The sequence below is a fragment of the Apium graveolens genome, chromosome 7 (assembly GCF_009905375.1).
Source record: "Apium graveolens cultivar Ventura chromosome 7, ASM990537v1, whole genome shotgun sequence".
NCBI lineage: Eukaryota > Viridiplantae > Streptophyta > Magnoliopsida > Apiales > Apiaceae > Apium > Apium graveolens.
The window spans coordinates 70,420,118-70,492,206 of record NC_133653.1 but is presented as its reverse complement, the minus strand read 5'-3'; the positions used below and the strand labels follow the sequence as shown (position 1 = coordinate 70,492,206).

At 34.8% G+C, this 72,089-nt stretch overlaps 1 protein-coding gene across 1 annotated transcript; it reads left to right on the top strand.

Moving 5' to 3' along the window:
* The first annotated feature begins 38,010 nt into the window (after window positions 1-38,010).
* On the top strand, window positions 38,011-40,274 carry LOC141673721 (uncharacterized). The gene is made up of 6 exons (XM_074480461.1): window positions 38,011-38,188; window positions 38,287-38,636; window positions 38,729-39,213; window positions 39,438-39,543; window positions 39,640-39,686; window positions 39,728-40,274. Exons 1-6 carry the CDS (start codon window positions 38,011-38,013, stop codon window positions 40,272-40,274), a joined length of 1,713 nt encoding a protein of 570 aa, XP_074336562.1.
* The last annotated feature ends 31,815 nt before the right edge of the window (window positions 40,275-72,089 follow it).

Below are 72,089 nucleotides of genomic sequence, written 5' to 3'. Positions count from 1 at the left end.
AATAAGCCACCTACTGCAAGGACTTTCAACATGACAGTCCAGGATGCTATGAAAGATTCAGATGTGATAGCAGGTACCCTTTCTCTAAATTCAATCAGTGCAAATGTTTTATTTGATTTGGGAGCAACTAAATCTTTTATATCAAAGGACCTTGCGCGTAAGTTAAGACTTAAGGCTGAACCCTTGATAGAACCCTTATAAGTAGAAATAGCCAATCATGAAATTATTCCTGTTAACCAGATTCACCCCGCCTGTGAGATAGGCATAGGGGAGCAATCTTTAGTGTTGATCTGATTCCTTTTAAATTAGGGGAGTTTGATGTAATTTTGGGAATGGACTGGCTATCTAGCAATGATGCTCAGATAGACTGTAAAGGGAAGAAAGTTAAGCTAAATATCCCAAGGAAGAAAGAAGTTATATTTAGAGGAAAGAGGCAGACGCAGAAATTTTGACTATGGCCCAGGCCAGAAGGATGCTACGAACAGGAAATGAGGCCTACCTAGCCTATATGGTGGACACGCAGAAGGAGGTGCCCAACTTACAAGATATTCCAGTAGTCAACGAATTTGAAGATGTATTCCCACAAGACCTTCCGGGATTACCACCCGATAGAGTGATTGAATTTGCTATTGAGTTGGCCCCAGGGACGGCGCCAGTTTCAAAAGCACCTTACCGGTTAGCCCCGTTAGAAATGAAGGAATTAGCTATCCAATTGCAGGAACTCTTGGATAAGGGTATGATAAGACCCAGTGTGTCTCCATGGGGAGCACCAGTTTTATTTGTTAAGAAGAAAGATGGGAGCATGAGTCTGTGCATCGACTATCGAGAGTTGAACAAGCTAACCATAAAGAACAGGTACCCATTACCTAGAATAGACGATCTGTTCGACCAGCTAAAGGATGCTGTTTATTTTTCCAAGATCGACCTGAGAACTGGATATCACCAACTAAAGATTAAACCCGAAGATATTTCCAAGACATCGTTCCGTACCAGATACTGGCATTATGAGTTCTTGGTAATGTCCTTTGGATTAACCAACGCCCCAGCGGCTTTCATGGATTTAATGAATAGAGTATTTAAGAAGTACTTGGACAAATGTGTGATAGTTTTTATCGATGATATTTTGATCTACTCAAGGACTGAGACAGAACATGTAGAGCATTTGAGGATAGCTCTAGGAATACTCAGAGAGGAGCAGTTGTATGCCAAATTCTCGAAGTGTGAGTTCTGACGGAATGAAGTACAGTTTTTAGGACATGTGATCAATAAAGAAGGAGTATTGGTCGACCCCTCCAAGATAGAGGTGGTCTCAAATTGGGAAAGGCCAAAAACACCCACAGAGGTAAGGAGTTTCATAGGATTGGCCGGCTACTATCGTAGATTTGTACAGGACTTTGCGAAGATCGCAGCCCCTTTGACCCGACTTACTCGTAAGACAGAGAAGTTTGAATGGACGGAGAAATGCGAGAACAGTTTTCAGGAATTAAAGAAAAGGTTGATAACGGCTCCAGTATTGGCATTGCCGGACGGAAAAGGAGATTTTGTGATATATAGTGACGCGTCGCACAAAGGATTAGGATGTGTGCTTATGCAGCACGGTAAAGTGATTGCGTATGCGTCGAGACAATTGAAGGAATACGAGGTTAGATATCCTACTAATGACCTTGAGCTCGCGGCAATAGTATTTGCCTTAAAAATTTGGAGGCACTACTTGTATGGAGAGAAGTGCGAGATTTTCACAGACCATAAAAGCCTCAAGTACATATTTACGTAGAAAGAGCTCAACATGCGCCAGAGGAGATGGTTAGAACTAATCAAGGACTATGATTGTGAGATTCTCTATCATCCAGGGAAAGGCAATGTGGTGGCTGATGCCCTTAGTAGAAAGGAAAGACTCAGAATGATAACGACTTCGGAAGAATTGATAAGGGATTTTGAGAGAATGGAAATAGAAGTAAAGGTAACCGGAACCGGAACTGAAAAGCTTTTTGAGATCTCAATGCAGCCAGAGTTATTGGAAAAGATCAGATTGTGCCAGGGTAAAATAATGAATGAAGGCAGAGAGTCAATGACTGGAGAGGAGATCCATACTGAGAAAGATGATAAAGGGATAATGAGGTACTCCTACCGGATTTGGGTTCCGAATGTTCAAGAGCTTAAAGATGAGATTTTGGATGAAAGCCATAGTTCAAGGTATTCCATTCACCCGGGAAGTACCAAGATGTATAGGAATTTGAAGGAATATTACTGGTGGCCCAACATGAAGAGGGACGTAACAGAATGGGTAAACAAATGTTTGACTTGCCAAAGGGTAAAAGCAGAGCACCAGAGACCCAGTGGACTCTTACGACCCCTGGAGATTCCCGAATGGAAATGGGAACAGATAGCGATGGATTTTGTTGTAGGCTTGCCAAGGACGAAAGCCAATCACGACGCCATTTGGGTAATTATAGACCGACTAACAAAGTCAGCTCATTTCATTCCTATCAATGAGAGATACACAGTCGATAGACTGGTGGACATTTACCTTAAGGAAATAGTGACGCGACATGGAGTCTCAGCGTCCATTGTCTCAGACCGAGACCCCTGGTTCAACTCCAGATTTTGGAGGAGCTTTCAGGAATGTGCGGGGACCAAGTTAAATATGAGTACCGCGTACCATCCCCAGACGGATGGGCAGAGTGAAAGGACCATCCAGACACTAGAGGATATGTTGAGAGTCTGTGCAATAGACTTTAAAGGGAGTTGGGATGATCACTTGCCGTTGATCGAGTTTTCTTATAACAATAGCTTTCATGCTAGCATCGGAATGCCGCCTTATGAGGCCCTGTACGGAAGAAGGTGTCGATCTCCCTTATACTGGGATGAAGTGGGGGAGCGGAAGATGCTCGGACCCGAAGTGGTCCAAAGGACCAAAGATATAGTGGATCTTATCAGAGGGCGACTTGTAGCAGCCCAAGACAGATAGAAGAAATATGTAGACCTAGCCCGAAAGGACAAGGAATATGAAGTAGGGGACTTAGTACTGCTAAAGGTATCCCCTTGGAAGGGATTACTGAGGTTCGGAAGGAAAGGAAAACTAAGCCCAAGATACATTGGACCTTTTGAGATATTAAGACGGATAGGAAAGTTAGCTTACGAGCTAGCCTTACCCCTTAACTTGCAACAAGTTCATAATGTGTTCCATGTGTCAATGCTAAGGAAGTATCATCGGGATGCCAGACACATAGTGGAGTACGAGCAGGTGGATATGCAGCCAGATCTAACTTACGTGGAGAAGCCAGTTAGGATTATAGATAAGAAGGAGCAGGTGCTTCGGAACAAAGTGATCAAGCTAGTCAGAGTACTATGGCAGAATCATAATATAGAAGAATCGACTTGGGAACTAGAGAGCGCAATGCTAGAAAAGTACCCCCATTTGTTTTCTGTTTGATTCCGGGGCGGAATCCTTTTAAGGAGGGGAGACTGTAATAACCCCCAAAATTTTCAACTTTTTTGTAACCCTTGTGAATAGTATTTTTGCTGAATGAGAGAACTTTTCATGCCACACTATGTAGGGGTTCTATTATGGATATTCTGAGATTTTATTAGTACTCTATATGGTATATGAGTGTATGTAAAGATCGTCAGAATCCAATTCCGAACACTTTGATTTTTCCCGGAAATACACTAGATACGGAGAGAATTGAGTATAAGGTAACAGGATAAAAAAGATTTAAATTAAAGGATTATAATAGAGGATCATAAAAAGGAATATAATGTATTGAGAAAGGTTATGGGAACCTAAGTAATAAGATCCCGGGTATGATCCTTCAAACGATAAACGAAAACGAAAGTTAAGCGAACCGTATAACAGATCAGCGGTCATTAGGCAAACAATTAGGAAGTTAAGCAAAGGGATTAGAGAGAGTGATGTCACCCAACCAATGAGAAGAGGACAAGGAGGGAAAGATGACATCACAACATGACATAGGCATGACATGGGAAGGAAGGAGATGTGGTGGATTTTTAACCACACAAAATCAAGGTTAAATTGGTAATTAACCAAAAACAAAACAAAACCAAATCAACCAAGCCAAATAATTCATTCTTCATCAAAACAAAAAGAAAATAAGGCATTATTCTTCAATTGCTCTCGGCTTTTTACTATTCCAAAGGCAAGAAATTTCAAAAATTCAAGATCCAAGCTTCCTAAATTGGTGAGTTAATTCCCTAATCATCCTTATGCATAGTTAGGGCTATATCATGAGTTTAAGCCATCAATTCTTTCTCAATCTTCTTCATTAAATCAATGAAGAAGACAATGAATAGTGTTTTCAAGTTTTTAACTTGAAAATTTTCTTGTTTTCCTTTAAGATCCAAGCATCCCTAAGACTTCTCAAAGCTTCTTAAGGCTTCCTAGCTACTCCCACCACTTCAAGGAAGGTATATCATCTCCAAAGCCTAGATTCCTATGTTTAATAAGATGATTTTGATTATTATGGTGATATTGTAGCTTAATGTTTGTGGTTTAGAGTTTGGGTTGAAGTGGTATTGAAATGGATTTAAATACTCGCTCAAAACCTGAGGGATCCGGCTCTATGGTGTATTTTATATTCGCAACAAGGTTGCAATTTTGGTAAATGAATTGATTACTTACCCAACATTCGGGAAGTAAGTCCATCTATTGAGTCGGCATAAGCAACATGGGCTCAGTGGGCGTCCATGATAGTGTAAGTGGCTCAGTGGGAGTCCATTAAATGCATAAGTGGCTGAGTGGCAGTCCAGCATAAGGTCCTATTGCGACCAGGGTGATGACCAGTGGGGAATTCGTCCATCTACTAGTAGAAAAGGTTACTTATTGGTATCTTTGCCTAATCAGCAAGATACCTGGTTTATGCCAAAATTCTTTTCCTTTCCAAAATTCATTGGATGTTTCAAACTCTGTTAGGTCACACTTTCACTGTAGAGGGGGTGAATACAGTGTTTATTACAATCAAATCAAACTTCAAGAACTTATGTAACAGAAAACAAACTTTATTTAAACAATAAACTCTGTTACAATCTGGAACTGTTATCTCTCAGTGATGAACAAAATATCACGAGAGCTGCTAGGGTTATAATAAATAATATTCTCGATAATGATAACACTTATAGTGTAAACCCTATGTCTGTGTTTATATACTACACAGTTACAAGATAATCGCTAATTGATATGGAATATAATTCTGCTTCCTAAAATATATCAATCAGATATCTTCTATTCCAAGTATTCCATTCTTCACGGAATTCCTTCTTCATGCATATCTCTTCTTATGTTTATCTTGATCTTCTTAACTTTAATCAGCTACTGTCCTTATCTGATCGTCCTTCAGCACTTAAGTTCTGATATCTATCTCCTGATAACATAAGTACTGATATCCATTAAGTTCTGACTTCCAGTATAAGTACTGATCAGTTAAGTACTGATTTGTTCTGTTCAAATAAGATCTGAAATCTAAACATAAAACATATTAGCCATGACATTATCAAATATATCTAACAATCTCCCCCAACTTGTAAATTAACAAAATATACAAGTTTAACAGATATTTGATGATGTCAAAAACATTAAGTACAAATGCATGAGAAATAGACAAGATAACTACAACTTACAGTCCTTAAAGTTTTTACCAATTCAACTTCTGATAACAACTTCAATCTGTATAAATATCAGAATTTAAGCAGTTGTAGATCTTCGACTTGGCTTCATCATTTTCTGATCTCTCTGATGTCAGGAGTTGTTCTGAGATAATTCTTCAACAAACATTTCTCAGCATATCTGAGTTCATCAATCATTCTCCGTTTGACATCTTTAAGCTCTGCAGTATCTTCACCAGTTTGAAATATTGCAGCTCTGAGATCATTAATCTTTGCTTTTCTCAACTCCCGATCTAGTCTTATGACATAAGCTTTATTAGACTCTAGATTGAATTCAAGCCCCTTAATACCAAGATATGTTCTGATCTGTGCAGTATTAGGCTTCATATCAACAATATCACCATTGTGATTTCTGTACTTTGGAACATATCTGCTGTCAGACTTAACAGAATAAAGTCTTTTCTGTCTCTGAATCTGTTCCTTTAAGTAGTTTGCAGCAGTCTCTGTTATTCTGTCATCCACTTGAAGTAAGAATAATACATGCTCCAATTCTTCAAAATACTTCAATGGAATGGCATTTTGTCTTATATGATAAACCCTACCATCTGTCATGAAATACAACATGATGTATTCTTTCAAGAAGGTATGGTAAACCATCTGTACAGATTCTAGTTGATTCAATCTCTCAGGAGTTGCTCCAATACCTGGTTCACTCAAGGAAGTTGGATCATCGGTAGTGTTGTGTACTCTTCTTTCATCAGCACTTCCCAATCCAGTTTTATCTCTAGCTTCCTTTCCAGTAACTACTCTTGCTTCAAAACCACTTGAAGTAGTCTTCAAAGATTGAGTCTGTTTTGCTTTAGTGAATCCTGGTAGGAGTGTTTTAGATTTATTTTCTGATATCAAGTTAACTTGAGCACTGTCAGAGGTTACTTGCTTCTTCTGAATATCAGAACTTACAATTTCTTGACTCTGAACAACTTGAGCCATGTCAGAGGTTGTTTTAAGAACTTTTCTTGAAGTCAGAGCAAGATTATCTTTTCCATCAGTAATTTCTTCTTCCTCAGGAGGTACATAAGGCTTGATAGGTTCACCAACCTTTTCTTTACCCTTGGATCTTGGATCTATCTGTGGTTGTGATCTAGCCAAAGTTTCTTCAGTATGTATCCTTTCTTTGATCACAATGCCTTTAGGTTTTGGAAGTAACTTTTTACCAGAAGCTTCAGAATTAGATGTGACTTTCTCTGATTTAAGTCTGGCTTCTTCTTCCTTTAAACTTTCCAAGTCCATCCCTGGATTTTCTTGAAGAAATAACTGTCTTGACATTTCCTCATCAAGATCTAGAAGTTCATCAGAACTTATCCTTTTACCAGCAGCAGAACTTATTCTTTTCCCAGTATCAGAACTTGTTCTGTGACTAGCTTGTCTTGATGTAAACCTTCTACCTTGACTATGACCACCACCCATTCCAGAGTTTCCTTGGTCATCTTTTCCATCATCCTTTCCTTGCAGTGACTTGTTGGTTTTGCATTTGGACTTAATTACCTTCTCCCCCTTTTTGGCATCAGCAGGTAATAAAAGAGAGATAAGTAGTTCCACTGAGGTCTGGATTTCAGTAAGTTGCGATTGCTGAGAAGCTTGATTTGTCAGAATTTGATCAATCTGAGCTTGTTGCTTCTCTTGAGTTTTCTCAATATAAGCAACCCTGTCAATGGTAGGTTGGAAGAACTTTTTCTTATCAAGTTTCCAAACTTGTTCCTGTTTAATAAAGTTCTCCTGAATCTTGTGTAGCTCTGCATGAGTGTTGGAATGAAGACCTTGTAGATGTTTAGTACTCAATGCAGTGACTCTAAGCTGGATTTTAAAATCATCAGAATGTAACATTTCATCAGCTTTAGTCAAGTGCTCAGCAAGATGTAAAGCATTTGGAACACATGAAACTGAGTTCCATTCCTTAGTCCACTCCTGACCTGCAGGAGTTTCACTCCAAGGTACTGGTGCATCCCTGATAACAAACTCCTTTAGCAGTTCAGACTTAGGAAGAGTCAGTGGAGGAGTATGTCCTGAAGGACCTGCTTCATCAGCATCTACAGTTGTAGCAGCTTCACCAGTATCTCCAACATTTGCAGCATCAGAACTTAAAGAATCAGTATCTTCTGATAAGATAACTGTATGAGTAGCAATGGAGGCTTCAACATCCTCTAATTGCTGATCTGATACTAAGTTCTGATCAACAGCCATATCCTGATGCTCACCTAAAATCTGATCATCATCTTGATGCAGAGAAGGTGTTAGTGATAACTCAGGAGTTTGAACAGCATCAGTAACAGGTGTTGTGGAAGGATTATTTGCTGTTGGAGCTTCTAAGAAAAGTATTTCAGGCACAACCAAGTTCTGAATATCAATTTCAGCACTTGTGCCTGGATCAACAAGAGATATAGAAGGTGAATTAGCCTTGTCAGATACAGGTTCCTGAGATGGAGTTGATGGAGAAGAAGTGACTGGAGCAAATTCCTTGTCTTGTGAGATCAGAGATTCCTGATCCCCTTCCTTAGCTGCTTCCTCCTCATCATCTGAAACTGGCCTCTGTGCCCTCTGTTTCTTGTACTTCCTTGTTGATTTGGATTCCTTGGGAGTTGCAGGAACCGTCATACATCTAAGCCTCTTGAGAAGCCTAGAACCCCCAATTGCAGAATCCTTCTGAGAAGTTGCCTTCTCAGCTTCATTGTGAAGGTTTGTGTGTTCAAAAACATGTTGTATCGAACCATTGTGTTTTTGACAGAAGAAGGAGGATAAGTGTGTGAGAAGAATGTGATGGAAAGACTGATGTGAAGTGGTTGCATATATAGGCAAGAGAATGCCAAGAGACACAAAGATATTGAATGCAGACAGGTAGAATTAATTCTACCTCGTCTCCCTAGACCTTGAAAAAGAATAACAGTCATTGGAAAAGGAATGTGCACATGTAACAAGAGTGAACTGTTCAAGGACGAGTGCCATTATGTTTTAACCATAGACTATTAATCTTCCACTTCAACATTTCGAAATTAATCTGAGACTGTTACCAAATTGTATTCACAGATAAGTCAAGTAAAGGGTTAGACTGAAAAATCAGAACTTAGACCTATACCAGAACTTAACAGTCATCAGAACATAATGTCTTAACTCGAACAAGGAATATCTATCTTAGTAAATACTCATACAAGTTCTTAGTTATGAACGTCAGAACTTAATCATCAGAACGTGTAACTAGAACTTGTCCTCAGAATTTGTGCAAAAGTGACACAATGACTGTTGATCTAAAATAACATAGACCACCACAGAAATTTCATCATTCATATGGAGTGATGTGTGTGTGCATTAAGCTAAATAACAGACAAAGAGTAAAGTCTGATCTACTTCAGTACATCTTAGAAATAAGTCATAATTAAAATTTTGCTAAAGAGCTGCCATTATCCTGAAACCTACTGATAAATGAGTTCATGCATGAGTTCACCTCTACTGTTTTTGTGCTAATTTTATGCATCTTTTGAAATTCTATTTTACAGAGGCTTCTCAGTGTAAGTGAGTCACGACTGTTTATCAGAATTTATGCTATTATCAGAGTATTTCTCCAGTAATCATAGAGTGTGAAAAGTCACCAAGAAAATATTTTGCTTTTCTAATGCATATTTACTTAATACCAGCAATGCACTTGGGTCGTCCCTTTCATATTTTTACTCTAGATCTCAAAGGAGTACCTGATATTATTCTTTGATTATTGTTCTTCTTCTTTTGATAAGTGAGGTTTATCAGCACTTAGTACATTCAGCAGTTTTACTAGAATCAGAACTTAAACAGATGAGTAGCATTAGTCTAATTTGTGACTTAGTAATAAGATATACAAAGTAAACTTAACTAAGCTCAGTTATCAGAATTTGCTTGTGTCATAAGATTTCCACAGAAATAATTACTTCTTTCATGGGATCATTTGTTTATTGAAGACTAGTAGGTCAGTATCTAGCACAGTTATCCTCATAGGATTGAATAGTTACTGAAACAGACATATCACTTATCAGAGTTTAGAAACATATAACAGACAACAGTCAGTACTTAAAGACATTTATCAATTAATGCACAGAATATACAAAGAGATTAATTCTGTAAATACTGATCATAAAGTCTGATAACATAGAACAAGTTTAAGCAGATTTAGAGAAAGAACCTGAAATCATTCCAAGTTCATTTACCAATTTTGAAAAGGTAGCTTCACACAGTGGTTTTGTGAAGATATCTGCTACTTGTTGATCTGTGGGAACAAAATGCAATTCCACTGTACCTTCATCCACATGTTCCCTGATGAAATGGTACCTGATGCTGATGTGCTTTGTCATAGAGTGTTGAACTGGATTACCTGTCATAGCAATAGCACTTTAATTATCACAGTAAATAGGGATTTTGAAATACGTTAACCCATAATCTAGTAACTGATTCTTCATCCAGAGAATCTGTGCACAGCAGCTTCCTGCAGCAATATACTCTGCTTCTGTAGTTGATGTGGAATCTACAAAGCCTGGAGGTTGTTCAACATATACTTCCTCTTCCAATTCTCCATTGAGAAAAGCACTTTTCACATCCATTTGAAAGACAGTAAACTTTTTGTGAGCAGCATAAGCCATGAATATCCTTATGGCTTCTAACCTAGCAACTGGAGCAAATGTTTCATCATAGTCAATTCCCTCCTGTTGAGAATATCCTTTTGCAACCAGCCTTGCCTTGTTCCTTACAATTATGCCATCACTGTCAGTTTTGTTTCTGAATACCCACTTTGTACCAACAACTGATCTATTTTTGGGTCTTGGTACTAAGGTCCAGACTTTGTTTCTTTCAAATTCATTCAACTCTTCCTGCATTGCTTGCACCCAATCAGCATCTTGAAGAGCTTCTTCCACTTTCTTTGGCTCAGACTGAGAGAGAAAAGAATTGTAAAGACATTCATTCGAAGTACCTGTTCTAGTTCTGACACCTGCCTCAGGATTTCCAATTATTAAATCAGGTGTATGTGATTTTGTCCACTTCCTTGTAGATGGAAGATTTTCTCTAGAACTGGATGCTCCCCCATGATTCATGCTGTCTTCGGTTTCATTTTCTGATGCTCCCCCTGAAACTATGCTCTCTGAGTTGGATCCTTCAGTATTTAGATTTTCAGCACTGTCAGTACTTGGCTTATCAGAACTTGACGAATCAGAATTTGAAGAGCCAGATGTATGTTCTGATGCTTCTTGAGATGTGATAATATCTTGAGTATGCTCCCCCTGCATTGGTGCATCTTCCTTTGACGTAGTCACCACAGTTTCAATAACATCAGAGTTTAATCCATCAGAATTTACAGTATCAGGACTTAGACTGTCAGGACTTGAGGTATCAGAATATGAATCTTCATTTTCAAATCTCAGCTTATCATGATCAATGCAATCTTCAAGTCCAGTGATCTTCTTGTCATCAAAAGAGACATTGATAGATTCCATGACCACTTTTGTTCTCAAATTATAGACTCTGAAGGCTTTTGTAGAAAGTGGATATCCTACAAAGATTCCCTCATCAGCTTTTAGTTCAAACTTGGATAGCTGTTCAGGATGAGTCTTGAGAACAAAACACTTACATCCAAATACATGAAAGTATTTGAGATTTGGCTTTTTGTTCTTCACCATCTCATATGGTGTTTTTCCATGCTTGTTAATGAGTGTTGCATTTTGAGTAAAACAAGCAGTCTGCACAGCTTCAGCCCAGAAATAGGTTGGAAGCTTTGCTTCTTCAAGCATTGTTCGTGCAGCTTCAATTAGAGTTCTATTCTTCCTTTCAACAACTCCATTTTGCTGTGAAGTTCCAGGAGCAGAAAATTCCTGCTTTATTCCATGATTTTTGCAGAACTCTTCCATTATCAAATTCTTGAATTCAGTGCCATTATCACTCCTCAAAATTTTCACAGAATCTTTGATCAATTTATCCAGTTGTTTGACATGATCAATCAGGATAGATGCAGTTTCACTTTTTGTGTGCAAGAAATACACCCATGTGTATCTGGTGAACTCATCTACTATGACCAACGCATATTTCTTCTTTGCAATAGACATGACATTCACTGGACCAAATAGATCAACATGAAGTAGATAATAAGGCTCAAGAATTGATGATTCAGTCTTGCTCTTGAACGAAGATTTTCTTTGTTTAGCCTTCTGACATGAGTCACAAAGACCATCAGGAACAAACACTGATTTTGGCAGTCCTCTCACAAGATCTTTCTTGATCAGTTCATTTATCTTGTTGAAGTTTAAATGAGAGAGTTTCTTGTGCCAATTCCAGCTTTCTTCAGTTGAGGCTCTACTCACTAAACAGATTGCAGAACCATCAGAACTTGTTGAAAGCTTAGCTTCATAAATGTTACCACGCCTGAATCCCTTCAGAACAATTTTTCCTTTAGATTTACTAACTATTTCACAATGTTCTGCAAAGAAATCAATATGATAACCTCTGTCACAGATTTGACTTATACTCAGTAAGTTGTGTTTAAGTCCTGAGACCAGAGCTACATCTTTAATAATGACATTCCCAAGATTGATATTGCCATATCCCAAAGTTTTTCCAATGTTGCCATCTCCATAAGAAACACTTGGGCCAGCTTTCTCCACAAAGTCTGATAGCAGGGCCTTATTTCCAGTCATATGTCCTGAACATCCACTGTCCAGAACTAAAATATTTTTCCTGTTGCCCTGCAATCAAAAAGACCACTAATTATTAGTTTTAAGGACCCAGACTTGCTTGGATCCTTTGGCCTTTTTAGGTTTGTTAACATTTGCAGCGGATTTAACATCAGATTTTATGTTAACAGTTTTCTTATCAGAACTTATACTAGAAGGAACAACAGAAACTTTCTTTAAAGAAGGTTTTATTTGATAATAATCATAGTACAAACTATGATATTCCTTACAAGTATAAATGGAATGCCATAAACTACCACAATGAAAACAAGGATTTTGTGGTTTGTATCTAACAGACTGACTCTTAACTCCTGACTTTGTAGATAAGGAGTTAATATTCTTATTCTTCCTGCAAAAAGAAGCCAGATGGTTAGAACTTCCACAGTTATGACATGCTTTCCTAGGAGCATCAGGAACAGATTTATAGTTATTGCTTTTATTCACACCTTCCTTTCCATTCCTGTTTTTCCTAGGTGATTTTACCTTGTTTGTATTCTTAACATCTTTCAGCTTATGCTTAAGCTGCTTCTTTGTCATTAAGCCTATGTTAACTTCAGCTGTCTTTTCCTGTTTTAGTTTGTCAGAAGCTAATTCCTTTTTAACTTCTGATTTCTCATTTTCGGATTTTTCAGTTACAAACTTAACAGGTTTTAACTTCGGCTTTTGCTTATCAACAGGCTTAATTTCTACAGTTCCTTTTTTATTTTCTCCATAGCCTAAGCCCTCTTTCCAGTTTCCACTGCTTAGCAAATTTTGAGTTGTTTTGCCAGAGTTAGTCCAAGTTCTGATAATCTCTCTCTCCTTTTCTAACTCAGTTTTTAGAGATTCATTCATTTTTAGCACTTCATCCCTAACATAAAAAGCATCATCTCTATCCTGCTGAGTTTGATGAAACATGACTAACTCTTTTTCTAAGAAATCATTTCTTTTCCTAAAAGCAAGATTTTCAGAAGTTAATCTTTCACATGTTAAAGTTTGATCTCTATAACTAACAAACATGGTTTTAAGATATCTTCTCAACTCATTAATATCATCAGTATGAAAAGCATAAGTAGTCTGAGGTACCTTTGTTTCAGCAGCTTCAGAACTGCTCTCAGAACTTGATTTATCAGCATTTGCCATCAATGCATAGTTCTCCTCACTTTCAGAGTCTGAGGTGTCTGTCCAGCTTTTCTGCTTTGTGACAAGAGCTTTGCCTTTGTCATTCTTGGTCTTCTTGCAATCAGGAGATATGTGGCCTTTCTCACCACAATTATAACATTTAACATTAGCGTAATCTCCTCTGTCAGACTTTCCTCCTCTTCCTTCAGATCTTCTGAAATTCTTCTTATCAGAACTTATGCCTTTCCTGGAAAACTTCTTTCCCTTCCTGAACTTCCTGTATGCAATCTTTGTGATTCCTTTCACCATAAGAGCACACAGCTTCATCATCTCCTCATCAGCATCAGTTTCAGGCAAGCTTTCAGAATCTGAGTCATCATCACTCTCAGAACTTGATGACTCAGTATCAGATTTTATGATAAGAGCTTTACCCTTATCTTTCTTTGAGGAAGGTGGTTTGGGGGATTCCTCTTCAACCTTGAGAGCAACTGTCCTTGACTTTCCTCCTTTCCTCTTGCTTCTTTGTTCCATCTCAAGTTCATGAGTCTTAAGCATTCCATAGATTTCATCAAGAGTTGTTTCATCAAGATTGTAGTTGTCTCTTATTGTTGTTGCCTTCAAATCCCAATATTCAGGAAGAGCTAACAGGAATTTGAGGTTTGTATCTTCAAGATCATACTCCTTATTTACTAATGACAAGTCATTCAAGAGTTTGACAAATCTATCATATACATCAGTCAATGACTCATTAGTCCTAGAGTCAAAGTGTTCATACTCTTGAGTGAGTATTGTCTTCCTGTTCTTCTTAACTGTTTCAGTTCCTTGACACCTTGTCTCCAGTGCATCCCATATCTCCTTAGCAGTCTTGCAGTTGATTACCCTGTTTGACATTACATTATCAATGGCACTATGCAATAAGTGACGTACCTTGGCATCCTTAGCAATAGATGCTATATCTTCAGCAGTGTAATCATTCTTTTCCTTTGGTACGGTCATTGCTGCTTCACCTGCAACTACAACAGCGAGCTTGGTAGGTTTGTGAGGCCCTTCCTTGATTCTATCAAGGTATTCTGGATCTGTTGCTTCCAGAAACATGGTCATCCTTACCTTCCATATGGGATATTCAGATGGTCTCAATATGGGAACTCTGATAGTCTCATATCGACTCTGAGTTGATGTCTTTGATGATTCCTCAGTTTTGGTAGGCTTAGTTGGAGTTTCTGTGTCAGACATGATTGTGTTTGGATCTTTAACTGTATGTGTGTTAACAGATAGCTCTGATACCACTTGTTAGGTCACACTTTCACTGTAGAGGGGGTGAATACAGTGTTTATTACAATCAAATCAAACTTCAAGAACTTATGTAACAGAAAACAAACTTTATTTAAACAATAAACTCTGTTACAATCTGGAACTGTTATCTCTCAGTGATGAACAAAATATCACGAGAGCTGCTAGGGTTATAATAAATAATATTCTCGATAATGATAACACTTATAGTGTAAACCCTATGTCTGTGTTTATATACTACACAGTTACAAGATAATCGCTAATTGATATGGAATATAATTCTGCTTCCTAAAATATATCAATCAGATATCTTCTATTCCAAGTATTCCATTCTTCACGGAATTCCTTCTTCATGCATATCTCTTCTTATGTTTATCTTGATCTTCTTAACTTTAATCAGCTACTGTCCTTATCTGATCGTCCTTCAGCACTTAAGTTCTGATATCTATCTCCTGATAACATAAGTACTGATATCCCTTAAGTTCTGACTTCCAGTATAAGTACTGATCAGTTAAGTACTGATTTGTTCTGTTCAAATAAGATCTGAAATCTAAACATAAAACATATTAGCCATGACATTATCAAATATATCTAACAAACTCTGTTCATACTTTACATGACAGAGGTTTTCAGGAAATGTATAAAGAAGATGTATATGTGGATATATATATATATATATATATATATATATATCAGAACTTAATGAAGTATATCATAACTTCATTTCCTATAATAATATTTCAAAGATTTAATCTATTCAAATCTTGTCTTGTAGTCTCATCTATGTGATGAACTGTTGAAAGCTCATTATACTTTGAACAGTGGTAGTTCAAGTAGCTTTATAAATTATATAAGTGTAGTGAAGTATCTGGTAACTTCATCCCTTATTTTTACTTATATCTAGTAAGTAATTATCTTACACATGATAAAAGATTCTAGTAAGTATCCATTTAGATACTTATATTATTGTTATCACTATATATTATCTTGCGAGCTGTAACGCTCACTCTTGCTTTATTTCTTCATCACACAACAACAATTAGGAAAGATGGCCAGACTCCAGCAGACCTAGCGCAAGCGCGTGGGAAGCGTCCCGCGTCTTCCCGATGATGTTGTAGCTGCTATAGCTGCAGAGGTAGATCTATTGGTAGACCAGGCACTCTACTTTTGAGAATCAAATTATGTATAATTATAACTTGTGGCAGATAATGGCAATTAACTGTAAATTATCAAGTAATCATTTTGTTTAGTCTCGTACTAAAGTTTCTATTTTTTTAAAAAGTTTATTAATGATCCAACCGTACGGATGTTAAGAACTATATATTTTAGTGATATGACAAAAAATTGAGAAAAAAATAAATTTATTTGGTTTGTTATTTTAACAGTCAACCGGTATTTTGACTCGTACTTGTAACTTGTGTTTAGTCTCGTACTACAGTTTCTATTTTTTTATAAGTTTATGAATGATCCAACCGTACGGATGTTAAGAACTATATATTTTAGTGATATGACAAAAAAATGAGAAAAAAATAAATATGTTTGGTTTGTTATTTTAACAGTCAACCGGTATTTTGACTTGTACTTGTAACTTGTGTTTAGTCTCGTACTAAAGTTTCTATTTTTTAAAAAAGTTTATGAATGATCCAGACGTACGGATGTTAAGAACTATATATTTTAGTAATATGACAAAAATTTGAGAAAAAATAAATTTATTTGGTTTGTTATTTTAACAGTCAACCGGTATTTTGACCCGTACTTGTAACTTGTGTTTAGTCTCATACTACAGTTTCTATTTTTTTTAAAAGTTTATGATTGATCCAACTATACGGATGTTAAGAACTATATATTTTAGTGATATGACAAAAAATTGAGAAAAAAATAAATATGTTTGGTTTGTTATTTTAACAGTCAACCAGTATTTTGACTTGTACTTGTAACTTGTGTTTAGTCTCGTACTAAAGTTTCTATTTTTTTAAAATGTTTATGAATGATCCAACCGTACAGATGTTAAGAACAATATATTTTAGTGATATGACAAAAATTTGAGAAAAAAATAAATATGATTGGTTTGTTATTTTAACAGTCAACTGGTATTTTGACCCGTACTTGTAACTTGTGTTTAATCTCGTACTAAAGTTTCTATTTTTTTAAAAATATTTATGAATGATCCAACCGTACGGATGTTAAGATCTATATATTTTAGTGATTTGAAAAAAATTTGAGAAAAAAATAAATATGTTTGGTTTGTTATTTTACCAGTCAACCGGTATTTTGACCCGTACTTGTAACTTGTGTTTAGTCTCGTACTAAAGTTTCTATTTTTTTAAAAAGTTTATGAATGATCCAACCGTACGGATGTTAAGAACTATATATTTTAGTGATATGACAAAAAATTGAGAAAAAAATAAATTTATTTGGTTTGTTATTTTAACAGTCAACCGGTATTTTGACCTGTACTTGTAACTTGTGTTTAGTCTCGTACTACAGTTTTTATTTTTTTTAAAGTTTATGAATGATCCAACCGTACGGATGTTAAGAACTATATATTTTAGTGATATGACAAAAAATTGAGAAAAAAATAAATATGTTTGGTTTGTTATTTTAACAGTCAACCGGTATTTTGACTTGTACTTGCAACTTGTGTTTAGTCTCGTACTAAAGTTTCTATTTTTTTAAAAAAGTTTATGAATGATCCAACCGTACGGATGTTAAGAACTATATATTTTAGTAATATGACAAAAATTTGAGAAAAATTAAATTTATTTGGTTTGTTATTTTAACAGTCAACCGGTATTTTGACCCGTACTTGTAACTTGTGTTTAGTCTCATACTACAGTTTCTATTTTTTTTAAAAGTTTATTAATGATCCAACTGTACGGATGTTAAGAACTATATATTTTAGTGATATGACAAAAAATTGAGAAAAAAATAAATATGTTTGGTTTGTTAATTTAACTGTCAACCGGTATTTTGACCCGTACTTGTAACTTCTGTTTAGTCTCGTACTAAATTTTCTATTTTTTCAAAAATATTTATGATTGATCCAACCGTACAAATGTTAAAACTATATATTTTAGTGATATGAAAAAAACTTGAGAAAAAAATAAATTTATTTGGTTTCTTATTATAACAGTCAACCGGTATTTTGACCCGTACTTGTAACTTGTATTTAGTCTCGTACTACAGTTTCTACTTTTTTTAAAAGTTTATGAATGATCCAACCGTACGGATGTTAAGAACTATATATTTTAGTGATATGACAAAAAATTGAGAAAAAAATAAATATGTTTGGTTAGTTATTTTAACAGTCAACCGGTATTTTGACCCGTACTTGTAACTTGTGTTTAGTCTCGTACTAAAGTTTCTATTTTTTTAAAACGTTTATGAATGATCCAACCGTACAGATGTTAAGAACTATATATTTTACTGATATGACAAAAATTTGAGAAAAAAATAAATATGTTTGGTTTGTTATTTTAACAGTCAACCGGTATTTTGACGCGTACTTGTAACTTGTGTTTAGTCTCGTACTAAAGTTTCTATTTTTTTAAAAATATTAATGAATGATCCCACCGTACGGATGTTAAGATCTATATATTTTAGTGATTTGACAAAAATTTGAGAAAAAAAATAAATATGTTTGGTTTGTTATTTTACCAGTCAACCGGTATTTTGACCCGTACTTGTAACTTGTGTTTAGTCTCGTACTAAAGTTTCTATTTTTTTAAAAAGTTTATGAATGATCCAACCGTACGGATGTTAAGAACTATATATTTTAGTGATATGACAAATATTTGAGAAAAAAATAAATTTATTTGGTTTGTTATTTTAACAGTCAACCGGTATTTTGACCCGTACTTGTAACTTGTGTTAAGTCTCGTACTACAGTTTCTATTTTTTTTAAAAGTTTATGAATGATCCAACCGTACGGATGTTAAGAACTATATATTTTAGTGATATGACAAAAAATTGAGAAAAAAATAAATATGTTTGGTTTGTTATTTTAACAGTCAATCGGTATTTTGACCTGTACTTGTAACTTGTGTTTAGTCTCGTACTAAAGTTTCTATTTTTTTAAAAAGTTTATGAATGATCCAACCGTACGGATGTGAAGAACTATATATTTTAGTTATATGACAAAAATTTGAGAAAAATTAAATTTATTTGGTTTTTTAATTTAACAGTCAACCGGTATTTTGACCCGTACTTGTAACTTGTGTTAAGTCTCATACTACAGTTTCTATTTTTTTAAAAAGTTTATGAATAATCCAACTGTACGGATGTTAAGAACTATATATTTTAGTGATATGACAAAAAATTGAGAAAAAAATAAATATGTTTGGTTTGTTAATTTAACAGTCAACCGGTATTTTGACCCGTACTTGTAACTTCTGTTTAGTCTCGTACTAAAGTTTCTATTTTTTCAAAAATATTTATGATTGATCCAACCGTACATATTTTAAGAACTATCTATTTTAGTGTTATGAAAAAAATTTGAGAAAAAAATTTGAGAAAAAAATAAATTTATTTGGTTTCTTATTTTAAAAGTCAACCGGTATTTTGACCCGTACTTGTAACTTGTATTTAGTCTCGTACTACAGTTTCTATTTTTTTTAAAAAGTTTATGAATGATCCAACCGTACGGATGTTAAGAACTATATATTTTAGTGATATGACAAAAAATTGAGAAAAAAATAAATATGTTTGGTTTGTTATTTTAACAGTCAACCGGTATTTTGACCCGTACTTGTAACTTGCGTTTAGTCTCATACTAAAGTTTCTATTTTTTTAAAATGTTTATGAATGATCCAACCGTACAGATGTTAAGAACTATATATTTTACTGATATGACAAAAATTTGAGAAAAAAATAAATATGTTTGGTTTGTTATTTTAACAGTCAACCGGTATTTTGACGTGTACTTGTAACTTGTGTTTAGTCTCGTACTAAAGTTTCTATTTTTTTAAAAATATTTATGAATGATCCCACCGTACGGATGTTAAGATCTATATATTTTAGTGATTTGGCAAAAATTTGAGAAAAAAATAAATATGTTTGGTTTGTTATTTTACCAGTCAACCGGTATTTTGACCCGTACTTGTAACTTGTGTTTAGTCTCGTACTAAAGTTTCTATTTTTTTTAAAAGTTTATGAATGATCCAACCGTACGGATGTTAAGAACTATATATTTTAGTGATATGACAAAAATCTGAGAAAAAAATAAATTTATTTGGTTTGTTATTTTAACAGTCAACCGGTATTTTGACCCGTACTTGTAACTTGTGTTAATTCTCGTACTACAGTTTCTATTTTTTTAAAAAGTTTATGAATGATCCAACCGTACGGATGTTAAGAACTATATATTTTAGTGATATGACAAAAAATTGAGAAAAAAATATATATGTTTGGTTTGTTATTTTACCAATCAACCGGTATGTTGACCCGTACTTGTAACTTGTGTTTAGTCTCGTACTAAAGTTTCTATTTTTTTAAAAGTTTATGAATGATCCAACCGTACGGATGTTAAGAACTATATATTTTAGTGATATGACAAAAATTTGAGAAAAAAATAAATTTATTTGGTTTGTTATTTTAACAGTCAACCGGTATTTTGACCCGTACTTGTAACTTGTGTTAAGTCTCGTACTACAGTTTCTATTTTTTTAAAAATTTATGAATGATCCAACCGTACGGATGTTAAGAACTATATATTTTAGTGATATGACAAAAAATTGAGAAAAAAAAATATGTTTGGTTTGTTATTTTAACAGTCAATCGATATTTTGAACTGTACTTGTAACTTGTGTTTAGTCTCGTACTAACGTTTCTATTTTTTTTAAAAGTTTATGAATGATCCAACCGTACGGATGTGATGAACTATATATTTTAGTTATATGACAAAAAATTGAGAAAAATTAAATTTATTTGGTTTGTTAATTTAACAGTCAACCGGTATTTTGACCCGTACTTGTAACTTGTGTTAAGTCTCATAATACAGTTTCTATTTTTTAAAAAAGTTTATGAATGATCCAACTGTACGGATGTTAAGAACTATATATTTTGGTGATATGACAAAAAATTGAGAAAAAAAATAAATATGTTTGGTTTGTTAATTTAACAGTCAACCAGTATTTTGACCCGTACTTGTAACTTCTGTTTAGTCTCGTACTAAAGTTTCTATTTTTTTAAAAGTTTATGAATGATCCAACCGTACGGATGTTAAGAACTATATATTTTAGTGATATGACAAAAATTTGAGAAAAAAATAAATTTATTTGGTTTGTTATTTTAACAGTCAACCGGTATTTTGACCCGTACTTGTAACTTGTGTTAAGTCTCGTACTACAGTTTCTATTTTTTTAAAAAGTTTATGAATGATCCAACCATACGGATGTTAAGAACTATATATTTTAGTGATATGACAAAAAATTGAGAAAAAAATATATATGTTTGGTTTGTTATTTTACCAGTCAACCGGTATTTTGACCCGTACTTGTGACTTGTGTTTAGTCTCGTACTAAAGTTTCTATTTTTTTAAAAGTTTATGAATGATCCAACCGTACGGATGTTAAGAACTATATATTTTAGTGATATGACAAAAATTTGAGAAAAAAATAAATTTATTTGGTTTGTTATTTTAACAGTCAACCGGTATTTTGACCCGTACTTGTAACTTGTGTTAAGTCTCGTACTACAGTTTCTATTTTTTTTAAAGTTTATGAATGATCCAACCGTACGGATGTTAAGAACTATATATTTTAGTGATATGACAAAAAATTGAGAAAAAAATAAATATGTTTGGTTTGTTATTTTAACAGTCAATCGATATTTTGACCTGTACTTGTAACTTGTGTTTAGTCTCGTACTAAAGTTTCTATTTTTTTTAAAAGTTTATGAATGATCCAACCGTACGGATGTGAAGAACTATATATTTTAGTTATATGACAAAAAATTGAGAAAAATTAAATTTATTTGGTTTGTTAATTTAACAGTCAACCGGTATTTTGACCCGTACTTGTAACTTGTGTTAAGTCTCATAATACAGTTTCTATTTTTTAAAAAAGTTTATGAATGATCCAACTGTACGGATGTTAAGAACTATATATTTTGGTGATATGACAAAAAATTGAGAAAAAAATAAATATGTTTGGTTTGTTAATTTAACAGTCAACCAGTATTTTGACCCGTACTTGTAACTTCTGTTTAGTCTCGTACTAAAGTTTCTATTTTTTTAAAAGTTTATGAATGATCCAACCGTACGGATGTTAAGAACTATATATTTTAGTGATATGACAAAAATTTGAGAAAAAAATAAATTTATTTGGTTTGTTATTTTAACAGTCAACCGGTATTTTGACCCGTACTTGTAACTTGTGTTAAGTCTCGTACTACAGTTTCTATTTTTTTAAAAAGTTTATGAATGATCCAACCATACGGATGTTAAGAACTATATATTTTAGTGATATGACAAAAAATTGAGAAAAAAATATATATGTTTGGTTTGTTATTTTACCAGTCAACCGGTATTTTGACCCGTACTTGTGACTTGTGTTTAGTCTCGTACTAAAGTTTCTATTTTTTTAAAAGTTTATGAATGATCCAACCGTACGGATGTTAAGAACTATATATTTTAGTGATATGACAAAAATTTGAGAAAAAAATAAATTTATTTGGTTTGTTATTTTAACAGTCAACCGGTATTTTGACCCGTACTTGTAACTTGTGTTAAGTCTCGTACTACAGTTTCTATTTTTTTTAAAGTTTATGAATGATCCAACCGTACGGATGTTAAGAACTATATATTTTAGTGATATGACAAAAAATTGAGAAAAAAATAAATATGTTTGGTTTGTTATTTTAACAGTCAATCGATATTTTGACCTGTACTTGTAACTTGTGTTTAGTCTCGTACTAAAGTTTCTATTTTTTTTAAAAGTTTATGAATGATCCAACCGTACGGATGTGAAGAACTATATATTTTAGTTATATGACAAAAATTTGAGAAAAATTAAATTTATTTGGTTTGTTAATTTAACAGTCAACCGGTATTTTGACCCGTACTTGTAACTTGTGTTAAGTCTCATAATACAGTTTCTACTTTTTTAAAAAGTTTATGAATGATCCAACTGTACGGATGTTAAGAACTATATATTTTAGTGATATGACAAAAAATTGAGAAAAAAATAAATATGTTTGGTTTGTTAATTTAACAGTCAACCAGTATTTTGACCCGTACTTGTAACTTCTATTTAGTCTCGTACTAAAGTTTCTATTTTTTCAAAAATATTTATGATTGATCCAACCGTACATATTTTAAGAACTATCTATTTTAGTGATATGAAAAAAATTTGAGAAAAAAATAAATTTATTTGGTTTCTTATTTTAAAAGTCAACCGGTATTTTGACCCGTACTTGTAACTTGTATTTAGTCTCGTACTACAGTTTCTATTTTTTTTTAAAGTTTATGAATGATCCAACCGTACGGATGTTAAGAACTATATATTTTAGTGATATGACAAAAAATTGAGAAAAAAATAAATATGTTTGGTTTGTTATTTTAACAGTCAACTGGTATTTTGACCCGTACTTGTAACTTGCGTTTAGTCTCGTACTAAAGTTTCTATTTTTTTAAAACGTTTATGAATGATCCAACCGTACAGATGTTAAGAACTATATATTTTACTGATATGACAAAAATTTGAGAAAAAAAATAAATATGTTTGGTTTGTTATTTTAACAGTCAACCGGTATTTTGACGTGTACTTGTAACTTGTGTTTAGTCTCGTACTAAAGTTTCTATTTTTTTAAAAATATTTATGAATGATCCCACCGTACGGATGTTAAGATCTATATATTTTAGTGATTTGACAAAAATTTGAGAAAAAAATAAATATGTTTGGTTTGTTATTTTACCAGTCAACCGGTATTTTGACCCGTACTTGTAACTTGTGTTTAGTCTCGTACTAAAGTTTCTATTTTTTTTAAAAGTTTATGAATGATCCAAGCACGGATGTTAAGAACTATATATTTTAGTGATATGACAAAAAATTGAGAAAAAAATATATATGTTAGGTTTGTTATTTTACCAGTCAACCGATATTTTGACCCGTACTTGTAACTTGTGTTTAGTCTCGTACTAAAGTTTCTATTTTTTTAAAAGTTTATGAATGATCCAACCGTACGGATGTTAAGAACTATATATTTTAGTGATATGACAAAAATTTGAGAAAAAAATAAATTTATTTGGTTTGTTATTTTAACAGTCAACCGGTATTTTGACCCGTATTTGTAACTTGTGTTAAGTCTCGTACTACAGTTTCTATTTTTTTAAAAAGTTTATGAATGATCCAACCGTACGGATGTTAAGAACTATATATTTTAGTGATATGACAAAAAATTTAGAAAAAAATATATATGTTTGGTTTGTTATTTTACCAGTCAACCGGTATTTTGACCCGTACTTGTAACTTGTGTTTAGTCTCGTACTAAAGTTTCTATTTTTTAAAAAAGTTTATGAATGATCCAACCGTACGGATGTTAAGAACTATATATTTTAGTGATATGACAAAAAATTAAGAAAAAAAATATATGTTTGGTTTGTTATTTTACCAGTCAACCGGTATTTTGACCCGTACTTGTAACTTGTGTTTAGTCTCGTACTAAAGTTTCTATTTTTTTAAAAGTTTATGAATGATCCAACCGTACGGATGTTAAGAAATATATATTTTAGTGATATGACAAAAAATTGAGAAAAAAATATATATGTTTGGTTTGTTATTTTACCAGTCAACCGGTATTTTGACCCGTACTTGTAACTTGTGTTTAGTCTCGTACTAAAGTTTCTATTTTTTTAAAAGTTTATGAATGATCCAACTGTACGGATGTTAAGAACTATATATTTTAGTGATATGACAAAAAATTGAGAAAAAAATAAATATGTTTGGTTTGTTAATTTAACAGTCAACCGGTATTTTGACCTGTACTTGTAACTTCTGTTAAGTCTCGTACTAAAGTTTCTATTTTTTCAAAAATATTTATGATTGATCCAACCGTACATATTTTAAGAACTATCTATTTTAGTGATATGAAAAAAAATTGAGAAAAAAATAAATTTATTTGGTTTCTTATTTTAAAAGTCAACCGGTATTTTGACCCGTACTTGTAACTTGTATTTAGTCTCGTACTACAGTTTCTATTTTTTTTTTAAAGTTTATGAATGATCCAACCGTACGGATGTTAAAAACTATATATTTTAGTGATATGACAAAAAATTGAGAAAAAAATAAATATGTTTGGTTTGTTATTTTAACAGTCAACCGGTATTTTGACCCGTACTTGTAACTTGCATTTAGTCTCGTACTAAAGTTTCTATTTTTTTAAAACGTTTATGAATGATCCAACCGTACAGATGTTAAGAACTATATATTTTACTGATCTGACAAAAATTTGAGAAAAAAATAAATATGTTTGGTTTGTTATTTTAACAGTCAACCGGTATTTTGACGTGTACTTGTAACTTGTGTTTAGTCTCGTACTAAAGTTTCTATTTTTTTAAAAATATTTATGAATGATCCCACCGTACGGATGTTAAGATCTATATATTTTAGTGATTTGACAAAAATTTGAGAAAAAAATAAATATGTTTGGTTTGTTATTTTACCAGTCAACCGGTATTTTGACCCGTACTTGTAACTTGTGTTTAGTCTAGTACTAAAGTTTCTATTTTTTTAAAAATTTATGAATGATCCAACCGTACGGATGTTAAGAACTATATATTTTAGTGATATGACAAAAATTTGAGAAAAAAATAAATTTATTTGGTTTGTTATTTTAACAGTCAACCGGTATTTTGACCCATACTTGTAACTTGTGTTAAGTCTCGTACTACAGTTTCTATTTTTTTAAAAAGTTTATGAATGATCCAACCGTACGGATGTTAAGAACTATATATTTTAGTGATATTACAAAAAATTGAGAAAAAAATATATATGTTTGGTTTGTTATTTTACTAGTCAACCGGTATTTTGACCCGTACTTGTAACTTGTGTTTAGTCTCGTACTAAAGTTTCTATTTTTTTTAAAGTTTATGAATGATCCAACCGTACGGATGTTAAGAACTATATATATTAGTGATATGACAAAAATTTGAGAAAAAAATAAATTTATTTGGTTTGTTATTTTAACAGTCAACCGGTATTTTGACCCGTACTTGTAACTTCTGTTTAGTCTCGTACTAAAGTTTCTATTTTTTCAAAAATATTTATGATTGATCCAACCGTACATATTTTAAGAACTATCTATTTTAGTGATATGAAAAAAATTAGAGAAAAAAATAAATTTATTTGGTTTCTTATTTTAAAAGTCAACCGGTATTTTGACCCGTACTTGTAACTTGTACTTAGTCTCGTACTAGAGTTTCTATTTTTTTTAAAAGTTTATGAATGATCCAACCGTACGGATGTTAAGAACTATATATTTTAGTGATATGACAAAAAATTGAGAAAAAAATAAATATGTTTGGTTTGTTATTTTAACAGTCAACCGGTATTTTGACCCGTACTTGTAACTTGTGTTAAGTCTCGTACTACAGTTTCTATTTTTTTTAAAAGTTTATGAATGATCCAACCGTACGGATGTTAAGAACTATATATTTTAGTGATATGACAAAAAATTGAGAAAAAAATAAATATGTTTGGTTTGTTATTTTAACAGTCAATCGATATTTTGACCTGTACTTGTAACTTGTGTTTAGTCTCGTACTAAAGTTTCTATTTTTTTTAAAAGTTTATGAATGATCCAACCGTACGGATGTGAAGAACTATATATTTTAGTTATATGACAAAAATTTGAGAAAAATTAAATTTATTTGGTTTGTTAATTTAACAGTCAACCGGTATTTTGACCCGTACTTGTAACTTGTGTTAAGTCTCATAATACAGTTTCTATTTTTTAAAAAAGTTTATGAATGATCCAACTGTACTGATGTTAAGAACTATATATTTTAGTGATATGACAAAAAATTGAGAAAAAAATAAATATGTTTGGTTTGTTAATTTAACAGTCAAGCAGTATTTTGACCCGTACTTGTAACTTCTGTTTAGTCTCGTACTAAAGTTTCTATTTTTTCAAAAATATTTATGATTGATCCAACCGTACATATTTTAAGAACTATCTATTTTAGTGATATGAAAAAAATTTGAGAAAAAAATAAATTTATTTGGTTTCTTATTTTAAAAGTCAACCGGTATTTTGACCCGTACTTGTAACTTGTATTTAGTCTCGTACTACAGTTTCTATTTTTTTTTTTAAAAGTTTATGAATGATCCAACCGTACGGATGTTAAGAACTATATATTTTAGTGATATGACAAAAAATTGAGAAAAAAATAAATATGTTTGGTTTGTTATTTTACCAGCCAACCGGTATTTTGACCCGTACTTGTAACTTGCGTTTAGTCTCGTACTAAAGTTTCTATTTTTTTAAAACGTTTATGAATGATCCAACCGTACGGATGTTAAGAACTATATATTTTAGTGATATGACAAAAATTTGAGAAAAAAATAAATTTATTTGGTTTGTTATTTTTACAGTCAACCGGTATTTTGACCCGTACTTGTAACGTGTGTTAAGTCTCGTACTACAGTTTCTATTTTTTTAAAAAGTTTATGAATGATCCAACCGTACGGATGTTAAGATCTATATATTTTAGTGATTTGACAAAAATTTGAGAAAAAAATATATATGTTTGGTTTGTTATTTTACCAGTCAACCGGTATTTTGACCCGTACTTGTAACTTGTGTTTAGTCTCGTACTAAAGTTTCTATTTTTTTTAAAAGTTTACGAATGATCCAACCGTACGGATGTTAAGAACTATATATTTTAGTGATATGACAAAAATTTGAGAAAAAAATAAATTTATTTGGTTTGTTATTTTAACAGTCAACCGGTATTTTGACCCGTACTTGTAACTTGTGTTAAGTCTCGTACTACAGTTTCTATTTTTTTTAAAAGTTTATGAATGATCCAACCGTACGGATGTTAAGAACTATATATTTTAGTGATATGACAAAAAATTGAGAAAAAAATAAATATGTTTGGTTTGTTATTTTAACAGTCAATCGATATTTTGACCTGTACTTGTAACTTGTGTTTAGTCTCGTACTAAAGTTTCTATTTTTTTTAAAAGTTTATGAATGATCCAACCGTACGGATGTGAAGAACTATATATTTTAGTTATATGACAAAAATTTGAGAAAAATTAAATTTATTTGGTTTGTTAATTTAACAGTCAACCGGTATTTTGACCCGTACTTGTAACTTGTGTTAAGTCTCATAATACAGTTTCTATTTTTTTAAAAAGTTTATGAATGATCCAACTGTACGGATGTTAAGAACTATATATTTTAGTGATATGACAAAAAATTGAGAAAAAAATAAATATGTTTGGTTTGTTAATTTAACAGTCAAGCAGTATTTTGACCCGTACTTGTAACTTCTGTTTAGTCTCGTACTAAAGTTTCTATTTTTTCAAAAATATTTATGATTGATCCAACCGTACATATTTTAAGAACTATCTATTTTAGTGATATGAAAAAAATTAGAGAAAAAAATAAATTTATTTGGTTTCTTATTTTAAAAGTCAACCGGTATTTTGACCCGTACTTGTAACTTGTATTTAGTCTCGTACTACAGTTTCTATTTTTTTTTTTAAAAGTTTATGAATGATCCAACCGTACGGATGTTAAGAACTATATATTTTAGTGATATGACAAAAAATTGAGAAAAAAATAAATATGTTTGGTTTGTTATTTTACCAGCCAACCGGTATTTTGACCCGTACTTGTAACTTGCGTTTAGTCTCGTACTAAAGTTTCTATTTTTTTAAAACGTTTATGAATGATCAAACCGTACAGATGTTAAGAACTATATATTTTACTGATATGACAAAAATTTGAGAAAAAAATAAATATGTTTGGTTTGTTATTTTAACAGTCAACCGGTATTTTGATGTGTATTTGTAACTTCTGTTTAGTCTCGTACTAAAGTTTCTATTTTTTTAAAAATATTTATGAATGATCCCACCATACGGATGTTAAGATCTATATATTTTAGTGATTTGACAAAAATTTGAGAAAAAAATAAATATGTTTGGTTTGTTATTTTACCAGTCAACCGGTATTTTGAACCGTACTTGTAACTTGTGTTTAGTCTCGTACTAAAGTTTCTATTTTTTTTAAAAGTTTATGAATGATCCAACCGTACGGATGTTAAGAACTATATATTTTAGTGATATGACAAAAATTTGAGAAAAAAATAAATTTATTTGGTTTGTTATTTTAACAGTCAACCGGTATTTTGACCCGTACTTGTAATTTGTGTTAAGTCTCGTACTACAGTTTCTATTTTTTTAAAACGTTTATGAATGATCCAACCGTACGGATGTTAAGAACTATATATTTTAGTGATATGACAAAAAATTGAGAAAAAAATAAATATGTTTGGTTTGTTATTTTAACAGTCAATCGGTATTTTGACCGGTACTTGTAACTTGTGTTTAGTCTCGTACTAAAGTTTCTATTTTTTTTAAAAGTTTATGAATGATCCAACCGTACGGATGTGAAGAACTATATATTTTAGTTATATGACAAAAATTTGAGAAAAATTAAATTTATTTGGTTTGTTAATTTAACAGTCAACCGGTATTTTGACATGTACTTGTAACTTGTGTTAAGTCTCATACTACAGTTTCTATTTTTTAAAAAAGTTTATGAATGATCCAACTGTAAGGATGTTAAGAACTATATATTTTAGTGATATGACAAAAAATTGAGAAAAAAATAAATATGTTTGGTTTGTTAATTTAACAGTCAACCGGTATTTTGACCCGTACTTGTAACTTCTGTTTAGTCTCGTACTAAAGTTTCTATTTTTTCAAAAATATTTATGATTGATCCAACCGTACATATTTTAAGAACTATCTATTTTAGTGATATGAAAAAAATTAGAGAAAAAAATAAATTTATTTGGTTTCTTATTTTAAAAGTCAACCGGTATTTTGACCCGTACTTGTAACTTGTACTTAGTCTCGTACTAGAGTTTCTATTTTTTTTAAAAGTTTATGAATGATCCAACCGTACGGATGTTAAGAACTATATATTTTAGTGATATGACAAAAAATTGAGAAAAAAATAAATATGTTTGGTTTGTTATTTTAACAGTCAACCGGTATTTTGACCCGTACTTGTAACTTGCGTTTAGTCTCGTACTAAAGTTTCTATTTTTTTAAATGTTTATGAATGATCCAACCGTACAGATGTTAAGAACTATATATTTTACTGATATGACAAAAATTTGAGAAAAAAATAAATATGTTTGGTTTGTTATTTTAACAGTCAACCGGTATTTTGACGTGTACTTGTAACTTGTGTTTAGTCTCGCACTAAAGTTTCTATTTTTTTAAAAATATTTATGAATGATCCCACCGTACGGATGTTAAGATCTATATATTCTAGTGATTTGACAAAAATTTGAGAAAAAAATAAATATGTTTGGTTTGTTATTTTACCAGTCAACCGGTATTTTGACCCGTACTTGTAACTTGTGTTTAGTCTCGTACTAAAGTTTCTATTTTTTTTAAAAGTTTATGAATGATCCAACCGTACGGATGTTAAGAACTATATATTTTTGTGATATGACAAAAATTTGAGAAAAAAATAAATTTATTTGGTTTGTTATTTTAACAGTCAACCGGTATTTTGACCCGTACTTGTAACTTGTGTTAAGTCTCGTACTACAGTTTCTATTTTTTTAAAAAGTTTATGAATGATCCAACCGTACGGATGTTAAGAACTATATATTTTAGTGATATGACAAAAAATTGAGAAAAAAATATATATGTTTGGTTTGTTATTTTACCAGTCAACCGGTATTTTGACCCGTACTTGTAACTTGTGTTTAGTCTCGTACTAAAGTTTCTATTTTTTTAAAAGTTTATGAATGATCCAACCGTATGGATGTTAAGAACTATATATTTTAGTGATATGACAAAAATTTGAGAAAAAAATAAATTTATTTGGTTTGTTATTTTAACAGTCAACCGGTATTTTGACCCGTACTTGTAACTTGTGTTAAGTCTCGTACTACAGTTTCTATTTTTTTTAAAAGTTTATGAATGATCCAACCGTACGGATGTTAAGAACTATATATTTTAGTGATATGACAAAAAATTGAGAAAAAAATAAATATGTTTGGTTTGTTATTTTAACAGTCAATCGGTATTTTGACCTGTACTTGTAACTTGTGTTTAGTCTCGTACTAAAGTTTCTATTTTTTTTAAAAGTTTATGAATGATCCAACCGTACGGATGTGAAGAACTATATATTTTAGTTATATGACAAAAATTTGAGAAAAATTAAATTTATTTGGTTTGTTAATTTAACAGTCAACCGGTATTTTGACCCGTACTTGTAACTTGTGTTAAGTCTCATAATACAGTTTCTATTTTTTTAAAAAGTTTATGAATGATCCAACTATACGGATGTTAAGAACTATATATTTTAGTGATATGACAAAAAATTGAGAAAAAAATAAATATTTTTGGTTTGTTAATTTAACAGTCAACCGGTATTTTGACCCGTACTTGTAACTTCTGTTTAGTCTCGTACTAAAGTTTCTATTTTTTCAAAAATATTTATGATTGATCCAACCGTACATATTTTAAGAACTATCTATTTTAGTGATATGAAAAAAATTTGAGAAAAAAATAAATTTATTTGGTTTCTTATTTTAAAAGTCAACCGGTATTTTGACCCGTACTTGTAACTTGTATTTAGTCTCGTACTACAGTTTCTATTTTTTTTAAAAGTTTATGAATGATCCAACCGTACGGATGTTAAGAACTATATATTTTAGTGATATGACAAAAAAATGAGAAAAAAATAAATATGTTTGGTTTGTTATTTTAACAGCCAACCGGTATTTTGACCCGTACTTGTAACTTGTGTTTAGTCTCGTACTAAAGTTTCTATTTTTTTAAAACGTTTATGAATGATCCAACCGTCCAGATGTTAAGAACTATATATTTTACTGATATGACAAAAATTTGAGAAAAAAATAAATATGTTTGGTTTGTTATTTTAACAGTCAACTGGTATTTTGACGTGTATTTGTAACTTGTGTTTAGTCTCGTACTAAAGTTTCTATTTTTTAAAAAATATTTATGAATGATCCCACCGTACGGATGTTAAGATCTATATAGTTTAGTGATTTGACAAAAATTTGAGAAAAAAATAAATATGTTTGGTTTGTTATTTTACCAGTCAACCGGTATTTTGACCCGTACTGGTAACTTGTGTTTAGTCTCGTACTAAAGTTTCTATTTTTTTTAAAAGTTTATGAATGATTCAACCGTACGGATGTTAAGAACTATATATTTTAGTGATATGACAAAAATTTGAGAAAAAAATAAATTTATTTGGTTTGTTATTTTAACAGTCAACCGGTATTTTGACCCGTACTTGTAACTTGTGTTAAGTCTCGTACTACAGTTTCTATTTTTTTAAAAAGTTTATGAATGATCCAACCGTACGGATGTTAAGAACTATATATTTTAGTGATATGACAAAAAATTGAGAAAAAAATAAATATGTTTGGTTTGTTATTTTAACAGTCAATCGGTATTTTGACCTGTACTTGTAACTTGTGTTTAGTCTCGTACTAAAGTTTCTATTTTTTTTTAAAGTTTATGAATGATCCAACCGTACGAATGTTAAAAACTATATATTTTAGTTATATGACAAAAAATTGAGAAAAATTAAATTTATTTGGTTTGTTATTTTAACAGTCAACCGGTATTTTGACCCGTACTTGTAACTTGTGTTTAGTCTCATACTACAATTTCTATTTTTTTAAAAAGTTTATGAACGATCCAACCGTACGGATGTTAAGAACTATATATTTTAGTGATATGACAAAAAATTGAGAAAAAAATAAATATGTTTGGTTTGTTATTTTAACAGTTAACCGGTATTTTGACATGTACTTGTAACTTGTGTTTAGTCTCGTACTAAAGTTTCTATTTTTTTTAAAATATTTATGATTGATCCAACTGTACGGATGTTAAGAACTATATATTTTAGTGATATGAAAAAAATTTGAGAAAAAAATAAATTTATTTGGTTTGTTATTTTAACAATGAACCGGTATTTTGACCCGTACTTGTAACTTGTGTTTAGTCTCATACTACAGTTTCTATTTTTTTAAAAAGTTTATGAATGATCCAACCGTATGGATGTTAAGAACTATATATTTTAGTGATATGACAAAAAATTGAGAAAAAAATAAATATGTTTGGTTTGTTATTTTAACAGTCAACAGGTATTTTGACCTGTACTTGTAACTTGTGTTTAGTCTCGTACTAAAGTTTCTATTTTTTTTAAAAAGTTTATGAATGATCCAACCGTACGGATGTTAAGAACTATATATTTTAATGATATGACAAAAATTTGAGAAAAATTAAATTTATTTGGTTTGTTATTTTAACAGTCAACCGGTATTTTGACCTGTACTTGTAACTTGTGTTTAGTCTCATACTACAATTTCTATTTTTTTTAAAAGTTTATGAATGATCCAACTTTACGGATGTTAAGAACTATATAATTTAGTGATATGACAAAAAAATGAGAAAAAAATAAATATGTTTGGTTTGTTAATTTAACAGTCAACTGGTATTTTGACCCGTACTTGTAAGTTCTGTTTAGTCTCGTACTAAAGTTTCTATTTTTTTAAACATATTTATGATTGATCCAACTGTACAAATGTTAAGAACTATATATTTTAGTGATATGACAAAAATTTGAGAAAAAAATAAATTTATTTGGTTTCTTATTTTAACAGTCAACCGGTATTTTGACCCGTACTTGTAACTTGTGTTTAGTCTCGTACTACAGTTTCTATTTTTTTTAAAAGTTTATGAATGATCCAACCGTACGGATGTTAAGAACTATATATTTTAGTGATATGACAAAAAATTGAGAAAAAAATAAATATGTTTGGTTTGTTATTTTAACGGTCAACCGGTATTTTGACCCGTACTTGTAACTTGTGTTTAGTCTCGTACTAAAGTTTCTATTTTTTTTAAACGTTTATGAATGATCCAACCGTACAGATGTTAAGAACAATATATTTTAGTGATATGTCAAAAATTTGAGAAAAAAATAAATATGATTGGTTTGTTATTTTAACAGTCAACCGGTATTTTGACATGTACTTGTAACTTGTGTTTAGTCTCGTACTAAAGTTTCTATTTTTTTAAAAATATTTATGAATGATTCCTACCGTACGGATGTTAAGATCTATATATTTTAGTGATTTGACAAAAATTTGAGAAAAAAATAAATATGTTTGGTTTGTTATTTTACCAGTCAACCGGTATTTTGACCCGTACTTGTAACTTGTGTTTAGTCTGGTACTAAAGTTTCTATTTTTTTAAAAAGTTTATGAATGATCCAACCGTACGGATGTTAAGAACTAAAGATTTTAGTGATATGACAAAAATTGAGAAAAAAATAAATTTATTTGGTTTGTTATTTTAACAGTCAACCGGTATTTTGACCCGTACTTGTAACTTGTGTTTAGTCTCGTACTACAGTTTCTATTTTTTTTAAAAGTTTATGAATGATGAAACCGTACGGATGTTAAGAACTATATATTTTAGTGATATGACAAAAAATTGAGAAAAAAATAAATATGTTTGGTTAGTTATTTTATAAGTCAACCAGTATTTTGACCTGTACTTGTAATTTGTGTTTAGTCGCATACTAAAGTTTCTATTTTTTTTAAAAGTTTATGAATGATCCAACCGTACGGATGTTAAGAACTATATATTTTAGTGATATGACAAAAATTTGAGAAAAATTAAATTTATTTGGTTTGTTATTTTAACAGTCAACCGGTATTTTGACCCGTACTTGTAACTTGTGTTTAGTCTCATACTACAATTTCTATTTTTTTTAAATTTATGAATGATCCAACCGTACGAATGTTAAGAACTATATATTTTAGTGATATGACAAAAAATTGAGAAAAATATAAATATGTTTGGTTTGTTATTTTAACAGTCAACCGGTATTTTGACCTTTACTTGTAACTTGTGTTTAGTCTCGTACTAAAGTTTCTATTTTTTCAAAAATATTTATGATTGATTCAACCGTACGGATGTTAAGAACTATATATTTTAGTGATATGACAAAAATTTGAGAAAAAAATAAATTTATTTGATTTGTTATTTTAACAGTCAACCGGTATTTTGACCCGTACTTATAACTTGTGTTTAGTCTCGTACTACAGTTTATATTTTTTTTAAAAGTTTATGAATGATCCAACCGTATGGATGTTAAGAACTATATATTTTAGTGATTTGACAAAAAATTGAGAAAAAAATAAATATGTTTGGTTTGTTATCTTAACAGTCAACCGGTATTTTGACCCGTACTTGTAACTTGTGTTTAGTTTCGTACTAAAGTTTCTATTTTTTTGAATGTTTATGAATGATCCAACCGTACAGATGTTAAGAACTATATATTTTAGTGATATGACAAAAATTTGAGAAAATAATAAATATGTTTGGTTTGTTATTTTAACAGTCGACCGATATTTTGACCCGTACTTGTAACTTGTGTTTAGTCTCGTACTAAAGTTTCTATTTTTTTTAAAATATTTATGAATGATCCCACCGTACGGATGTTAAGATCTATATATTTTAGTGATTTGACAAAAATTTGAGAAAAAAATAAATATGTTTGGTTTGTTATTTTACCAGTCAACCGGTATTTTGACCCGTACTTGTAACTTGTGTTTAGTCTGGTACTAAAGTTTCTATTTTTTTTAAAAGTTTATGAATGATCCAACCGTACGGATGTTAAGAACTATATATTTTAGTGATATGACAAAAATTTGAGAAAAAAATAAATTTATTTGGTTTGTTATTTTAACAGTCAACCGGTATTTTGACCCGTACTTGTAACTTGTGTTTAGTCTCGTACTACAGTTTCTATTTTTTAAAAAGTTTATGAATGATCCAACCGTACGAATGTTAAGAAATATATATTTTAGTGATATGATAAAAATTTGAGAAAAAAATAAATATGTTTGGTTTGTTATTTTAACAGTCAACCGGTATTTTGACCTGTAATTGTAACTTGTGTTTAGTCTCATACTAAAGTTTCTATTTTTTTTAAAAGTTTATAAATGATCCAACTGTACGGATGTTAAGAACTATATATTTTAGTGATATGACAAAAATTTGAGAAAAAAATAAATTTATTTGGTTTATTATTTTAACAGTCAACCGGTATTTTGACCCGTACTTGTAACTTGTGTTTAGTCTCGTACTACAATTTCTATTTTTTTTAAAAGTTTATGAATGATCCAACCGTACGGATGTTAAGAACTATATATTTTAGTGATATGACAAAAATTTGAGAAAAAAATAAATATGTTTGGTTTGTTATTTTAACAGTCAACTAGTATTTTAATTATAATAGACCTTACAACGGTTTATTTTAAAAAGTCGTTATATAACTTGTTTTCAGACGACTGAACAGTGTATCTGTTATACAACGGTTTTTTAAATATTTGTATTGTCGTTATTTCTGTGATACAAGGGGCTTGGCTGCTTTACCGTTGTCGGATTTGTTTGTTAAAAAAAGCACAAAATGTTTGTGCATGCTGCCTGTATTCATTAATAGCCCCAGATCTTTGTCTTAAGCGATTCAAACCTCCCAGATCTTTGTCCTAAGCCATTCATTTTCTCGCCTTTGACTCGATTTTTTCATCTTCTTCACTCGATTTCTTGAATCGATTTCTTCATCTTCTCGACTCGATTTCTTCATCTTCTTCACTCAATTTCTTCACTCAAGCTCTTCATCCTCTTCATCAAAATAACTTCATCTCGATTGAAAATAACTTTTCGATTAAATTCAAAAAAACTCGATTGAAACCACAACTTCATCTTTTTGATTGGGTCAGTGTTAAGGTAATTACTTCATCTCCATTAAGTTTAATTTCGTTAAATTTTTAGGGTTCATAATTATGCATGTTCTAATTAGTTGTAACTTCTAATTATGTGTCATATTTTGAATTAAAACATATGGACAGGTCTTGGTTAAAGGCAGATAGAAGAACAAAAAAATTCAAAAAAGGAGTCGAGGATTTGTTGTTGTGTGCATTTGAGAACGGATTTAGTGAAAATAAAATCTGTTGTCCATGTATAAAATGCGGATATAGTAAACATTGGCATGATCGAAAAGTAAGGGACCATCTTTTTCTCAATGGTATCGATCAAATGTACAAGTGTTGGATTTGGCACGGAGAGTGCAATAGAGAAGGAGGTGAGCCTACCACTGAAGGGACAGGCAGTTCAGAATCGGTAGATAAAATCCCAATCGGTAAAAATGATGATGTATCCCTGGACTCCTCGGAAATGTTTAACCATATTAAATCTGAATATGAACCTCTTTATCCAGGATGTGAAGGATACACTAAGATGAAGGCTTTGATAAAGTTTTATAACTTGAAAGCAAAGTATGAAATATCTGATACTTGCTTCTCTGAAATGCTACTTTTGGTCGGGTCTATGCTTCCACAAGGCAACATATTTCCTTCTTCATTCGGTGAAGCTAAAAAAAGCTTGTGTGCCTTGGGAATGGAGTATGAAAAAATACACGTATGTCCGAATGATTGTTTACTATACCGTGGAGAGAGAGATGAAGATGAGACGAAGTGCCGCATTTGTCAAGCCTCTCGATGGAAGTTAAACAAAAAAGGAGATGAATTGGAAGGGATTCCTGCCAAGGTTTTATGGTATTTTCCATTAATACCACGTTTGAGGAATTTGTTCAACTCACCTCAGACATCTAAGGACTTGACTTGGCATGACAGGGAAAGGTTAAAGGATGGTAAATTGAGACACCCTGCTGATGCACAAACATGGAAGGAAGTCGATGCAAGGTGGCCAGATTTTTCTTCAGATCTTAGAAACTTACGGTTAGCTCTATCTTCTGATGGATTCAATCCTTTTCGTAGCTGTAATCTTGATTACTCATGTTGGCCTGTTTTGATGTCAATTTATAATCTTCCACCTATGGTTTTGTATGAAACGGAAGTATATAATGCTATGCTTGTTGATATCTGGACCAACTCAACCCGGAAATGATATTGATGTGTTTCTTCAACCAGTTATAGATGATTTAAAAAAGTTGTGGCATGGGAAACAAGTGTACGATGCTTACAAGAATGAGCAATTTTTTGCTACAAGGCATCTTGTTATGGACTATTAGTGATTATCCAGCCTATGGTAACTTGTCGGGAAATATAATCAAAGGGTATAATGGTTGTCCTATCTGTGTTGATCAAATAAAAGTTATAAGGCTTGTCAATTATCGTAAGTGCATGGTCATGAGGCATCGAAGGTGGTTGCCCCGTCATCATCCTTATCGTCGGAAGAAACAAGATTTTGATAACACCGTAGAAAAAAAATAGCTCCAGTTCCATTGACCGGAGAGGAGGTACTTGAAAGAGTGCAACATTTAAAGGGACATGTCTATGGTAAAACACAATGCCAACCACGATTGAAGAAAGGTGATGCTCGACCTGTATGGAAGAAGGTTTCTATATTTTTAGAACTTGAGTATTGGAAATTTTTGCCGGTTCGACATGTTCTCGATGTGATGCACATCAAGAAAAATATATGTGAATCTTTACTCGGTATGATGCTTAATATACCAAAGAAGACGAAAGACAAGGAATCTGTGCGCATTGACATGGCTGAAATGGGGATTAGAACAAAACTAAGGCCAAAAACTCTGGGGAAAAAGGAGAAGTTACCATTGGCATCTTGGAATCTAACCCATTCTGAAAAAAGGTTGTTTGCTCATCCTTCCTTGGCATAAAGTTGCCTGATGGTTTTTGTTCTAATATTCAGAACCTCGTTTCAGTGGAAAATTTTCGTCTTACCGGAATGAAATCTCACGATTGCCATACGATTTTGCATCACTTGCTCCCAATTGCGATTCGCTCGTCACTACAAAAACAGGTCAGGAACACTATTATCAAGTTTTGTCTATTTTTCAAAGCGATCTGTAGTAAAGTTATTGAGGTTGATAAGCTGGAGAAAATGCAATCGCAACTGGTAGAAACTCTTTGTCAGCTTGAAAAATACTTTCCTCTCTCGTTGTTTGATTTAATGTTTCATATCTCGGTTCATCTTGTAAGAGAAGTCGAGCTTTGTGGACCAATTTTCCTTAGGTGGATGTATCCTTTTGAGAGATACATGAAGATATTCAATGTATATATAAGAAATCGAGCTCGTGCAGAAGGTTGCATCGCTGAGGCCTATATTGCAGAAGAGGCAGTTGAATATTTGGTGGATAATGAAGAAGTGACAATTGGGGTACCAAAAAAAGGCAGGCATACCAAGGATTCTATTTGCAAGCCATAATCCGGTGCAACGATTATAACCCCGAGCTGTACTGATTTGCACGTAGCACATTTATGTGTTCTACAAAATACCACTGCTGTTAGGACATATATTGAGTAACTTCTTACACTTTCTCTCTCTTTACTTGAAAAAATGCATATATATTTTCTGTCATTAGTTCAACCAACTTATATTGTCTTATCTTTAAATACAGTGAACACATGGCCTTTTTAATGACAAAATATCTGGAACATGAAAATGATGAAATGTGGCTTAAAAATAAGCAAAATGAGACATTCCGAAAATGGTTTAAGGAAAAGGTATTACGTGCGTCGTTTGATGTATTTTTTTCCCACTGTTTTATAACTTACTACCTCACCTGAATTATTTTACATGTTTGAATTCCTTTTTTTCAGATTGCTTCAAATTTGGCCGATGAAAAAGAGATATCGGCCGAGATAAGGTGATTACAGATGAGCCCAACAAGGATGTTCCTACATTCAGTGGCTACAGAATGGATGGTGTTACCTTTAGTACCAAGGATCGTGATGATATGCGTCAAGTTCAATGCAGTGGTGTGTGTGTAGAAGCAGACACAATGATTGTGCAGGGTAAGGATCAAAATATTGAACACATATCACATACATATTACGGAGTTATAAAAAGTATCTGGGAGTTGGACGATAATCACTTTAGGGTCCCTATTTTTCTTTGCAATTGGGTAGATATAAACAAAGGGATTAAGGTTGATGACTTGGGATATACATCGGTTAATTTGAATAGGTTGGGTTTTTTGAATGATCCGTTTGTTTTAGCAAAACATGTTAAACAAGTTTGTTATATCGACGATCCCTCTGAGAAATTATGGCCGGTGGTGTTGAAATTGCCCGAGAAAAAGTACCATGAAGATAATGATGATGCAGATGAGGAATCCGTTGAAGTGGAACTTGAGAATGACTGTTTCATGCCCAATTTTCCCGAGATAGATGATAGTGGTGATGACATGGATAGTTACATGCGGGATGTTGATGAACTAATTCAACTTTCTTGAAGAATTTTTATTTGTACTTTCAATTACTATACTTTGTATGAACATGCATAATAACTTTGGCTTGGTTCTGTTATTTATTTTCAGTTCTTGATTGTTGGTTGATTTGCTTGTTGCATCTGGTTTTGGTGGTTTTCCTTGTTGCCTTTGGTTTGGCAAGTTTGCCTTGTTTCTGGTAATGTTTTTAAAAAAATCACCAGAGTAAGACAACGGTTTTATCGGTTAGCCCATTGTCTGAAAGTATAATCTACAACATAGAAAAACACTTGTATGTCATTTTTAATTCAGACAACACTTATACTTGTACGTTGTTTGACACATCTTAAATTACCAACAGAAAAAACACTTGTTTCATTTTTACAACTGTTAATTGAGACGTTGTCTCTATATATTTCAGACATATCATTTAAAAACCATTATGCAAACTTACTTGCACAACATGAAGTTAGAAAGTGTTGTCTGCCTTTAAGAACTAGACAATGGATTTTAAAGCGTTGTGGTAATGCTATAAGTTTGTCATTCACACAACACCAGGTTTATGAAAAGATTTGTCTGACTTGTTTTACTAGACAACAGTTTTGTTTTGCTTGTAGTAATATATATCAGCCAACACCTGTTTTTTGGTTTTTCAAAAACTGTTGTATTAAAATTCTGGGCAACACTTTTTTGGCCAAGCGTTGTCTGATGGGTGTTGTTTGATGGCATTTTTCTTGTACTGGTGCCATAATTAACACATTATTAAATTTTTTTTCTTTCTGGTTTTCCCTTAAATAAATATTCATACCGAATATATTTTCAAAATTCTTTACAATGAAAAGGGAACTACTTTAGCAAGATTCTAAGGATGACAAATTAATCCGATCGGAAATCCGAAGTTTTGGATATACCGAACCCGAAGTTTTGGATTTGGATTTGGATTTGGATTTCAACTATACTGAACCGATAACCGATCCAAAATCGGAAATCCAATCCAAACCCGATCGAAACCTGAAATCCGATTAAAACCTGACAAATTTATTATAGATTATATGTAATATTTTAGATGTAATACATATAGTTTACATAGTTTTCTTTTATTATTTGTGTAAAAATAGATTATTATCAATATTGTCAACACTTATTTAGTGAATTATAACTTTTTATATCAAAATCAGCTTTTTATTATGTAAGATGTACTTTGTATATATTTATAAATATAATAATTTGTGATAAAATACTAAATATTATGTTATCAACATATCTTATATATTACTCACCATGTAAACCCGTACAATATAATGTGTTTAACTATTTATAGTTAATATATTATAATTTTAGCTATCATATAATTGTGATTAATAGTGTTTGTATGTGTAAATAATATTAAATTTGACTACATTATTCGTAATTTTGGATACTCGAAAAATACTCAATCCGATCCGAAACCCGACGGATTTGGATTTGGATAACCCGAAAATATTTGGATTTGGATTTAGATTTTACAATACCCAAATCCGAACCCGACCTGTTGCCATCCCTACAAGATTCTTTCACTGGAACTACAATTTAGTGATAAGTGCAATTTAGTGATGATAACTTGGCCAGTCCCCGGGAGAACCTTAATTGCATACAAAATCAAGTAGGAGTTAGTAATATTAAATGTATCAATTAATTGTATATCTTATCCCTGTTGCATACATGCTGAAAACCCAACTCGATATGTACTACATCTGTGGTGGCAAACAAGCCTTTCATGCAAATAACCAAATAAAGTAAAATTAGAAGACAGATAATTCTGTAAAATGTAGATGGACAAAACTGTACCTAAACTTATACAGTTAAAGTTATGGTCCAGAACCCAGTTCTTATACTTTGCAACATACCGCGCCATTTGCTGACTATAGATGAGGCTGAAATATTGAAAAATGTAGTGTTGCACTCAGTTGCAAAAGCCTTTGCAAGCATCGTCTGCAATGTAGAAATTATCATTAGCTTATCCACCTAAGTGCATGATCTAAGGTACTGCAAACAGTTAATTACTTTACAGTATACAGTCCTGAAGGAGTGCTTTGGGAGCGAATTAACGTAACAATATAGTAGCTTGTCAGTTGAATATCAAGATGTTCTCCTAACAAAATTACATATGTGTATGTATGGGACTTGAGGCAACTTATTTGTTAATGAAATGGTTCTCTTGCCTTGTAAGTTCTTCAGCTAACCAGATTTTGCAACTTTAGCACAATGTAGGGATCTTTAAATTCAATTCCCCAAAAATTAGTGTCAAATGTAAAAGCAAGACAACATTACCTCCGACAATTGTTATTTTAGGCAAGAGGCAAACAGAAGCTTAAAAGATTCTATAAATCCTAGGCACCTGCGAGGCATGCCCCTCTTTAAACACAGGCACGAGAGTTACAATACATAATATATTTATGTGTATATAAATAAAACCAGAACTTGATAACTATGAAATGTAGCACATTATTAAGTTAGTTAAGACTTGAACTTGAAGCCTAAACACAACTTAAATGAGAGGAAAATGTAATTAAAAAACAAATGCGCTCATAATATTAGGAAATTAATTACTTTTCCTGATACAATATTAAGAATTCTAGTGACATTTATAGTATTTCTAAACAAAAAGAGCCCAAGGAGTTGGCCTAAAAGTTGTGAAGTGTTTACATTTACACTTACAAAATTCTAATGACATTTATATTTAAAAAAAGTGTTACCATTGTTTGAGGATAAGGTAATCAATCTCTGTGATTGGTAAAAATTTCCACGGGGCTACTTACCAAATCACATGCACTCGATTTACCTGGTGTTGGATATGAAAGGGTAGTTCACTCCTCAGATTTACTTGTAATAGTTCCCCATCAAAAGAAAACAAAGACAGAACATAATCTAACTACCAATATTGTTAAATATATGATCCTATTGGAGTTTTACTCTAATATCTTAAAGATTTTAGATGAACTGTTTACTTAACATGGTATCTGAGTTTAGGCTGGCGGGAGAACTAAGGTTCGATTCTCAGCCACCCCCAACATTCTCACAATTTATTGTGGACACTAAAGACAATTAATACCCCAAAGATGGGTGTCGGTGTTCCACTCTTCGATCCATAAATGGGCTTAGATTTTAGATGAGCTGGTTACTCTGCTCTGTTTTTTACAGATCTGAGAAATACAATACATTTACCCACTGTCATTGATTGAACATGGCGAATGGTGGCATATTTAATTTTGCGGATATGCAAAATCCGCTCTTCTTGCACCCATCTGATGGTCCGCTTTCAATCACCGTTACCAAGCTTCAAGGGGCTGGAGATTTTCGTTATTGGAAACGATCTTTTGAACTTCACATATCTGCTAAACGAAAGCTTGATTTTCTCACTGGTACTGTGATAAAGAACACTGCTGATGAGGTTCAAGCTACTCAATGGGATACATGTAATGATCTGGTAATATCTTGGCTACACAACAATGTTTCTGATAGTATTCGTCAATCTATACTATTTGTTAACACTGCTAGTGAGATCTGGGCTCAACTTGAGAAACGTTTTATGCTAAGTGATGGTTCCAGAAAATATAAACTTAAAAAAGATCTGTTTGGGTTGAGACAAAATAAAATGAAACTGAATGACTATTTCACTGCTATGAGTAGTTTGTGGTAGAAAATCGAGTCAATAAATACTATGCCTATAGTAACTACTGTAGCAGCTGATGTGACTATTTTTATAAATGCTATAACTACCCATAAAGCTGAGTCTAGATTGTTCCAATTTTTAAATGGCCTAGATGATACATATTCCTCTATTAGAACTCAACTGTTGATGCAACATCCCTTACCTACTGTTGAATCTTCTTATGCTACACTCCAACAAGAGGAATCACAAAAGACCTCTTTACTATTGCTGAAAATGATGTGTCTGCTATGTATGGTCATGCTCAGAATGAGTATAAAGGGCCTGCATGTACTGCATGTGGGAACAAAAATCACATCACTGATAGATGATGGACTGTGCTGGGATATCCTAGGTGGCATAGGAAATATAAGCCAAACCAAGGGAATTCTTCTCCAGCTCAAAAATGGCCTCAACATTCTAACAATAATCGATTTGCTCAACCCAGACATGCCAATAATGCTGTACTAAACTGGACAAGAAGAGTTAATGTTTACTCCACAACAGCTTCAACATCTTCTCAAACTGTTGCCTCAAAGTTCTAGTGCTCAAATCTCACAGACTTCACCAGCTGAGGAAGATTATGACAACTGCTTCTCGGGTATGGTCACTTTCCACATGTCAGCTTTGTAGAGTGGGGAATGGATTGTTGATTCAGGAGCAAGCAATCATATGACCTCTACTCTTGACAATTAGCTGATTGTTCAGTTGGCACCTCCTGACTGATTATCAAACTCCCAACTGGTGTTTCTTGCAAAATAACTCATATTGGAGATATTCATTTGAAAAATGGTCTACTTCTTCGTAGGGTACTTTATGTGCCTTTATTTAAACACAATTTGATATCAATCCCCAAGTTGTCACAAGACAACAACTGTGCAGTTACTTTTCATCCTGAAGGCTGCAAAGTGGTACATGCTCTTTCCTGTTTTTGCATGGAATTTGTAATGGAAGGCAAGTAATTTGCCCATTATTTCTCCCTACACCGCAACATCCTGCATTTGTAACTATGAAACCTGAAAAATCAAATACAATACAATCAGGAATCATAATAGTTTTAAGACTTGTAGTCTTGGTTCATACTTTTACGTGTCAATTCAGAATTAGTAAACGAGGACATGTGAAGGAGATGGATGTACCAAAATTTGAAGGACTAGTGACCAAGTCCTGGAAAATTCCATAGGTATTGATGTATATAAATTTTGAGTCTAGTTGATTCCTGTTGAGATCATCAACAAGAGACTTAAGCCTGTTGTTGAATAGTTGATTTGCAGAATTGATTCTTACACATGTTCTACCATCCGCGCTTTTAGACAGAGCATTTGGGCTGCAACCAATCCTGCCTACTCCAGTTAACACAAATTTTCTTGCTCCATAATTGTACATGGCCTGATGTCAGCGAAACAGTTATTGCTGGCCAGTTTCGTCCCGAATGTCAGCAGCTGCAGAGACATAATTTACTCCTTTAAGTATGGCTTGATGTAACGTCTGGGAAGTTTACGTATGTATTATATCATAATTATAATAAATTATGTGTGTTAATGTGTCATTTAAGTATAATTAGCTGTAAAACCCTAATTGCTATGTGTTATGTGCTTATGTGTTGTCCCGGTATTTAATTCCAAAAATTATAGAAAAATCATTTTTAGTTTTGATTTTTCTTAAATAATTATTTAAAAATTGTTTTAGGATTTAACAATTAGTAATAATTATTTATATTGAATAATAAATTGATTTATCTGTATTTAATTGATAATAATTAGACCGTTAGTCCGATTCAAGCGAAACGAAAGCCCTTAGACTCAGAAAAATGAATTATTTTCATTAAAAATAATATTAAAACCTAATTTCTTCTAGAAATTAGTTGACCCTTGTTATTTATTTGATTATAAGCCGAATCGCATGCCGAGACGAATCCGATAAATCCCGAAAAATAGGAAACGAGTCATATAATGATCAGTTAAGCGATCAACGAGTCGATTTTGATTCTAAAAATTATTCAACCATAAAAATAATTATGTGGCTTATGTTCTTATGTGTATTATATGCTTAATCGAGTCTTGCTTGTTAATAAATAATATATGAGTCAATAATAAGTGCGTGGTTAGACAATAGGAATAACGTGGAGTTGGTTCAAGACGCAATTGAAATACGAAATTACTAAATCAGTCTAATTCTCTAACAGAAGCTAAGCCAGCAAGGCAGGTTGAGCCGGTGATAGACGAATGTGATATATTTGAAGTGAGTCGAGAAGAAGACAAGTTTTTCCCCTATTCTAATTTCAGAATAGTGATATTTCTTCATACTCATACCACGCTTGCACTCTTTTGATTCTTATTCATAAACACTGATACACACTTGTTATTTCTTATTCATATTCCAATTGCTACGCAGACATTGGTATATTCTGGTGATTATAATATATCAAAGCATACCTGATAGGGATAAATAAGTCCTGATTTTATAATTAATGGGCTGCTAGGCCCAATAATAAGATGTATAATATTCAGACCAGAAAGGTTAAACCTGATGGACCAGATCAGGCCTGGTGGAATAAAAAAGGCCCAAAAGTCCTGATTATTAATTAATTTCGTAATTAATTAATAAGGGAAAAATCAGCTATTGAGAAGAGTCCCGATAAGGATATAAATCCTTATAGATTAGCCTCAAGGGGACCTAAAAGGATAAGGAATCAGCTTCCTACTTCCTAGGACTCCTAAGTCTATCCTAATTCAGAGGCTTGTCCACCAAGTCTCCTATACCAAGTCCAATTCAAGGACTCCCACATCTATATAAGGGGCCTCACCCCACAAACCAAGAACTATGTTTTTTGACTTGATCCTTGGCAATCAGCAAGGTACGTAGGCATCTTGTTAAGGCAGATTGAGTCACGAAACACAAGAGCAGTCAAATCGAGCCTTGAAGCTCACGTTCCTTAGTACTAAATACAACAATTATATATATATTAGTTTTTTATCCATAACATTTGGCGCCGTCTGTGGGACGACAACAACAACCATGGCGAGAACACGGAGAACAATTGGAGCTATAGAGGAAGGAACACCATCAGAGACAACCCAGGTGATTTCATCAACCGTGGAGGTTCCTCCCCATTCAACTTATGCATCTACTCAGGAGGAAGCCCAGACAGGGGCAACTCAACCCCAGCTACAAGGGACAACTCCCCCGATTCAAGGTACGAATCCTCAAGTTCAACAAATACATATACCTGTGAATTCTCGACCCGTCGGGTATGAATATTCAACTATTGTTACTACTAACCCCCCTTATGGGATGCCCCTTCATCCTGAGGTTGGAGGAAGCGGATATGCTGGGCGAAGCGAAGCACGAGGGCGGTCGCCCCCTATATACGAGGTTTGGGTCCTATCCCTGAGGATCGGGAATTTTCTGGTCCATACACTGAGAGAGACTCCGAATCTTCGGATGATGAAGTGGCCCCGAGAAGGAGGCGTCCTGGAAAAGAGCCAATGGCCGATGGAAGGCAACGCCCCCAAAGCACCCCAGGGGCGAATCCCCAAGTAGTGCAGGAAAGGATCAGGGCTCATGAGGCTGAAATCCAAAGGCTGAGGCGTGATTTGGAGACTCACCAGGCCACCAGACCCCACATACCTCCTAGGGGAAAAATCCTCCTCCTATCATAGACCTGGATGGTCCGGTAAGAAGAAGGGCTGCTGTCCCAAGAACTGATCCAAGCAATCTCCTTCCCCTTGGAGATCCTGACGATCCAACTCCACCCTTCACAGAAGAGATAATGAATGCCCATATCTCAAGGAAATTCAAGATGCCCACTATCAAAGCCTATGATGGCACGGGAGACCCCGCTAATCATGTTAGGACATTCTCTAATGCACTGCTACTGCAACCCGTGAATGATGCTATAAAATGTCGGGCCTTCCCTCAAACCCTGTCGGGTATGGCTCAAAGATGGTACATTCGCCTACCCCCAAATTCTATTGGATCGTTCAGAGAATTAAGTCAGGCTTTTATTAAGCAATTCATCAGTGGAAGAGTCCATGAGAAAAGTTCAGCATCTCTTATGAGTCTTGTGCAGGGAGCTAAGGAATCCTTGAGGGATTACCTGAATCGTTTTACGAAGGAGGCTTTAAAAGTCCCAGACCTTGATGATAAGGTAGCCATGATAGCACTGCAACAAGGAACTAGGGATGAGTTTTTCAAGATGTCCTTGGCCAAACGTCCCCCAGAAAACATGTTGCAACTCCAAGAGAGGGCAGGGAAGTATATCAAGGTTGAAGAAAGCATGAGGAAGACCGTAGTAAGTAATGAGCCCACTGGAGGCAAGAAACGAAAAACTGATTTAGAGTATATCGCTAAGGACAAATATCCTAGAACCGAACAAAACCCTGATTCAACCCCCAAGAAGGGAGGACCTGGGCAAAAGTTCACTGAATACGCTAAGCTGAATGCTCCCAGAAGTCAGATTGAGAAAGACAGAGATATTCGCTGGCCTAAGCCCTTGAAGGCTGATCCCGCCAAGCTAGATAAGGGCAAGTATTGCAGGTTTCACAAAGATGTTGGCCATGACACCGATGAGTGTAGGCAATTGAAAGATGAAATTGAGTTTTTGATTTGAAAAGGAAGATTGAACAAGTATACTGGAGATAGAGGGGATAGAAATAATAATGGAAGGAAGAACTTTGAAGATCGTAGGAGAGACCAAGACGATCAGGGGCGGAATCCCCAACCTAGAGGGCCGGTTATAAATGCAATTTTTGGAGGACCGCGACGCCCTCGAGGGCCAGTGATAAACACGATCTTTGGAGGTCCAACTGCTGCTGGATTGTCCAAAAATTCCAGAAAGGCATATACTAGGGAGGTTATGCATATTGTTGGAGAAGCCCCGAAGAGGGCCAGGACAGAAGTAACATTGGCTTTTGATGATTCCGACCTAGAGGGTGTGAAGTTTCCCCATGACGACCCGCTGGTCATAACACCGATAATAGGAAATAGCCCGGTTAAGAGGGTCCTTGTGGATAATGGTGCTTCTGTGAATATCTTGCGCCACGACACCTTTCTAAGAATGGGGTATAACGACTCCCAGTTGACACCAACCGACATGCCGATATATGGATTTGCTGGAGTAGAATGTCCTGTGGAAGGGATAATCAAATTGCCAACCACCATAGGTACGGAACCAAGGCAAGCAACGCAGATGCTGGATTTCGTGGTGGTAAAGGCTAGTTCAACTTATAATGCTATCATGGGGAGAACAGGGATACATGCCTTTAAGGAAGTCCCCTCTTCCTACCATTCAGTCATGAAGTTTCCCACCCGAAACGGGATTGGAGAAGAGAGAGGAGATCAAAAAATGGCTAGAAGCTGTTATGTGGCCTCTTTGAGGGCAGATGGAGTCGGGGGGCAGGTTCTTCCTATTGAAGATATGGATGTTCGAGAAAATGATGAGAATAGAGGAAGACCAGCAGAAGAATTGGTTTCGGTTCCTTTAGACCCCGAGAATCCTGAGAGGATGACTTTCATTGGAGCCACATTAGAGGAGCCTCTTAGAGGGAAGTTAGTGAAATTTTTACAAGAAAATAGTGATGTGTTTGCATGGTCAGCAGCTGATATGCCAGGCATAGACCCGGAGTTAATTACTCACAAGCTAAACGTGGATCCAAGCCGGAAGACAGTGAAACAAAAGAAAAAATTTTTTGCCCCGGAAAGACAGGAGGCTATAAAACAGGAAGTAGAAAAGCTCTTAGAGCTGGTTTCATTGAGGAGATTCAATTTCCGGAGTGGTTAGCAAACCCTGTAATGGTGAAGAAGGCTAATGGAAAGTGGAGGATGTGTATAGACTTCACTGATCTGAATGATGCATGCCCCAAAGAATGTTTCCCGCTGCCTAGAATTGATACTTTGATTGATGCCACTGCTGGACATGAGATGCTGAGTTTCATGGATGGATTTAGCGGATACAATCAGATCAAAATGCATAAGAATGACATTCCAAAGGTATCATTTATCACTGACTTTGGTGTTTATTGTTATCTTGTTATGGCGTTTGGTCTCAAGAATGCAGGAGCCACCTATCAGAGGTTGGTGAATAAAATTTTTAAGGATCTTATTGGGAAGACTATGGAAGTCTATGTTGATGACATGCTAGTCAAGAGTCTATTAAAGACTGATCATATAACCCATTTGAGGGAAGCTTTTGAGGTCCTAAGGTACCACAAGATGATGTTGAATCCAACGAAGTGTGCTTTCGGAGTAGGATCGGGAAAATTCTTGGGATTGATGGTCTCAAAGAGGGGAATTGAGGCCAACCCCGATAAAATAAAGGCAATCCTGGATATGGAACCACCAAAAACTGTCAAGGATGTACAGAAGCTCACAGGAAGGGTTGCGGCGCTAGGACGATTCATCTCCAAGTCAAGAGACAAGTGCTTGTCATTCTTCAAGTCATTAAAGAACATTAAAGACTTTGTATGGAGTGAGGAAAATCAGAAGGCATTTGAAGAGTTAAAGAAGTATATGGGCCAGGCCCCGTTGTTGGCCAAGCCAGTTCTGAGTGAAGTTTTATTCTTGTACTTGGCTGTTTCAGAAAGCACCTTGAGCGCGGTGTTGGTTAAGGAGGAACTGAAAGTCCAGAAACCCGTATACTATGTCAGCAAAATCTTGCATGGTGCAGAGTTGAATTATTCAACTATTGAGAAATTCGCTTTAGCCTTGGTAATGGCTTCAAGAAAGTTGCGTCCTTATTTTCAAGCTCACCAGATTGAAGTGCTAACAAATCAGCCGCTGAAAAACATCATTCACAGTCGAAGGCAAGTGGGAGACTGATTAAGTGGGCAATAGAGTTGGGAGAGTTCGATCTCAAGTATAAGCCACGTACGACCATAAAAGCCCAGGCAGTAGCTGACTTCGTGGTAGAATGTACCATACCCAACCAAGAAGTCGGGGGGCAGGAAGATACCATACCTCAAGACAAGGGAGTCGACAATGGGGACAAGGAGAAAGAATATTGGGTTCTCTATTTTGATGGAGCATCAAAAACAAATTCCAGTGGAGCAGGGTTGGTTTTGCAAAGCCCTGATGGATTCCTAATTGAGTATGCTATGAAGCTAGACTTCCCAACCACAAACAATGAAGCAGAGTATGAAGCCCTGATTGCTGGCCTTGGTCTAGCTGGGACACTTAGAGTCAAAAACTTAAAGGTCCGTGGAGACTCGAAGCTGATCATATCCCAGGTAAAGGGAGAATTTGAGGCAAGGGATGATACGATGGATAAGTATGTTCGCCTAGTAAGGGCTGTGATGACCCAATTTAATGAATGCCATGTTGAACACATTCCAAGGGAAGAAAATGCTAAAGCAGATGCGCTATCAAAGTTCGCTTCGTCTGAGATTGAAGAAAGTTCAGGAAGTGTGTACTTCCGTGTTTTGAAGATACGGAGCATAGATGTTAAGCTTGTGGCTCCCTTAGGCTTGGGGACGTCATGGATTGATCCCATCAAGGCTCACATTCAGACCGGTTGGTTGCCAAGTGATACAACTGAGGCACGGAAGTTAACTATTCGAGCACTAAGGTACTCCTTGATAGATGGAATTCTGTATAAGAGATCTTTCGTGGTTCCTTACTTGAGGTGTCTCAGGCCCGACGAGGCACGCTTGGCTCTTGAGGAAGTGCATGAAGGTATTTATGGGCAGCACTTGGGGGGCAGGGCCTTGGCTCATAAGATAACCCGTTTAGGCTTCTATTGGCCAGAAATGATGGCTGATGCCAAAGAATATGTGAAGAAGTGTGATCGCTGTCAAAAGCATGCACCAGTTGTTAGACAACCCCCCGAGATGATGACCTCTATCAACTCGCCTATTCCCTTTGCCATGTGGGGGATGGATATTCTAGGGCCTTTTCCTATGGCCACGGCACAAAGGAAATTTCTGATTGTAGCCATTGATTATTTCACCAAGTGGATCGAAGCCAAACCCTTGGCCAAAATCACTACTAAGCAGGTTGCACAATTCCTGTGGGAAAACATTATGTGCCGATATGGAATTCCCCGTATCCTCGTCACTGACAATGGGACACAATTCAACAATGAGGAATTCAAGAAGTATTGTGAAGAAAATGAAATTGAGTTACGATTCACCTCTGTGGCTTACCCGCAAGCCAATGGCCAAGCAGAGGTAGCAAATCGGATAATCCTGGATGGACTAAAGAAGAGGATCGAGAAGTCAAGAAATAATTGGGTAGATGAGATACTTCCAATATTATGGGCCTACAGGACTACCTGTAGAGTCACGACAGGAGCAACTCCCTTCATGTTGGCATATGGGGCAGAAGCAGTAGTTCCAGTAGAGATATCACATTCCTCTCCAAGGATTCAGGCTTTCAATGCAGAAGAAAATGAGGAAGGGCAAAGGTTAGCCCTGGATCTGATCGATGAAGTGCGAGATAGGGCACATGCAAAGATAGTAGAATATCAGAAAAAGGCTTCATTCTACTATAACCTAAGGGTTAAAGAAAGGTTTTTTAAACAAGGCGATCTAGTCTTGAGGAAGATAGAAGCATCTGGTGTAGGACAAAAAGGGAAGCTTGCCCCGAATTGGCCGTACAGAGTCAAGAGTGTTCAAGGTAGAGGAACCTACAAGCTAGAGACTATGGATGGTTTTGAAGTCCCGAGAACTTGGCATGCACAAAACCTGAAGGTTTACTATGTGTAGGGCAGCCGGATACGATTCTCACTCGTCAGGATGGCAAGTAGGTTGAAAAGCACCTTGAAGCTTTGCTTGCTTAGGATTTATATGTTTTAGTTTTATTACGAAGTTTATTAAGACTTGTGTAAGGGACGAATCCCAGACAATTTTATGAAATTCATGAATTCTTCAAAGTATGTTTGTGGCCTAACGAATAAAAACCAAATGCATGGATGCAAGCATAAAAGGTGATAAAATAAGATCAGATAAATATTACAAGAAATTTGATAAAAAAAGGTCTCGAAAATAAAACAAGCCACGCAGGGCTGAAAAAGCTCTAAGAAGTTGAGGTGCCCTCAGCATCCATATCATCATCCTCTCCACTCTCTCTGGATGTCTCTGTCGTCTCGGAGGAGGAGGAAGAGCTGTCGTCCTCAGCAGGTCTGGAAGAAGACTCGGGAGGAGAAAGGAGTGGATCCTGAGGAACATGGTCCGAGACAACTACTCGGGTACGAAACCTCTGTAGCAAAGCCTCGTCATCAGGGCAGATGTAGTCCGCCGGGTTAATATCAGGACAAGCCTCGTTCACGGTCCCAAGGGCCGTGTCCCAACCAGTCCTAAAAAACCCGGGAAAGACTGAATCATCCCTAATCCTCATGGATTGGGCAAACTCCTCCGAGTCCAGATAGTTGTCTATAGCTTTATCCTTCTCCGCCTGAAGTACCACCAGCTCGGCGTTAGACTCTCCGAGTTCTTCCTCCTTGCGCTTGAGCTTCTTCTCCAGGGTAGCATACTTCTTCTGTAGCCTCCTGAGGGCATTATCAGCCTTATCAGAAGCCCGCTTCCACGATTCGGCTTGCCTCACAGCGCCTTGAAAGTAGGCGTTAGACTGGAACAAAGCAATTAACAAAGTATAAGGCAAGAAAATGCTACAAGAATGAAAAATAAGTTCAAAAAAGAGAAGGCATACCGAAGCCAGAGACTGAGCTCCCATGAGCTTAATCCTCTCAAGATCAGGGGTGGCCACCACATCAGTAAAGTCCTTGGGAGTCACGCTATGGTAGGACCAATCCCAAGCATGTTTCGTGGAACCAACTACGGTGTCCCCTCGGCGGAATCCCCAGAGAGGCTGAAAGGCGCCTGTGGCAGCAGCAGTAGGGGCAGCAGCAGTGATAGGAGCACCATGGCCTCCAGCTCCTTCAGTTGAAGCCTCCCCTATAGGCTCTTTGTGCTTCTTCAAAAAGATAGGCTCCGTGGCCTTTCCCCGGGTGTCTAGGCCTGCGAGCCGAGCTTTCTTCATCCTAGCTGTTTCCTCAACCAAAGGAACATTGTCCTCGTTAATCTCCTTAGCAGCTGAAACAAAGCAAAGGACAAAATAAGTGATGTTAATAATGCATGAAATGAAGTAAAATTGAGAAGGGAAGAAAAATACCCTGTTGAGAAACAGAGGATAGTCCCACATGAATCAGGGAAAACTCCTCTAAGAGAGTCCAGCTGGTGGTGGTGCCATCATCCTGAGTAAGCCCATTATAAATAATAGTTTCTTCAGGAGTTAAGTGAATGGATTTGAGGCTACCATCACTGACCTTCCCGAAGGAAGATCGAAAAAGTGTGCCCCAGTCACCATTTTCCGACGTAACCCAACGAAACTATTCCTCCAATTTTGATTATTATCAGGAATAGAGGCGCTGTTAAAGATATGTTTGCTTTTGGGCCTTTGCTTGACATAGACCCAACCACAGATATTGGAAGAACTATTATAACACTGAAAGACCTTCCTAAAAACGGCTACAGAAAGAGGAAAGCCCTCCCTAAGACAACAAACCATAAAACATAGAATATTCCTCCAGGCGTTTGGAGGAAGCTGACACGGGTTGATTTGTAAATCAGCCAAAAGATGAGGAATAAAAGGATGGAAAGAAAACCTAAGCCCAGCATTAAGGGCATCTGTGTAAATGAAGAGAGTGTCGGGTCTACAGTGGTAAGTACGGTCACCACCAGAGACTGGAACTAATCTAAAAGGAGGAAGGACGTTATAACGAGCATTTAGTTTATTGAAATCAATGTTGTGCCAAGTGTTACAATGATTAAAAGAATCGAGATGTGCAGTAGAGGGATATTCATCCCCCCTAGTGTTAATCATATCGATTAAAGACATGTACGAAGAACGGATCTCGATATCCTTACCTCGTTTTGAAGCCGAGGCAATCTTCGCCGCTCTCTCGGAATTCTTGTCAGCCATTAGTAAAGCCTAGAAAACCTGAAAGTCTTGAAGGGAGGAGTGGCCAAAAAAAACTAAAGGAAGAGAAAAGGGAGAAATTTGTAGGATGAGTGGAGAAGTGAAATGAGAGGTGTGAGGAAACACACTCTCATCCCACCTTTTTATAGCCAAGAAGAAGGGGATTTGGGCCTCAAAAAGCCCATTTGAGCCCAAAAATAAGAAGGTTCTGGAATTATCCAGAAAATTCCTGGAAAAATTAAGAGAAAAACTTGAGTTTTTTTGAAGATTCTGGAAGAATCCAGAAACAATCCTAGAGTAATTTGGAGTTTGGGTTTAGAAAACAAAAGCCCAGTTAAGGGCCCAAGTGTTGAAAGAGGCCCAAATGATTTTAGGGGTGGAAAAGAAGTCCCACTAAGATAAAAAATTTTTTTGGCCTGAACCCAAAATGTTGGCCCAAATTGAAAGCCCAGAATTAGAGGCCCAATTGAAAGGCCTGTGAAGCCCAGTAAGAGAATGAGCCCAGTTAAAATGGGCCCAAGTTTTAGCCCAGCATAAGGGGCCTAAATCCAAGTGTGTACAAAAATTTATATACATGCATACGTTCTTGGCCCTGTCGACCAGAAAGCACAGAGAAATCCTGGTCGAATGTTCTGAGTTCGAATTTCCCTCGACTAGGGCTGATAAAAGAAGCTAATTCGGTCAAGAAAGGAATTCTGACCAAAATTCTTGGTCAAAAATGATATTCCTTCGACCAAAATACCAGAATAGAATTAGTTCCTTGACCCTGTCGACCAGGAGACAATATATATTCCTGGTCGAATCAATCCTGCTCAAAAAAGCTTCGATCAAGGCACAAGTTGATGGTTAATTCGGTCAAAAATGGAGATCCTGACCGAAAGGGACGAAAATCCTAGTCGAAAACATCCTAGTCGACAAAAAAAAAAAAAAAGGGAAAAAATCCTGGCCGAAATTCGACCAGGACTTCTGCTCGAAATACTCCTGCTCGAAAGGCTGTCGACCAGGGCAATATGGAGGTTAATTCGACCAGGATCCTGGTCGAATGGATTCCTGGTCGAAAATTGTATATAAAAAAAAGAAGGAAGAAAAAAGGAAGAAAAAAGGAAGAAAAAGGGAAGAAAAAATCCTGGAAAATTACAAAAAAATAAGGAAATTCCTTAAATAATTTCTGAAAAATGTTAATATTTTCAGAAATAAGGAATAAATCCAGAAAATTAAAGGATAAATCCCAGAAATTAGGGAAAAAATCCAGAAAAATAAGGAAATTCCTTAAATAATTTCTGAAAAATGTTAATATATTCAGAAATAAGGAATAAATCCATAAAATTAAAGGATAAATCCCAGAAATTAGGGAAAAAATCCAGGAAAATAGGAAAAATTCCTTAAATATTTTCTGAAAAATGTTAATATTTTCAGAAATAAAGGATAAATTCCAGAAATTAAGGGAAAAATCCAGAAATTAAGGATAAATCCCAGAAAATTAAGGGAAAAATCCAGAAATTAAGGATAAATCCCAGAAAATTAGGGAAAAATCCCAGAAAATTAGGAAAAATCCCAGAAAATTAGGGAAAAATTCCTGGAAATTAAGATAATTTCTGAATAAAAGGAAGATTCATTGTAAATGTGTAGGTCGCTCCACACTTTACGTAAAACGAAACCCTATAAGGGAACGAATAGATTTAACTTCCGCGAAACCTAATCAATGTTTCCCAAAAGTTGGGGGGCAAATGATAGGGATAAATAAGTCCTAATTTTATAATTAATGGGCTGCTAGGACCAATAATAAGATGTATAATATTCAGACCAGAAAGGTTAAGCCTGATGGACCAGATCAGGCCTGGTGGAATAAAAAAGGCCCAAAAGCCCTGATTATTAATTAATTTCGTAATTAATTAATAAGGGAAAAATCAGCTATTGAGAAGAGTCCCGATAAGGATATAAATCCTTATAGATTAGCCTCAAGGGGACCTAAAAGGATAAGGAATCAGCTTCCTACTTCCTAGGACTCCTAAGTCTATCCTAATTCAGAGGCTTGTCCACCAAGTCTCCTATACCAAGTCCAATTCAAGGACTCCCACATCTATATAAGGGGCCTCACCCCACAAACCAAGAACTACGTTTTTTGACTTGATCCTTGGCAATCAGCAAGGTACGTAGGCATCTTGTTAAGGCAGATTGAGTCACGAAACTACAAGAGCAGTCAAATCGAGCCTTGAAGCTCACGTTCCTTAGTACTAAATACAACAATTATATATATTAGTTTTTTATCCATAACAATACCGATTGTTCTGGTTGCTACTCCATGGACTGGATAATGATATTTTAGGGATTAAGCTTTACTTAATCTTAAGGACCGGGACATAATCGGATCCTTGAGATGGGCCGTAGTGTCTGGGTGCCCGATTGGATCTATATAGTGAAATATAGATTTGCACTGTATCCTGGATGATCAGCAGGGTATAGATGCGAACTTGTGTCCAGTTTAATTCCTTTGTACTCGCCAGCAGTGGCCTTCTTTCTATTCTCGTAGGGTTATATCTTTGCAGATGTACCCAAATTACCGATACATTTAAACAGCTTTAACACTATTTATTTTTGCGGACTTGTTGAGCAATTTTGGCTCACCACCTTTTTGTTGTTATTCACCTTATTATTATCAGTTAAGAAGGAATATGAAACCCATCAGGACTCGAGTGGTAAAGAAGCGGGTCAAGCCTCGGGATCCTCTCATACCCAAGGTGTTGATCCCAATCTAGGAAGAAAGCTTTGAGTTGCTCGAACAGGTGGAGTGTAGATAGTTTGTGTGTGTGTTTGAATAAAAAAATAAAATTAGTTTAAAACTGGTTAGACAATAGTTTGTAATAATAAGAGTTTGTAAGATTTTAAATTTGGTTTGTAATAAAGTAGTTAGTGGTTCTTGTTTTTATACTTCAACCTAAAAAGATCCTGGTTAGTGTTAAAGGGGTTTAGATACATTTTATTGTTATTATTATTCAGATTGTACAGGTTTGGAGATTAGCTAGTAACCCCCAGACTTATACCCCGGGTCTGGAGGGCGTTACAGGTTTGTCTTCAGAGTTGTAGGTTTGGTCCCTGAAAATAAGAACATTAGGACTAGGATAAGATAGGGAGATCACCTAGGATATGAATAGTCAACAAGGAAGAGTAGTGTTAGGATTTAGATCAGATTAGAATAGGAAAGTATAAGTTTTAGGATTACTTAGTGACATTTCTTCTTTCTTTGGTATATAATCAGATGGCATCGTCAGTGTTAGATATATTTGTGATGTCATGTCTCATATAATTTGTGTTTAGTTTTCAGATCTTATTTAACAGGACAAATAAATACTTAACTAGAAATCAATACTTATACTGAAGTCAGAACTTAAGATATCAGAACTTAAGTTATCAGAACTTAAGTTATCAGGAGATAATATCAGGACTTAAGGAGACTTTCAGATAAGGAAGGCGGCTGATTGAAAGGAAAGAAGATCAAGACATATATAATAAGAGATATGCATGAAGAAAGAATTCTATGAATAATAGAATACTTGGAAGAAAAGATAACTGATTGATATATTTTAGGAAGCAGAATTATATTCAATATCAATTAGAATTTTATCTTATAACTATGTAGTGTATAAACAGAGGCATAGGGTTTACACTATATGTGTTATCATAATCGAAATTATTATTCATTGTAACCCTAGCAGCTCTCGTGATAATTTGTTCATCACTGAGAGAGGAGAGTTCCATATTGTAACAGAGTTTAGTGTGTTGAATAAAATCTATTTTCTGTTACTTGAGTTCTTATATTTCATTTGATTATAGTAAACACTGTATTCAACCCCCTTCTACAGTGTGTGTGACCTAACAAGTGGTATCAGAGCAATCTGTTAACACACAAACAAAAACGATCCAAAAACAATCATGTCTGAAGAAACACAAACTTTAACCAAGCCCACCAAAACTGAAGAACCTCCAAAGACTCAAATCCATAATCGATATGAGACTATTAGGGTTCCCATACTGAAACCATCTGAATATCCCATATGGAAGGTGAGGATGTCTATGTTCTTGGAAGCTACAGATCCAGAATACCTTGACAGAATCAATGAAGGACCACATAAGTCAACCAATCTCTCTGTTGTAGTTGCAGATCAGCCAGCACAGATAGTACCAAAGGAGAAAATTGAATATACAGCTGAAGATATCTCATCTATTGCTAAGGATACAAAGGCACGACATTTGCTGCATAGTGCCATTGATAATGTCATGTCAAACAGGGTAATCAACTGCAAGACTGCAAAGGAAATATGGGATGCCTTGGAAACAAGATGTCAGGGAACTGATTCAATTAAGAAGAACAGGATGACTATACTCACTCAAGAGTATGAGCACTTTGACTCAAAACCTGATAAGTCATTAACTGCATTATATGACAGATTTGTCAAACTCTTGAATGATCTGTCACTAGTGGACAAGGAATATGAACTTGAAGATTCAAATCTTAAATTTCTGTTAGCTCTTCCTGAAAGTTGGGATTTGAAGGCCACCACTATAAGAGACAACTATGTTCTTGATGAAACAACTCTTGATGAAATTTATGGGATGCTCAAGACTCATGAACTTGAGATGGAACAAAGAAGCAAGAGGAATGGAAGAAAGTCAAGGAAAGTTGCTCTTAAGGCTGAGGAGGATGTCCCCAAAGTAGCTGCCTCAAGAAAAGGCAAGGGAAAAGCTCTCATCACAAAGTCTGATACTGAGTCATCAAGTTCTGATAGTGATGATGACTCAGAAACTGAAAGCTTACCTGAGATGGATCCTGATGAAGAGATGATGAAGCTGTGTGCTCTTATGGTTAAAGGAATCACAAGAATTGCATACAGGAAATTCAGAAAGGGAAAGAAGTTTTCCAGGAAAGGTGCAAGTTCTGATAAGAGAGGTTTCAGAAAATCTGAAGGCAAAGGAGGGAAGTCTGACAGTAGAGATTACTCAATTGTCAAAAGCTACAATTGTGGTGAGAAAGGCCACATATCTCCTGATTACAAGAAAGTGAAGAGTGACAAAGGCAAAGCACATGTCACAAAGAAGAAAAGATGGACAGACACTTCAGATTCTGAAAGTGAGGTGAACTATGCTTTAATGGCAAATACTGATAGCAGTTTTGATGCTGCTGAGTTAAAGATACCTCAAACTACTTATGCCTTTCATATTGATGATATTACTGAGTTGAGAAGATATCTTAAAACTATGTTCATTAGTTATAGAGATCAAACTTTAACATGTAAATGATTAACTTCTGAAAATCTTGCTTATAAAAAGAGGAATGATTATTTAGAAAAAGAGTTAGTCATGTTCCTTCAAACTCAGAAAGATAGAGATGATGCCTTTTATGTTAGGGATGAAGTACTTAAAATGAATGAATCTCTAAAAACTGATTTAGAAAAGGAAAGAGAGATTATAGGACTTGGACTAACTCTGGCAGAACAACTCAGAATTTGTTAAGTAGTGGAAACTGGAAAGAGGGCTTAGGTTATGGAGATGATAAGAATGATAAGGGAACTGTAGAAACTGAGCCTATAGTTGTTAAACAAAAACCAAAGGTAAATCCTGTTAAGTTTGTAACCGCAAAGTCTGATATTGAGAAATCAGAAGTTAAGGAGAAATTAACTTCTGACAAACCTAAACAGGATAAGCCAACTGAAGTTAACATAGGCTTAATGACTAAGAAGCAGCTTAAGCATAAGCTGAAACAGGTTAAAAATGTAAACAAGTTAAAGCCACCTAGGAAAAATAGGAATGGAAAGGAAGGTGTGAACAAAAGTAACAATTATAAGCCTGTTCCTAATGCTCCTAGAAAAACATGTCATAACTGTGGAAATTCTAATCATCTGGCTTCTTTTTGCAGGAAGAATAAGAACATAAACTCCTTACCCTCAAAGTCAGGAGTTAAGAGTAAGTCTATTAGATATAAGCCACAAAAACCTTGTTTTCATTGTGGTAGTTTATGGCATTCCATTTATACTTGTAAGGAATATCATAGTTTGTACTATGATTATTATCAAATAAAACCTTCTTTAAAGAAAGTTAGCATTATTCCTTCTAGTGTAAGTTCTGATGCAAAGTCTGATATTGCAAATTCTGATAAGAAAACTGTTAACATAAACTCTGATGCTAAATCTGCTGTAAATGTTAACAAACTTAATAAGGCCAAAGGATCCAAGCAAGTCTGGGTCCTTAAAACTAATCATTAGTGGTCTTTGTGATTGCAGGGCAACAGGAAGAACATCCTAGTTCTGGACAGTGGATGTTCAGGACATATGACTGGAAATAAAGCCCTGCTATCAGACTTTGTGGAGAAAGATGGCCCAGGTGTTTCTTATGGAGATGGCAACATTGGAAAAACTCTGGGATATGGCAATATCAATCGTGGGAATGTCATCATTAAAAAAGTAGCTCCTGTCTCAGGACTTAAACACAATTTACTGAGTGTTAGTCAAATCTGTGACATAGGTTATCATGTGGATTTCTTTGAAGAACACTGTGAAGTTGTAAGCAAATCTACAGGCAAAGTTGTTCTGAAAGGATACAGGCATGGTAACATTTATGAAGCCAAGCTTTCAACAAGTTCTGATGGTTCTGCAATCTGTCTGTTAAGTAGAGCATCAATTGAAGAAAGCTGGAATTGGCACAAGAAACTCTCTCATTTAAATTTCAACAATATAAATGAACTAGTCAAGAAAGATCTTGTAAGAGGACTGCCAAAATCAGTATTTGCTCCTGATGGCCTTTGTGATTCATGTCAGAAGGCAAAACAAAGAAAATCTTCATTCAAGAGCAAGACTGAATCTTCAATTCTTGAGCCTTATCACCTACTACATGTTGATCTATTTGGTCCAGTGAATGTCATGTCTATTGGAAAGAAGAAAAATGCTATGGTCATAGTGGATGAGTTCACCAGATACACATGGGTGTATTTCTTGCTCACAAAAAGTGAAACTACATCTATCTTGATTGATCATGTCAAACAACTGGATAAATTGGTCAAAGACTCTGTGAAAATCATAAGGAGTGATAATGGCACTGAGTTCAAGAATTTGATTATGGAAGAGTTCTGCAAAGACCATGGAATCAAGCAGGAATTCTCTGCTCCTGGAACTCCACAGCAAAATAGAGTTGTTGAAAGAAATAATAGAACTCTTATTGAATCTACACGAACTATGCTTGATGAAGCAAAGTTACCAACCTATTTTTGGGCTGAAGCTGTGCAGACTGCTTGTTTTACTCAGAATGCAACACTTATCAACAAGCATGGAAAGACACCATATGAAATGGTGAAGAAAAAGAAGCCAAATCTGAAGTATTTTCATGTATTTGGATGCAAGTATTTTGTTCTTAAGACTCATCCTGAATAGCTATCCAAATTTGATCTAAAAGCTAATGAAGGAATTTTTGTTGGATATCCACTTTCCACAAAAGCCTTCAGAGTCTACAATTTAAGAACAAGGGTTATCATAGAATCTATCAATGTCTCTTTTGATGATAAGAAGATTACTGGACTTGAAGATTTCAATGATCATAATCAGCTGAGATTCGAAAATGAAGTTTTAAATTCTGATTCTGTAAATCCTAATAGTCTAAATCATGACAGTCTAAAACCTGATACTGCAAACTCTGATGGATTAAACTCTGATGTTATTGAAACTGTGGTGACTACGCCAATGCAAGATGCACCTGTGCAGGGGGAGCATATTGAAGATCCAACCACATCTCAAGAAGCATCAGAATCTACAACGGGCTCTTCAAGTTCTGATTCATCAAGTTCTGATTGGCCAAGTTCTGATAATTCTGGAAACTCATGTTCTGATATTTCTGGAAACTCAAATTCTGAAGGATCCAACTCAGAGAGCATAATTTCAGGGGGAGCATCAGAAAATGTTGATGGAGACAGCATGGATCATGGGGGAGCATCCAGTTCTAGAGATAACCTTCTATCTGCAAGGAAGTGGACTAAAGCACATACACCTGACTTAATTATTGGAAATCCTGATGCAGGTGTCAGAACTAGAACAGCTACATCAAATGAATGTCTCTATCATTCTTTTCTTTCTCAGACTGAACCAAAGAAAGTGGAAGAAGCTCTTCAAGATGCTGATTGGGTGCAAGCAATGCAGGAAGAGTTAAATGAATTTGAAAGAAACAAAGTCTGGACCCTAGTGCCAAGACCAAAGAACAAATCTCATGGGGGAGCATCCAGTTCTAGAGATAACCTTCCATCTGTAAGGAAGTGGACTAAAGCACATACACCTGACTTAATTATTGGAAATCCTGATGCAGGTGTCAGAACTAGAACAGCTACATCAAATGAATATCTCTATCATTCTTTTCTTTCTCAGACTGAACCAAAGAAAGTGGAAGAAGCTCTTCAAGATGCTGATTGGGTGCAAGCAATGCAGGAAGAGTTAAATGAATTTGAAAGAAACAAAGTCTGGACCCTAGTGCCAAGACCAAATAACAGATCTGTTGTTGGTACAAAGTGGGTGTTCAGAAACAAAACTGATAGTGATGGCATAATTACAAGGAATAAAGCAAGGCTGGTTGCAAAAGGATACTCTCAACATGAGGGAATTGATTATGATGAAACATTTGCACCAGTTGCTAGATTGGAATCTATAAGGATATTTTTGGCTTATGTTGCTCACAAAAAGTTTACAGTCTTTCAAATGGATGTGAAAAGTGCTTTTCTTAATGGAGAATTAGAAGAGAAAGTATATGTTGAACAACCTCCAGGCTTTATAGACCCTAAATTTCCTAATCATGTCTATAGGCTTGATAAAGCACTTTATGGCCTTAAGCAAGCTCCAAGAGCATGGTATGAGACATTAGCTCAGTTTCTTCTGGAAAGTGGATTTAACAGAGGGACAATTGACAAAACTTTATTCTATCTCAACCATGGAAAGGACTTACTTTTGGTGTAGATATATGTTGATGATATCATTTTTGGTTCTACAAATGACAAACTTTGTAAGAAGTTTGCCAAGCTGATGCAGTCAAGATATCAAATGAGTATGATGGGAGAACTTAGTTATTTTCTGGGCCTTCAAGTCAAGCAGAATGAAGAAGGAACTTTTATTTGTCAGTCTAAGTACACCAGAAATTTGTTGAAGAAGTTTGGAACGCAAGATTGTTCAAGTACATCTACTCATATGGCCACTGTAACAAAATTGGATAAGGATACTGGTACATCAGTAGATATTACTGATTATAGAGGTATGATTGGCTCAGTACTCTATCTAACTGCAAGTAGACCTGATATCATGTATGCTACCTATCTTTGTGCAAGATTTTAAGCAGATCCAAGAGAACCTCACTTAACAGTTGTGAAAAGAATTTTCAAGTACCTTAAGGGTACAGCTGATCTGGGATTGTGGTATCCTAGAGAATCAGATTTTAAGCTAATAGGTTACTCAGATGCAGATTTTGCAGGATGCAAAATTGACAGGAAAAGCACAAGTGGAAGCTGCCAATTTCTTGGAGGCAGATTGATTTCTTGGTTTAGCAAGAAACAGAAGTCAATTTCCACATCAACTGTAGAAGCAGAGTACATTGCTGTAGGAAGCTGTTGTGCACAGATTCTTTGGATGAAGAATCAGTTACTGGATTATGGGTTAATATATTCTAAAATCCCTATTTACTGTGATAATCAAAGTGCTATTGCTATGACAGGTAATCCAGTTCAACACTCAATGACAAAGCACATCAGCATTAGGTACCACTTCATAAGGGAACATATGGATGAAGGTACAGTAGAATTTTATTTTGTTCCAACAGATTAACAACTAGCAGATATCTTCACAAAACCACTGTGTGAAGCTACTTTTACAAGATTGGTAAATGAACTTGGAATGGTTTTAGGTTCTTTCTCTAAATATGCTTAGTTTATGTTCTGATACATCAAAATTTATGATCAGTATTTACAGATATTACTATTTTTGTGTATTTTGTGCTTAAATTGAAATTTTCTAAGTGTTGATTGTTGTCTGATGTGAATTTCTAAACTCTGATAGTGATATGAATGTTTCTATGACTATTCAATCCAATGAGGATAACTGTGCTAGATGATGACCTAGTAGTCTTTAAATACTAAAGATCCCATGTTTGAAGTAATTGTTTATGTGGAAATCTTTTAACACAAGCAAATTATGATATTGAGCTTAGTTGAAGTTTACTTTGTGTATCTTATTACTAAGTCAAAAACTAGAATAGTGCTTCTTATCTGTTAAGTTCTGATGTTAGTAAATTTGATGGATGTACTAAGTGCTGATAAGCCTCACTTATCAAAAGAAAAAGAAAAGAAAAGAAATAAAAAATCAGGTACTCCTTTGAGATCGAGAGTAAAAATGTGGAAGGGAAGACCCAAATGCATTGCTGGTATTAAGTAATATGCATTAGAAAATCAAAATTAAATTTTCTTGGTGACTTTTCACATTCTCTGTAACTATTCAATACTTCTTGCGTCTCTTGGTATTCTATTGGTTATTTAAACCAACTACTCTTTCCAGCCAATACATCTTTCATTTTCTCACAAACTCATTTTTTTTTCAAACTCATCAAAAACATGGTTCATTTCAACTTGCTCCTGAACTATGATACTTTCAATATCGAGTTGAGTTGTGATGATTGGCGACAGGAGTGGCATGTAACTGTCATTCCTGAAGAGATCTGGAACTCAGTTCCACAAGAGGTTCACACATACCTCTTATTCTTTTATATGGACTATCATCTCCATTGTGATCGTCTGGAAGAGGAAAGGAGAGAAGCTCTCCGTCAGCAAGAACGAATCATTCGTCTTGCAGTGCTCTTCGTCAGCAGCAGAAGAAGCTAGTCGTTAGGTCTTCTTAGACTAGGACTAAGGCTATTGATGCTAAGATTCTAAGATTAGGTCTATCTTGTACTTTTGCATGTAATTGATAAATTTCATCAAATGTAATCATCTGATATGTGAATGAAATTTTAATTTAATTGCAAGATTTGATCGTTGTTTCTCAAATTTTGTGACTGTGCATATTTTAATTGCAATTTGTTAATCTTTACTTCATCAATTTTAAATTTTATCATGTGATGAATGTTTTGATTTAATAATGGTCAAGAATAAATTTATATGATTTGAGAAAACATTGGAGGAACAGGTTCCTATTTCAAAACCTGTTGTTGTAGAAGCTGAGAAGGTCTCTTCTCAGAAAGATACTGTAACTGGGAGTTCTAGGCCTCTCAAAAGGCTTAGAAAGCTAAATCCTAATGATAAAGCTCCTATAGTGTCTCCACCCTTGAAGAAAATGAAAAAGCAAAGAGCTCACAGGGACACAGTTGAGTCAGATTTAGAAGATGAGGAAGCAGCTAAGGAAGGGGGTCAGGAATCTCTGATCCCAACATAACCAATTGTTATTGAATCACTTCCTTCTGCACAACCAGAAACTGCTCAAGACAGAGTGCCAACACCTCATGTGTCACCTATAATTGAACAAGTACATACTGAAGACCCAGGTACAAGTGCTGAAATTGATATTCATAACTTGATTGTGCCTGAGGTTCTGTACTTGGAAGCTCCAGCAACTCAACTCACTCCACCAACAACACCAATTCAAGATGCTGATTTCAATGAAGATGTTCCAACTACACCAATTAAGAATCTGGATGATGAAAATCAGACTTTAGGTGGGTATCAAGATTTGGTTGTTGATCAGAACTTAGCTATAGATCAGAATTTAGAGGATGGTGTTAAAACCTCGATTGCCTCACATACTGCTATTCTATCAGAGGATGCTGATACTATGGGATCTATAAGTTCTGATGCTGATAATGCTGAAACTATTGGTGAAGCTGCTACTAATCTAGATGCTGATGCAGCTGGTCCATCAGGACATGCACCTCAACAAACAGTTAATAAAGCTGATTTAGTCAAGAAGTTTGTTAGAGGGGAAGCATCGGTACCTTGGAATGAAACTCCTAGAGGAAAGGAGTGGACTAAGGAATGGAACACAGTTAGTTTTGTTCCTTCTGAAAAGATTCTTGCTGAGCATCTGGCAAAAGCTGATGAAATGCTGATAAATGATGATTTCAAGGCACAGCTGAGAGTTACTGTATTGAGTACTAGGCACCTTCAAGGTCAACACTCAACAACTCATGCCAAGGTGAATAAAATTCAAGAAACCTTGATCCAGCAAGATATGAATGTGAAACTTGAAAAGAACAGATTTTTCAAGCCTGCCTTTGACAGAATTGCCTACATTGAGAAAACTCAGGAGAAACAACAAACTCAGATTGCTGAAATTCTACAGAATCAAGCTTCTCAGCAAACTCAACTCAATGAGATCCAATCCTCAGTGGAATTGCTTGTCTCTCTTCTTTTACCTGCTGATGCCAAAAAGGGGGAGAAAGTGATTATGTCCAAATGGAAATCTATTCAGACACTGAAGGGAAAGGATGATGGAAATGATGACCAGGGTAACTCTGATAAGGGTAGAGGTCAAGGTCAAGGCAAAGGATTTTCATCAAGTAAAGCTAGAATTACAAGTCAAGGAATAAGTTCTGATACTGGGAGAAGAATAAGTTCTGATACTGGTAAAACAATAAGTTCTGGTGAACATCTGGAACTTGATGAAGAAATTTCAAAGAAATTATTTCTTAAAGAAAATCCAGGAATGAACTTTGAGAGTCTAAAGGAAGAAGAAGCTAGACTCAAAGAAGAAAGTGTCAAGACAAAATCTAAAGCTTTTGTTGTTGAAAAGAAACTTCCAAAGCTTAAGGGTATTGTGATAAAAGAAAGAACAAATTCTGAGGCAACCAAAGCTAAATCACAAGTGGAAGTAGATTCAAGGTCCAAGGGCAAAGAAAAAGTTGATGAACCTGTAAAGGTTTATATGCCAGTCATGGATGAAGAAATAATTGATGAAGAAGATGTTAGTCTTACTCTGATGAAAAATAATATTTCTCAAACAACCTCTGACATGGCTCATGTTGTTCAGAGTCAAGACTTAGTAAGTTCTGATATGATAGTGAAGCAAGCAACCTCTGACATAGCTCAAGTTGACTTGATATCAAAAGTTAAGGAAAAGGAAACCTCTGACATTGCTCATGTTAAACCTTCAAAGATACTCCTACCAGGATTCACCAAAGCTTAACAGACTGAGCCTTTGAAGACTGCATCAAGTGGTTTTGAAGCAAGAGTTGTTACAGGAAATGAAGCAAGAGATAAATCTGGATTGGGTAGTTCTGATGAAAGAAGAGTACACAACACTACCAATGATCCAACTTCCTTAAGTGAACCAGGAGTAGGAGCAACTCCTGAAAGATTGAATCAACTTGAATCTGTACAAATGGTTTACCATTCTGTTTTGAAAGAACATACCATGTTATATTTTATGACAAATGGTAGGGTATTCCAGATCAGGAAGAATGCTATTTCACTGAAGTATTTTGAAGAACCGGAGCATGTTCTATTTTTACTTCAAGTGAAAAATAGATTAACAGATGGTGCTGCATGTTATTTAAAGTCACAAATTTAAAGACAAAAGAAGCTTTACTCTGTAAAGTCTGACAGCCCATACTGTCCCAAGTACAGAGATCACAAAGGTGATATTGTTGAAATGAAGCCTAACACTGCTAAGATCATAACTACTTTTCTGGGTTATAAGGCTGTGGAATTCAATCTAGAGTCTGACAAAACATATTTGATCAGACTTGATCAGGACATAAGGAAAGCTAAAATAAATGATCTCAGGGCTGCTATTTTTCAAACTGGTGAAGATACAGCTGAATTGAAAAGTGCTAAAAGGAGGATGGTCAATGAACTTGAATATGCTGAGAGATGTCTTTTGAAGAAATATCTCTAAACAAATCCTGACATCATAAAGATCAGAAATTGAAGCCAAGTCGAAGATGTACAACTGCTTAAATTCTGAAGTGTATACAGACTGAAGCTGATATCAGATCTTAAGGATGGTAAAGCTGAAAGGACTGTAAGTTGTAGTTATCTAGTCAAATTCTCATGCATTTGTACTTAATGTTTTTGACATCATCAAATATCTGTTAAACTTGTATATTATGCTAATTTACAAGTTGGGGGAGATTTTAGATATATTTGTGATGTCATGTCTAATATGATTTGTGTTTAGTTTTCAGATCTTACTTAACAGGACAAATCAGTACTTAACTGGAAATCAGTACTTATACTGAAGTCAGAACTTAAGATATCAGAACTTAAGTTATTAGAACTTAAGTTAACAGGAGATATTTATCAGGAGATAATATCAGGACTTAAGGAGACTTTCAGATAAGGAAGGCGGCTGATTGAAAGAAAAGAAGATCAAGACAAATACAAGAAGAGATATGCATGAATAAAGAATTCTATAAAGAACAGAATACTTGGAAAAAAAGATAACTGATTGATATATTTTAGGAAGCAGAATTATATTCAATATTAATTAGAAGTTTATCTTATAACTGTGTAGTATATAAACACAAGCATAGGATTTACACTATATGTGTTATCATAATCGAAATTATTATTCATTATAACCCTAGCAGCTCTCGTGATAATTTGTTCATCACTAAGAGAGGACAGTTCCATATTATAACAAAGTTTAGTGTGTTGAATAAAATCTGTATTCTGTTACTTGAGTCTTATATTTGATTTGATTGTGGTCAACACTGTATTCAACCCCCTTCTACAGTGTGTGTGACCTAACAGTCAGGTTATTCAGGTTCTTCTGAAAGGACAGTTACAGGACCAGTTGCACCAGTTATTCCACCAGTATCTGAGTTTATGTTTCCACCTCTTCCACCTCCTCCCCCATTGCCCCAGGAGCCAGCACCACCAGTGCCAGGGATAGTTCATGATCCAGTAGAGATGTTTGATATGTTGGAGTTCTTTGAGCGGATGCTTCCACCTCCACTTCCAGTAGAGCATCAGTTCATGCCAGGAATTGAGGCAGATCTTCCACCACCACTAGCGTTACCTCCTATTCCGGTACATGCTCCAAAGCCAGAGATATTCCAGATGATTCCAATTGAGGGTATGGGTGAGCACGATGTAGAGTTACAGATGAGGTTCCCACAGCAAGGTATAGGGATGCAGAGGGTTCAGTCACAGGAGTCAGTAGGTCATGTTGCACATCCACATATGGTACCGTATCATGACTACAGTGTTATGAGAGAGGATGTTGAGTACTGGAGAGCCCAGTGTAGAGAGATTATGCACTTGTTTGATCAGAGAGACCGAGGACCACTAGCCGCATTACAGCCGAATTATATGATGAGACATAGGTTACAGTCTACCCTGATGAGTGCTACATGGGAGTTAGATGATTTGACACATAACGGGCTGCCTTCCTTTGCAGAGTTTTATAGGATTTTCCGTCTAGCACAAACATTGGTTCAGATACTTCGAGACGAGCTGAGGCGTATACCGCTGGGGTTCTGAGGTTTTGACTACAGGGGACTGACATGGTGTAGGTGACTGATGTATATAGATGCAGCCTAGTATGACATAGTGAGTAGTGTATGTGTGTAGTAGTTAGCTTGACTTGTAGCAATAGCCATAACCAGCAGAGCGAGACTTTTTGTATACCAAGCATTCACACCTGGAGCTGGTGTTAGATATATAAAATGAACTTTTCAAATTTTCTTTTATTTAAATTTCAGCCTTTACAGTTTTTTAGTACTTACCTTTACTTTACTGTTTTACAGTTTTTCGTACATTAAATTCTGTAGAGAAAAAAAAAAGAACAATCATTTTATTTAACTGTTTACTTTTTTCGAACCATTATCTAAATTTTGTTAATACATGATAAATTGTTTTCTTACCTACTGGTCAATTGCTTAATAAACTGTTAAAAAGAAATCATTTGTTTTATTATCAGAAAATGGCACCAAAAAGAAAGATTAGGATTGAGACCTCCAACAACAATTTTGAAGAACAGACCAATGATACCATGAACCAAATGTTCCATCTGTTGCAACAACAGATGGTAATGATGCAACAACAGATGCAACAACAGCAGCAGCAGATTCAATAATAAATGTTACAACAGCCACCTCGTCCTGAGCCCCAGATACCATCAGCTATACCTGTTATTACCTTCAAGCAGTTTCAGTCGGTTAAACCTCCAGAATTTAAGGGAACAACAGATCCTATTAAGGCTACCACTTGGTTAAAAGAAATAGAGAAAGCATTTGCGCTCATAAAGGTAGGTGAAGACCAGAAGACTGATTTTGCTGGTTACTTATTGAAAGGAGAAGCGAATTATTGGTGGGAATCTAAGAAGGCTTTAGAAGGTGAAGATGTTGTATCCTGGGATAGGTTTAAAGAGCTGTTCTTAGAGAAACATTTTCCTCACTATGTGAAGAATCAGATACAGATTAAGTTTTTGGAACTGAAGCAGGGAAGTATGTCCGTGACAGAGTATGAAGCCAGATTTACTGAATTGGCTAGAGTTGTTCTAGAACAAATTGATACTGAAGAAAAACGAGTCCAAAGGTTTCAAGAAGGATTACGACCATGGATCCGTAGTCAAGTTGCAGTTTTTGAATTAACGACTTATACCGTCGTAGTCCAGAAAGCCTTGATTATTGAGGGAGAAAGCGAAAGATCCTAAAAGGAAATAGGACAGAGAAGTTTCCAAAGCCGCTCCAGCAAGAAGCCGGGATTTTAAGCCTGGACAAATATGAATTTTAAAAGGATAGGACAAGGTAATCAACAGACACGTAATCGTTTCCAAGCTCCCAGTCAGCAGGGAATTGCCAGAGTCCCAATACCGTATTGCAAGACTTGTGGTCGAAAACATACCGGTGTCTGTATCAAGCCAGATGTGACATATTTCAAATGTAAGCAAAAAGGGCACTACTCCAATGAATGTCCAACAGGAAAGAAAGAAGTTACTTGCTTCCAATGTGGAAAGAAAGGGCATATCGCTAGGAATTGCAAAGGGTCAGCAATAGAAGCTAGTATTCCTAAAGTGTTGGCATTACCTCCTCCACTGCCGCCTAATCAACCCAGAGCAAGGACTTTCAATATGACAATGAAAGAAGCAGTACAGAATCCTAGTGTAATTGCAGGTACGCTTTTGGTGAATTCCGTAAATTCAAAAGTACTAATTGATTCTGGAGCTACAAGATCTTTTATCTCTGAAGAATTCCTTGATAAACTACATTACGAAATTGAATGGTTGGGCGAGACA

What these genes read in the sequence shown, in the direction of transcription:
- LOC141673721 (XM_074480461.1), top strand. Translation starts at nt 38,011, where the DNA reads ATGGGAAACAAGTGTACGATGCTTACAAGAATGAGCAATTTTTTGCTA. An exon ending in GAAAATGGTTTAAGGAAAAG is followed by an intron (nt 39,544 to 39,639) that starts GTATTACGTGCG and finishes CCTTTTTTTCAG; the next exon opens with ATTGCTTCAAATTTGGCCGA. An exon ending in GAGATATCGGCCGAGATAAG is followed by an intron (nt 39,687 to 39,727) that starts GTGATTACAGAT and finishes TCCTACATTCAG; the next exon opens with TGGCTACAGAATGGATGGTG.